Source organism: Lytechinus pictus, chromosome 3 (genome assembly GCF_037042905.1).
Source record: "Lytechinus pictus isolate F3 Inbred chromosome 3, Lp3.0, whole genome shotgun sequence".
NCBI lineage: Eukaryota > Metazoa > Echinodermata > Echinoidea > Temnopleuroida > Toxopneustidae > Lytechinus > Lytechinus pictus.
The window spans coordinates 30,023,870-30,095,958 of record NC_087247.1 but is presented as its reverse complement, the minus strand read 5'-3'; the positions used below and the strand labels follow the sequence as shown (position 1 = coordinate 30,095,958).

The 72,089-nt window shown below is 36.7% G+C and overlaps 1 protein-coding gene across 1 annotated transcript; it reads right to left on the bottom strand.

Moving 5' to 3' along the window:
• Window positions 1-42,809: 42,809 nt before the first annotated feature.
• On the bottom strand, window positions 42,810-70,330 carry LOC129257473 (dymeclin-like). The gene is made up of 16 exons (XM_064096792.1): window positions 70,150-70,330; window positions 66,842-67,242; window positions 65,052-65,145; window positions 60,937-61,182; window positions 59,295-59,420; window positions 58,528-58,661; window positions 56,930-57,115; window positions 56,092-56,276; window positions 55,045-55,170; window positions 51,994-52,107; window positions 51,228-51,322; window positions 49,781-49,898; window positions 49,019-49,201; window positions 47,540-47,662; window positions 43,740-47,108; window positions 42,810-43,608 (listed from the first exon to the last, which is right to left on the bottom strand). Exons 2-15 carry the CDS (start codon window positions 67,032-67,034, stop codon window positions 46,962-46,964), a joined length of 2,070 nt encoding a protein of 689 aa, XP_063952862.1. The 5' UTR covers window positions 67,035-67,242; window positions 70,150-70,330; the 3' UTR covers window positions 42,810-43,608; window positions 43,740-46,961.
• Between the last annotated feature and the right edge of the window lie 1,759 nt (window positions 70,331-72,089).

Below are 72,089 nucleotides of genomic sequence, written 5' to 3'. Positions count from 1 at the left end.
TTGTCGAAAATCGGTGACTCAAAATAGCAGTGTTGTCCTGGACTCTTTTTGTTCTGTACGAAGCATTATGCATTTTATTTTGGCATGATGGTATCAAATTCAAATTGTTCATTTAGGCCTACAGGGTTACGGAAGCGTGGATGTGTCGTTCAATCAGAGGGTCGTGGGTTCGAATCCCGCCATGCTGACGTTTGTGTGCAAGCTGCACACAACCCAGGTGAGGTGCACGTATTGTGAAAGGGAGGGACTGCATCTACAGGATTCATTCCTTGAATTTCTTGCGCGCTGTATACTGGATAAGCCGGGGTGGTAATTGAAAAAGCACGTAAAAACGCACAAGAAGTATATTAACATTATTGTATTCATCAACCCCTCCCCAATATGACTTTTAATTTGGAGATGTCTAGCTCAAATGTTACCGTTAAAAGAACCAATTGTGAAAAGGTGATAATGTAAACACGCGAATGTCGTCTGCTGTCGGGAGCATAGGCCTCGGTAATGGCAACCTATTCCACATACCACCTGCTGTATGCAATGTGTGATTCAGCAAGAACATTCGGAAAATGTTTTACAATGAATCTACGCCCTCAACGGGTGTTGTACGCCTTCTTGTTTTTATCATTCAAATTTTGCCCCATTCCCTCGTTCGGCAAATTCCTGATCTAGATAGAGGTAATGGGAAGAGCTAATCTGGTCCCTAACTACAGACCTCACGGAGTGAGAAGAGGGACCACTCATTTTAGAGTGAGATTAGCCTCTTTTGATAGTGGTTTTTTTTTTTTTTTTTTTTTTTTTGGGGGGGGGGGGTGAAAATATAAAAAAGATGCACAGATCACTCCAGAAGGAGTTATATTGCACTTTACATGTATATATAGGATGTACAGTTTACTTCAAAGGGATCGGTCCCTCGTATCACTCCGATAGGGGTGTGATAAGACACTAGATTAGTTCTTTTGCATTTAGAAATTTAGAACAATAATTATGTAGGCCTATATAAAGAGAGCGGTAAGGAAACAAACAGAAAATGAAAAAGTTTCTTTTGACAGACGATGGAGGAAATTGCTTAACTCGTAACGTTCTCGATTTTTCTTCCCAGTGTCCAATTAATCAAGCAGATGAACAGTCTATTACGTATTGATCGTAACTATGTCTCCCGTATTTCTCTCTCAGTCGTTTCTCTTCTCCCCTTTTCTTTCATTTCATTTCCTTTCATCTCGCCCTTCAATGTATCCCGTCTCCAGCATCATGTCACCAGACCAGTGTTACAATCAACCCTCATTCATTTTCTAGAAAATACTTTCATCATCTATCCTTGTGTTCTTTATGAATTTATGGGTAATCATCTCCCCCCAAGTTTGGGAGTGATGTATGGGTTCCGATGCCTTTGCGCAGCGTAGTGAAATATTTACAAAGCACTCGTGCATTCACTTAAAGAATCTTGTCTCCTTCGGTTTGTTAACTGGTTAACGCTAATATCCATTTCCCCCATGTCCTCACAAAGATCTGTCTTCTATTTCGGCATGTCGATATTACCCATCCGCCCAGATTCCACATCGCCTCTATATTGCTTCCTAATCCTATACCCTATATCCTAAAGTTCCATGAACATCATTCCAAAATTCATAAATTGGACCAAAGGACAAAAATATGAAATTCGGTATACAACAATTCCTACAGGCGGAATCATTCTAAAATCATGAAAAAATGTTAGTGTTATTGTAGTTTATGCATGATTATGAAAATGATATTTAAAAAAAAGTTGTAAAATAGAAACACATTATTCTAAATTAATTGCACGAAAATTTCAAACAGAAAATGAAGAACGCGGCGAGTGAGGAAATTTACGAAGGGCAACCAAAAGAGTTGCAAGGGGGTATGGAGCAGAACGACGAGTTGAAGATCAGAAAATCGAGATATTGATGAAATAGAAGATCAAGTTTGAGAAGAGGGAGATGTCGGGAGATTTTTAATGAAAACAACGTTAGGATGGAGGCTTACATTGGGGGTGGTAATTGAGCGTAGTTCATTCAACTTGACGAGATCATTGCTCCATAGCCTCTGTGACCCTTGATTGATTTTAGACCACAATGTTCTCGGTTTGAGAAGTACCTCGCTTAAATCAAGGAGTAACTCCTTGTTTAAATCAGTCAAAATCGCTAAGTATCTCATTGCAAGATAATAACCCTCAATAATTGTTATGTTATGCTCCATTTATGCCTCGTGTGTATTTGCTACCAGGGGGGGGGGGGTGGTTGGGGCATCGTAGGTGGCTAGGCCCATGGGATTCGATAAATGTTTGATATAGTTTTGGCCATCGTACGATTTAATGCGTCAAGGCCCCGCATGCTTTACGATTGGCCTACGAGCCTCGTTTCGAGAAATATAAATCAATTGATAAGTATCAATATTGATAAAATCTAATCGTGGAACAAACCAACAAGAGTCCAAATCTCTGAATCGTTTTATGGATATACATCAATTAAAATGTATGGCTATTACATTCCTCTTCATAGGTATAAAAAGCTTATCTATAATTGAGAATAGTAATGACGTCATATTAATCATATGATTAGCTACGAATTTTAGCCAATTTGTCCATTACAGAGAACTAAACACGTGCAGATGTTGATACAGTATTAGCATTCAATTTATTTCCCTGAACCTTAATTAAGATAATGATATATGTTTGTTTCATTGGCAAATATCCAAAATGTCGTATCCAGCGGCTCCACAGAGATCGTACAGATATCGTACGATGCCCATTCGCTGATTGTACGATAATCATGGCCTAAACAGCCGTTAGAAGCATTTTGTATAACGCGTTGTTGCATCATTATTAGTAAAAAGTAAACTACCACCACCAAAAAAAAAAGCTTCTTGATTTTTTCTACTTCGATGGGAAGGAAAGTCAGTGCCAAAATGGATATCAAATGGATTTGTGTCGCGGAATTTTGGGGTGTGTTTTGACAGCTCTGACTGAGGGGAGAAAAAACAATCGTCAAATCAAAATTAAAAAGAGAAAGAGAAATAGAAATCTTTGCGATCGAAGCTTCATACACAAGCTCTCATCCAGAGTATGTACGATGCATTTGGCGTCACAAATAATTGAAAGTGAGCCAAAAATACAGCACTCATGTTTTCTTGCCCTACTCCACAGAGAGCGTTTTTTAATCTTTCTCTCTCCAAAGGAAACGCGCCAAATATTGCATCTATCCTCACGTTAACTTAATATCAATGGAATACAATGATTGGAGGGGAAAGAAGATTGGATTCTAGATATAACAAAAAATGCTGAGAAAAATGAAAGTGGGGTCTGTGAATGGAATTAAAAGAGGGAGGGGGCGGTGCCACTGGTGTTGTCATGGGGAGGCAGACCACCCCCTCCCCCATGTTTTTTTTTTCATAAGTGGAATAGATAGAAAATGAGAGGAAATGATGAAAAGAGGACGAAAATGGAAAAGGGAGAGGGAAAGGAAAGGAATAAACAAGGGGAGTATGGGTCATGTAAATCTACCACCCCTGCAATTCGATCGATACAAAAATGGGTATTCTTGGCCCCGCCCCTATCAAAATACTCTGGCACCTCACCCCCTCAAAAGATGTATGAGAGAGAAGGGGAAAAAATAGAGGGGCAGGTAGACGACATGAGGGAAATTGGCACTTCGTCCGTTTCCCAAGCAATTTCATCCAAGTTGAGTATATAATAATCTATGGATAATGCTACGTTAATGCCATCGAGCCTTGGATGAACCCTTCAAAACATTGACGAAAAGATACTATAATAAAAATCATTAACGTGATACTGGTGGTGCTATATGAGTATAGAATAATGGAAGGAGAGGTTAATGCACTTTCACTTACTAACATTGATCGACACAAACCAGAATGGGGGCATGAAGAAGAAGAAAGAAAGCAAAATCACTATGTTTATCTTCCCAAAAAGTGTTATAAGTCAATCAACGAACTGGAGCTTTAAATTGGAATGGGATTAAATAGGAGGAGGGGAGTTGGGCGTCTCTGCAGCACTACAGCTGAGATATGAAGAGATATTAAAAGATGATATTGAAGACGCCAGATAGACGAAATATGATGGTTGATCGTAGACAAAGCATGTAAACAATGTCAGCGTGTACATGACATCATAATATTCATTTCTCCGACTAGTCTATGCATTCAGACTCGGGAGTATTTCATGCCAAGGGTCGTTTTATTGTCGTGTGACCAATAGCTGTAGTTTCGTGTTAAAATTACACGTGATACACGAGTAATGAAAAATATAGATTAATCAAATATTTTTTTCTAGTAACATCTGACATTTCTCAGCATTTCCACAACGCAATCTAGTTTATTAGTCGTTGTTTGTTTGTGTGTTTTTTTAAGTTGAGAAAAGATTATTGATATTTTTACCTTGAAATGCACACATTGTAGCAACTTCAAATAATGGATTATAGAAAAAAATATTAAATAAATATCTAAATCATACATTGCTCGAAGACAAGATAAAAATGAAGTCATTGATTAAAAATGAAATACATCACTTCGATCCACAAAATGGGTCAAATGGTTGAAACCTTGACACATCGAGAAAAGTCATATAGCCTCACATAAAACACTTCAATGTATTTATGTTGCCTGAAACCCATCTCTCTACACATCTTGTAAAGTATCAACATAATGCATACCACAGTTACACCGGCGAAGTTGACTCAAGACTGATCAAAGCTATTACATTACATACCATCGGTTAGTTTGCAGTACGTTTTGTGGGTGTGACTGTATAGCATAGGAATTTACTGAGAACGCCATTCTTTAAGAAGAAAAAAAGATTAAGTCTTCAAAATAAAGGATTAAAAAATACGGAAATTGTTATGAAAAAAGTAATATTTCTTTTGAATTCAAAAGACATTAATGTCTAGATTTAACTCATCCACAAAAGAGAAATAATTCAAACCCCGTTTGAATTCATAATTCATCTAATCCGATCACTGTACGCTTATTTAAAAAAAAATGTAAGACAAATTTGAATTTCATAACTACCTTCTTAAAGTGCACTTAAAAAGGTGACTCGAAAACATTTTTAATGGTTGAAAATGCAATCCGTTTTTTAGTTTACTCTCGAAATCGCTGGTACGGTAAGCAATCTGTTACAAGGAAGATTGCCTGAACAAAACGAAGCAAAGGGAGAGTGGGTGGAAAAACGGGTACATATTTCTCTGATGAATTAATCACGTGGTAGTAAAACTCATGAATAGCCCATCGACTCCACATGAGACACCCGAAAGTAGACAGACGTTTATTACGACCACCATATTAACCCATTTTGGGGCGCTCTTTTACGCATCATTGGGTTTCGGCTGAAGACAGAAAGTTCACTTTCGTGTATAAATGGAGGCACACATATGGCCTTACTTCGAGTCTTGTTGCACTAAAAGAGATATGTTTTCCTACTGAATGCTACTTTTGCATCTCTGTCAGTTTATCGGACGATTAAACATATCACTTCTTTCGCATTTATTTAAAAAAAATACTAATCTCTGACACAATTAAAGACTTATTTGAATTTGTGAATTAACCCTGCTGAAGTTTTTATCACGCTACTCTGCATAATTTTATAAAAAGATATAGGTTCTTGATATTGTGCGATATTCCTTTCATGAATTCTGGCAAATGTTGAGAAAATGCAACACTTACGGTCAAACTTAGCGATATGTCTCAACACTTACAAGCTAGCCGTTAAAATAATGACACAGCGCTTCCGTCATGCGGGCAAGTGGAATTCCTACTATCATCGTGTTTGCAGGAATTTGAACTCAAATGGACGACACCGTCATCAGGAGAGACAAAGTGGGTTTTTTTAACAGTCATTTCTGGATAAAATATGCTAAAACAAACGGATAATGTATCATTTAGTATACTCAATTTCAATCCAGCTAATAAATATACACCGTTGTTTAACCAAAGCATCATAATTATGCCTTTTAGACTTTCTCTTTAAAAAACGAAACATGATGCAAGCTTTTCTTGATCATACATTAAATATACATTGCATTTTCTTGTAGTAATAAAGATTTGATAAAAGAAATAAGAATCAAAGCCTTGAAGTGCATCTATATCCTCCTCCTCGGTTCATGTCTTATCTACACGGTGTAGCATGGCGTCCTACTATTTGCCATTCAGACGGCGTATTATACTAGAAAAAATGATGGGTACCAGCCATCAACTGAGATAGTGTCCTCCTCTCAATACATGTCCAATTTAACCGACTTTCTCATTATGAAGTGACCACTCTAAATGATTTGGTTAGGATAGTTTGAGACGGCTTAACATGGCGTATAGGTCAAACGAAAGTCGCGAGCGAAGCGAGCACGCAGAATTATGTGATCGCCTTTACAATAATTGTTTACAAATGAAATATTTCACATTTTTTGTGCGAACTTTTGGAGTTCCCACAGTGCCTCCCAGCCTATACCCCTATCTATCCCCCAGACTGGCCACTGGATTACTGCTTGCGTAATAATGCTCTTTCCTTTTTAACAAGTGGAACGCCTCTGGTGGTCTCGCCTGCATTACGCGATTTGATATAGCAGCAGTGCTGACTTTCAAAACAGCAATTGAATAATTATTCACAAAAGAAAACACTAATATTATAATAAAACATGTCCATTTACCCAAAATGACCTTTGACCATGATCATGTGACCTATGACGTGTGCAAAACAATCATTCATACTTGATTCATTAACCTTAAATGACCTTTGATCTTGGTCATGTGATCTGAAACTCGCACATGATATTTAGGGATACATGGTTGCTCTTTTGTTTAAGTTTCATAAACTAGATTCATAAACTTTCAAATTTATGACGACAATTTCGCGATTACCCCCAAAATGGCCAAAGTTCGTTGACCCTAAGTGACCTTTGACCTTGACCATGTGTCCTTCCACTCTGGCAGGATCTTTAGTGATACACTATTACCCTTATGTCTAAGTTTCATGAACTAGGTCTATATACTTTCTGAGTTATGACGACATTTCAAAAACTTAACCTTGGTTAAAATTTCGATATTGATTCCCACAACATGGTCTAAGTTCATTGACCCTATAAATGACCTTTGACCTTGGTCTAAACTCAGACAGGATATTCAGTAATACTTGATTACCCTTATGTCCAAGTTTCATGAACTACGTCTTTATACTATCTAAGTTATGATGACATTTCAAAAACTTAACCTTGGTTAAGATTTCCTTGTTGACGACGCCGCCGCCGCCGTCGGAAAAGCGGCGCCTATAGTCTCGCTCTGCTATGCAGGCGAGACAAAAATGGGCGAAATGTGTTTCTTAATTAAAGTCTAATTAGAATTGCCTTAAAATTTTGAATTTAAGCTTCGTCAGGATCATTTTTCAGTAAGTAATGCTTTCATAAAATAAAATAATCAATATACATCTGTCATCTGTATTTTAATGTAAATCTAATAAATTCATTTCAAGAAATTTTAGCCAAAGTATTACGTAAAATATAATAACGCATTTGAACAAAGTATCGCTGTTATCACAAAAACAAAATATGTATACATGTATATATTCTTCATTACATAATGGCAAAAAGAAGGGAGTCGGGATAAGCATCTTGGGCGGACACCTTTTGCTGAAACATCAGTTATGGTTAGATAAAGAATGGCCTGGCGCTTGAAACAACGCGTGACGATAGTCTTGCTGATCATTGCTGGCCACCGAGGCACGAAATTCACGCCTCCCAGCAGACGGGCCGAACCCCTCTCTTCACATCCTAAAAAATAACTTGCTGGTATCCACCAACATGGCGACTGATGTTGAACTTGACATTCTATTGGGGAGATCGTCACCAAGATGGCTGTCGGAATCGTCACCATGACACCACTTTCATATCATCACGCCGCCTTTGTGATACTTAACCATTAACCCATAGCTTCTATAAAATAAATGCATGCATACTTCTTTGTTCGTATTCGTTCTGGCTATATAGAATATATTAATTTATTGTTTTATTCCTTTTTATCATCCATATTAAAAAATCATTAGGATTCGTCTTAAGTAGCGAGAAACTTTTGTTCTAGATCTCTTTTCAATCAAACTTGCTCTCGAAAACGTGGTATTAATATAAAAAAGATGAAATAATTGAATGATTGAACATGTTGGCAGTTCGGAAGATAAGACCAATGGTCTCCTGTAGATCTTACATCTGAATTCTTACTATTATTATTCATACAAAAAATCCCGATAAACATGATAAACAACTAAACCTTAAATATATTACGTATAAATGTTTCAACGTAACTCAAAGCCTTTAATCTCAATTAAGAGTCTCCCCAATGGGCTTCCGCCACCTGCATTCGCATTTAATTGCCAGATTATTCTTCTCGTAACCCTTTTTTAATTTACATGATTATCTCTCATGTTCATGTTGTTAATTTATATTTCATTGGGGAAGAAAAATGCATGTATGCTAATGGAAAAACGTGACTTGTGCACCCTTCCCTGCACCATCTTGTTCAAACCTTTTTCATGTTCAAACACTTTTTTTTTTCTATTTTAACTATAAACCTTTACGGGCTCAAGAGGATTGAAAGAAAAATAGATACGCCACTTAATTTTCAGATGTGATGCGGGAGATCGCCGCGACGAATGGTCGGTAAAGGCTCGCGAACCAATCGAAAGGAAAGTGATTCTTTATGATCACCAAATCATTTCTAATATCACAGAATGAAAGTAGAACAGTTGAGTGTAATCGATTTCTTAACAAAAAGCTGGCTACAGCACATTTGATTTATGAAGGTGATTTGTATTGGAGGCCCTTGATAGCAATGATGAACCTACGCGGCATAGTCAGTGAGGGAATGAGAGGAATACTGAAAACACCATCCTAGTGTCGGTCCAGATTTTTCGAATTGAACTCCTCTCAAAACTTTCCCTTATTTCTTTGGTTCTGAAGAAGTCTTGATTTATAAGGCTTATTACCTTTGTTGACATGGGGCAGTTGATATTTACGGAGCTTAATTTTCTTATCACAAGTTATTAGCCACTATGGAAACATAAAGCCTGTTTTAGTCATTAATAATATGAAATATGAAAATATTTTGTTTTTCGATTTGAAAGACGTTGATCCTCTTATAGGATCATTATGGAGTAATTGAGATCAAATTTTGCAGCAAACCAAACAAGTTCCAAATGCTTTCTGAACGGTAACTGTTTCACGAAAAGTTTATCGAATTGTTTTTTCATCAATTACATAAAGGGCTATATCTATTTCATTCTTGCACTGAAATGCCTCTCCAGTTTCTCTTATACGAGACGAAAAGAATCAATGCTGAAGCAATAATTTATTTAAAGAAATGGAAATTTTGTCTAAATAGTTCAAATTTATTGGCTTATCTAAAGTAGATGTAGATGTATTGTAGACAAACAATAACAACAAAGAAAAGGGAAATGTTTCGTACCCGTTAAGGGAACCTGCAGATTCACAGATTAAATCGAAAACAAGATTACATTTGCCGTGCAAACTTAAAATGGATATTTGTGAAACAGAAACAAAAAAGACTCCCATTATCACAAGGTTAAAATTTCCATGCATTAGAATGCAACAAAACGATTTTGAGATAGTGGATTTTTTTGACAGGACATGATGGCTAAGTGGTAATACAGCATCCGCCTCATGAACGGAAGGTCTTGGGGTTCGATCCCCGTCCGACATGTCCGAGTCGAGTCACTCCAAAAACTCAAAATTGGTACTTTCATGCCTTCTCGTCAAGCGCACGACGTACTAGAATGAAGGTTATAACATGATACCTTATGCAGAGCCCGCTTAAAAATCCACTAAGGTGGCTTCCCTGTTTAACAGTTATATCATATTTTTAACTAGTTCGATATATCAGCTCATCTACAGTAGATATAGATGTATTACGGACATCAGCAGAAACAACTACAAAAAAATCGGGGAAGGTTCCTTATCCGCCAATGGGGATCCCATCGTTCCTGATGAGTCAGAGGCAGTGTCCCCCCCCCCCCCTGAATTTTTGAAGACTTTTTTTTGCTTGTAAGAAATTTTTAGGAAGGTTGGTTTCGGTAACGGTGTTGACCCTTGACCTATTTTTTTTTGGGGGGGGGGTTGGTGAAGGGAGTCGTTGAAATTTTCCATCAGGGAAATACTACCGGTAATTACTCCGACCTTTGACCTCTTTTTTCAGTTGTCAGAAAGCGCCTCTCCTGACGAGATTTTCCAGATACGACACTGGCACTATAGGTTATAAGGGACTAATCAGATAGCACCCCCACCCCATCTCCGTTATTGCTTAAGCCATACCACGAATCCTTCATTATTAAACTCAACTCCAACTGCAATGTATTTCTAATCGTCGCCTAGCGAAAATGAAGGAATTACTGCTAAATGCACCCATCATTGTATTAGATTCATGTTCTTTATTTCCACCTCAAGTTTGCTTTACAACAATCAATCTGACTTATGAAATACGACTGAAGGATTCCAAGTCCTTTTAGCCATCCATTTTCTGGGTCACCACGGCGGTGTTATATTTCTAAGTGAACCGTATGGCATTCTGACCTCTGATCAATTTCGACGTTGCTTTGGACATCTCGATTCACCTCGGGGCCTCCTTACAATTTTGTCGTCTGGTCAGCGGATGAGTCGTAGTCAGATTTCTCCTCAATTAGACGAAATAGTGAGACAATCTATGAATAAGAGATGAGCAACAAATCATGCCCTTAGGTTCTGATTATCTTCGAGTTATGGGTGACAAATTAGGAGGAGGCGAGTTTATAGGGCATGTTTGATCGAAGCCTTTGATATTCTGACGGTCAATTTCATGATAAATTGTTGTTTTTGTTGTTGTTGTTTTGCTGTGTTCCGCTTTCTTGACTTGTGTTGATTGTAAATATCTGATTATCTAAACAATATTCTTTGCATACGTCACCATGTTGCGTATCTTATTTCAAAATCTGCCAGAGACCATTTGAATTGTAGTTCTGATTTTTTTTTTCAAATGAAAAGTCAAGGATGTGTGTTCAAACTTCTCATAGTAATAGTATTTTTCAAAATAATCGCTGAGACCAAATAACTTGTCTTTACAATCGAAATTGTCATTATCGTTTAAATTGACTCCTTATTTGCTATCGCCTTATATTTATCCTTATCTTAAACATTCCATAATCTTCATAATCATTTAATGTATTGATTATCCATTTACCATTTTCTGGTCGTAGTATTTATGTTTTTTAAATCATTTGATACAAACATTACATGATAAAATGTCTCATTACATTAAATAAGTAATAATTGCAATGCATCTTTAGGAAATCATAAAAGTCCCTGCAGTTTAAAGTCCCAAGTGACAATGCTATGTTTGAACTTCATGAAACGACTTTTGATCGTCAATGCATGCACGTAGTATGGAGAGAAAGGGAGAGAAAGGGAGAGAAAGGAGAGAAAGGGAGAGACAGAGAAAAGAAAAGGGACACATGCCTATACATAAGGAGAATAAGAAGAAGAAGGATGAGGAGGAGGAGGAGGGGAAGACGAACAAGTAGAAAAGTAGAAAGGGAAAGGGAGAAGATAATAATTCAAAAAAAAGGGCTAAAGAAGAAAAAGGGAGAATGAAAGGAGAAGAAACAAAAAAGGGGGGAAGAGAAGAATAGCAAGAGAGGAAAGAAAAGTATGAAGAAGAATAACATCAAGAGGAAGAAGAAAAAGAACAAAAAGAGAAGCCTGATGTACCATCATGTCGCCATTCCCGCCATTTCAAGTAAATAATGCAATCACATCGGATGTGCTTACTAATCAAAACAGAACTAAGAAAGGGAATAAGATTCATATTTTCTTTTTGAGATGCCGCCATGGATGTTTTACGATTTCTTTAAGATCTTCAACTGGAGTCTTGTCGGCGCGATGGCATCTATTATTCAGCTTGTATTTTTTTTCTCTCTCTAATGCATGCACATTCGTTTCAAAAGCTGTCTCTTTCTCTCTCAAGTTCAACTTGTGTTCTCTTTATTTAACTTATCTGTAGTTTTCCCTTGTAACACTGGCAAAGTTAATTGATCCCTCGGAAGTAATAATCTAGTATTCATCCATTTTCAAAGAAAACCAAGGTTTTTCAAAAGAAATGTTTTGTCACTTTCGATTTTTGTTGGTTTATTACTCTGATTTGAATGACTAACTTTCTTCCAGTCAAGAAAGTCATGACAGTTCTGAATGTTTTTACTGGTGAACTCTTATCCAGGAGTTGCCCCCACTGATGGGGGTGGGGCGACCCCTCGCTGTAGTTATCCAAGTACTTAAAAAAGGGAGGAAAGAAGGAAGACGAGTAAACGTGAAAGTTCCGAGTCACTTAGCTCGATAATACACCTGTTATTCAACTGAGAAAAAATATGACGCACTTGCCACCCCCCCGCCCCCTTCGCCCCTTATATCAAAGCTTCATGGCGCCGCCGCTGCATGATTTACAGGTGGAAATAAAGCTTCAGAGAATGAGAAACCATGAAAACGTTGTGCATTATCAAACAATATCTTCGGTGAGTCATTCAAATAATGAATTCTCAAGGGACACCCTAGAAAGTATAATTCATCAGACTTTGTTTTTACTATTGGATATGTTGTTCATGTGTTTGAGGAGAAAATATAAGAAAAGAAATAGAAGAATATTTGTAAAAAGAAAATAATCGTGTCATCTATGCAATTCTTATTTTCTAATTCAATGATAAATCAAGCTCAGCTTCATGTCATCAAGCCCACCACACCCCCATCCCCTCCCCCAATCGAAGTGACCTGGTGCTGCCATTTTAGGGGCTATTAAAAGATGGACATTTCGAATGACAGACATCGGTATAGGTCAAATATGGTTTTAAAAAATTAAAGGTTAAAACGTCCGTTAAACACTTTTATGAATGTCTATTAAATTGCAAGTGCTAGAAAAGTGTAGGAAAGAAGAGTTTGATTGTGTTTCAACTGTTCAAAATAGGTTTAATGTATAATGCATTTTCACGATGGAATACGAATGGGGAGGGTGGTGATGGTCTAGCAATCTAATGAATGAAAAAAAATTATAAAAAGACAAAACTGTATAGACACGGACAAGACAAGGTTAATCTTGCTGTCTGCCAGCCTAAATGAGACTTCATCTTTTTGGAACAACGCTAATGTGATATGGATGAAGCATGCATTCTTTTCTCATTTCATCCTACATTTACAACAATTATTCATCATTTTACCATACATAGGAGTGGTGTGGTCTATAAGGGATGAAGTCACGGGCACCATGCAGTGAAAGCGTTGCATGTTGAGTATTATCTTGTTTTTATGAGTTGGTAATGTGATACGGTGCCTGGTGGCGCCGGTCCGATTCCTGGTATTATCCGGTGAGTGGTGGGAGATGTATGCTGATTGGACAAATATTGTAACTGCTACTTTTTCTTATTTTAAACCTTCATATTCATTTCGATGACCAAGAACCTTCTCCTTTCCCGATAGGTGCCTCCATGTCAGGCTATAGGTCGAGTTCCCTGTAATTTTATTACGTCAATATTCTCTGCAGACGTTTCGATCAGTGAAGTACTCAGTACTAATTTCCTTTTGTAATACTTATAGTCTGTATTGTAATTATGTTGGTTTTCTTTTCACCAAGATTTCAAATTTGACTTGAGAAGTATGGGATTAATTTCATCGAACGACGGAAAGGAATGATTTCAGTACTGACATTAAAATCATATACAGAAGGGGATGAGAGGGAGAGAACGGAGAGGGGAGACAACATGAGAGGGAAATATAGAGGAGAGGGGGTGAATCTATTTGACTCATCCAATGTTGTAATTAAAAGATGAAATACATGCCATCGGTGCAGCTGCATTACTGATAAACCAATGTCGAAATCAACGCTGTAAAGGTCCACTTCCTTTAACTCTCTAACTCTTTCCGCTCTCTCAGGTACATTTCATTCATATGGTGACAAAACTCTCGACAATAATTTACCCACTTACAGAGCAACTAACGGGAATGAAGCGCGGCTTGAAAAGGATACCGGCGATATAATTATGTAGAAAGTGACCCGTGGCGCCGCGGTAAGGTAGGGGTAAGAAGAAGTGGCGCCTCGTTCTGGCGTCCCGCCATACTCCACCTACACTGCGCTGTCTGCTGGTATGCATGCAGTCAGGTGGGAGTCGAACGGAATTTCAACCCCAGTTTACACTTGAAGGTTAATCTGGTTTGTATGTTTGAGTGGAGTAACTATATTACTTTTTTTTTGTTCATACACTGTATTGTCTGACTGACGGTTTTTCTCTTTCGTTCTACACTCCCTCTTCTCTCCCGTTCTTCTTCTTAACCATGTTAAACCCCTTCTTCTCCGTCTCCTCCCATTTCTCATTCTACTTCTTCCTCTTCTCCCCCCTCCTCCTCTTCTTCTTCTTCTTCCTCTTCTTCTTCTTCTTATTTTCCATTTCCCGCTCCTTTTTTTCTTCTTCTTTTTCTTCTTCTTCTCCCCTCCTCTTTTTTTTTCTTCTTCTCCTTCTCCCCCTCCTCTTTTTTCTTCTTCTTCCGGCTACTTCTCCTTCTCCTCCTCTTTTCTTCTTATTCTTTCTCTCCTTTTTCCTCTTCTGTATGCATCTTCTTTTTCTTCTTCATTTTCTTTATCTTCAGCTCTTTCTTCGTGAATAAAATGAACATTCTTCGTTTCTCTTTCTTCATTTTGTCGCTTTGCCTTTTTCGTCTTTTCTTCTCATCCTCCTCATCTCTATTTCGTATTCCTCATTTTTGTGGGTCATATTTGTAGAATTTTTTTCTTTGTCTTCCATATATCTATATATTTATTACTCTCACATTCACCGATTGTCATCACAATATCGAATGTACCCATCCATTGTAACGTACTCATAGTAACGCGCATTGCTGTTTATTTTGATAAAGCCATATATTCCCATACCGCTCTCAATTTACACTATGATTATGATAAAGCTTTTAAGACAGTCACCATATTCCACTCGCAAAATCAAAACTTATAGCTAATTCTACTGATAGCGATAGTTTTGATAATTCTGGCTTATAAATCATATTCACCAGGGGGAACGTTAACGACGGTACAACGTGGAAAGGATATATTCGCAATATTGAAAACGTTTAACTTTTCAATGTAAACAGGGTATTCATCCGGGCAGTCACCCTATGGTAAGGAGCCGTTCGCTCGTTCAGGGATGGTTCATGAACAATAATTATACTTGTCAAATATTGACCCTGACTTTCTAGTTCAGCTATGCATTGATAGTGCTCTATACTGTTTACATAGTGCTTCCGAAGTATTCATATTCGGTCTGTCCGCCTGGAATGCAAGATTTTCAAAGCATTGGGAGTAACATGGGACTGAAATGCAGATGTTGAATGAAAATGGGTGGAGAAAATATGAAAAGAGCGATTTCATTTTCATTTTGATCTTCCTCTTTCACTTTTGTTTTATCTTTAATTTTGTTATATGTATTATGGTATTAATGAAACTCGATTCTTTTTATTGATGTGTATGTAGAACATTTCGCTCGAATCAGAACAGAACACAACTGGGGGGGTATTCTGAAAAGTCTCGTAAGTTTCCACTTAAGTTTCCTCATAAGTTACCCATTTAATGGAGCGCTAATGTACCTCCAAATCCGTATTCTGAAAACTCTATTAGCGCTCAATTAACTCCCTTTAGGCCACGCCCCTACTGAGCCGAATTAGCCAATCAAATGCGCTCTTACAACGTAAACTTCTCCCAGCGCGTAGTGTATCTTCACTTTGCTGGCTTTGCAGCGCAGCGCCCGGCTGCTGCAGGTGCACTGCACCACGATATTGATACAAAGAATTTTTGCTGAAAAATAATGCTAAAAGCATTTACATCGGAGATTAATCGGAGGGTCATTATGTTGTTGAAGCTAACTGTTGTCTTTTCCCTTTCTCTCATTTATTGTACCTTTGTGATTTTCTCTTTTTTTTCGAACGCGTTCTGATTTTCACATCCACCTATTGTAGCTTTCTTTGTTTTGTTTTTTTTACAATATTTTATTTGCCTCTGTCTCGGGGTCTGATGGGGGGGGGGGGTGTTCTTCTTTAACTTAATGCCTACTTATTTTTAAAATAACATACTTTTCATTTTTATGAGAAATCTTCTTCAACAAAATGCTGATTTGAATAAAATGATTTAAAAAATCAAACTAGCATAATCGTTAAAAAAGCCGAAATTTTATGGAAATTGGATGTACAAATGTTATGATATTTAAGATTTTATAGGTGGGGAAAACGATGGCATCCCTCACTATTTTTTTTTCTTTTGTACCAAAGGGGTCAATGCTTATTTTTTCATTGTCGGAAACAAGGTTTGATTACCCCCTGAACATTGCTGCATCTATTGTGACTTGGCAATCTCATTATTGTCAAAATAATGTGCAAAAAATACATTATGATGCTTATAATAAAAGAAAATATAGAAAAATAATAATCATATTTCCCCTATAAGTACACAATTTCTGTTTTCTTTTTCCCTCTTTTCTAATTTCTTTATTACCAAATATAGCCCCCATTCCTTATTTTACTTGTATAAATTGTGAATATTTTTTTAACAAATTTAAGCCTGAAACATATTGTTTAAAAGTCCGCCAAGTTCGGACACCCATTATATACCACCTTCTTTCCCTTTATTCCCTTTTTATACCTTTCTCCTTTATTCTCTTGCTTCCTCCTAAATTTGGTCGCAGTATTAAACCGATTTGATGATATTTATACGAAATGAAAGCCACATTTAGCAAGAGAAAATGAGACTTAATGGACCTTTTATCACCATTATCTTTCCCCACTGGAAAGTCCGCTAATTGAGCGCTAAGAGACTTTTCAGAATACCAAAAGTCTCGTAACTACTCAATTATGTTTTCGCGCGGTCATAACGCGTACTGTTGCAAGTGCGCGCAACGCAACCCTGCCAAATAAGGAAAGGGGCACTTAAGTGACTTTTCAGAATACCAAAATGCTAATTGACCGCTAATTGAGCTTTCAGAATACCGCCCCCCGTGAAAAGGGCCAAAGAGTGGCAGCATCTCGTGCACAGTCTCAGACTTCTGACTACAAAATGTATCATTTTCAAGTTTGATGATGTTTCGTTGTTTTGTTTGTTAAAGTTTACTTTATTTTGTCTTTGTACTGAGAATATGGAGAAAGATATAGGGCATCAAATACCGTTCGAAAAGTATAGGGGAAAATAGAAAAAGAAATCGTCGAAAGCAGCCTTGTCGACACAGAATCTATGGTGTGCAAATAATATGGGGAGGAGTGTCGATGGATGACGTCATAATCGTTTGATAACCGACAGTTCATCCGCTGACTCGAGCAATAATTGCTTAAAGGAAAAATCAATATTTTGTCAACAGAAATAGTTTACGGACCAATTAAATTAAACACAGTAAAAGACATTGGAAATTTACTTCATTTTTTAATCATATTCTTCGCTCGATAAAGCCTAATTGGACATTTTAACGAGTCCATATTTTCTTATAGGAAATCAACATAACATCAGATGAAAAAGGCGATTATGAGAAATATAACATTAGTAAAGATACATAAAATAATATCCTATATTGTTATTTTTGGGGGGTGCTCCTCCTGCTAAAGAAAACCTACATAGTTGTTATCAAGTGTGATGCATTTGGATAGCTGCCCACTTTTGCCTTGTATTTGTTTATAATCGTAATTACGGATGAGACAATGTTGATGATGATGGTGATGATGGTGAGGATGATGAGGATGATGAGGATGATGAGGATGATGATGATGATGATGATGATTATGAAAATTAATGATGATAATAATAATAATATTGATAAAAAAGAAGAAGAACAAGAAGAAGAAAATAATAATTAAAACAAATAGTTGGTATTAGAGCAAGTGTAGTGTAGACCAAGCAGTCTTAGACTATCTAAGAAGAAGACAAACTTCTTTTAGAACAATCAAAAACCTATCCGTGAATGTAGCTTTAAGATCTGCAGTATTCCACAGGTAAGTGACACCTGTACCATCCTGGGAGTTCTCTTATCTACCCAACGGGAGCAAAATTACATTATGAACTTATGTTCATTCCCCCATACGGCTTTGCCCCTTTTCCCCCTATATCTTCTCATTTTTGCACAGCATCCGCGGAACATATCCATTTACGAGTCGAGGAGTAGCTCACGATCGTCTCCCGATTTATATCGAGGTTTTATTAATAGAAAAAGGGAAATTCCTAGATTCTTTTTTGTTTGCTATCGATGGGGGGATTGCTGCTCGTCTAGGGGTGAGTCACGATTGTCATCATGGTGATGGGGTAGACAAGGCGCAGATGGTAGCGTCGCGACTCCACGGTGGCGCAGACTCGGTGATAACGGCAGAAGTGATTATGAAGGTGATGTTTTTTGTATTATCGGTGGTGATTTTACCTTGGGTTAATAAACATGAATGCTTGTAGGCAAGCACCATGAGGACTGAAGGTATGGACCTAAGAATGAGGATAAATGCCCTACCAAAGGGTGCAAGCCCACCAAGTGGGAATCGAACCCTGATCACTGGAAACCGAAACACCCGCTCTGCTGACTGATTTAAACAAGACCCCCAAAACAAAACGCAACTAATAATACCGTTATGGAATTATGATATCTTGAACAACGTAAGTCATCTTCTTTGACTTGGTAATTGGTTCGAAAAGTAACCATCAAGTAAAGGGTTGAAACAAGAAAAACAAAACCATGTGCGGCTACGTAAAATTTAATTAAATATTGTTAATGAATACTGAAACAGACGAGTAGTCAGGAGTGATGGGAAAGGTTACACCCCACCGCCCCCCCCCCAAAAAAAAAAAGTGAAAGGTGGGAAAGGGGAAAAGGGTATTGGAAAATGGTAACGGGTAGGATGAAAACGTCAAGAATATTTTGTTCTTTTAAAAAATAGATTCAATAGAACGATTTATTTTCTTATTTATGGAATAACTGCATTCCATGAATACTAGGTCCACATTACTCCTTTACTGTATGTGATACAGACATCGTTCTATCCTTACCCGAGGGCTAATATCCTTTAAAAAAAATAATTCCCTTTCCTTTACACATATTCCTGCACGACCATGATAATAATAATAAATAATAATAATAACAATAATAATAATAATAACGATAATATTGATAATATTATAGTAGTAGTAGTAGTAGTAGTAGTAGTAGTAGTAGAAGGAGTAGTAGTAGTAGTAGTAGTAGAAGTAGTAGTAGTAGTATATAGTAGTAGTATAGTAATAGCAGCAGAAGTAATAGTAATAGTAGTAGTAGTAGTAGTAGTAGTAGTAGTAGTAGTAGTAGTAGTAGTAGTTGTTGTAGTAGTAGTAGTAGTAGTAGTAGTAGTAGTAGTAGTAGTAGTAGTAGTAGTAGTAGGAGTAGTAGTAGTAGTAGTAGTAGTAGTAGTAGTAGTAGTAGTAGTAGTAGTAGTAGTAGTAGTATATAGTAGTAGTAGTAATAGCAGCAGAAGTAGTAGTAATAGTAGTAGTTTTCGTAGTAATAATAATGATAACGTTATTTTACCCAGGGTAGCCACCATGGTGACCATCTTCTCTCTCTCTCTTTTTATTTTATGATTGTGCTAAATATACATTTAACGACTTTTCTTTAATATGCAATCCATTTTAATCACCCAAATCAGCATTAAAAGTTAGGGGCAAGACAGTACCATGAGGCATCTACTTAAAATGGGATGAAAATTCGAAACTTCTGCGCTTCGCACTGGATGAGTAATCAGTAATATGTCTCTCCCATTCGCATCGATATTCTTCCAAATTCTGGTTGCCCATCATGGCGATAATTATAATGACGTCACACAATCACAAACAAATCAGCGATCCCATGCATCGAACCCCAAACACTCACTGTCACACATTAGAGGTGCCGTGAAAAAAACAATTATCCGATCTGTATTTCCACAAAAGTGATTTTGATAGTGAATGCGATTTTCTGTTTGTATTATTACCATTGAATTTGAAATACATAGACTTCAGTATAAACGCATTACCCGATATCATAATTCTGAAGAATCCCCATAATTTACTTGATTACGACAATCTCTTGTGTTCTAGCCGTTTCAAACCACGGTTACACAAAGACGACCAACGACCAAAAAAAACCGAATCCACACCAGTGATAGTTTTGATAAGTCTGGATTTGACTTCTTTGGGGGTGACTGTAGCATTAGAGACCGAAAAATACCAGATGCAAAATAGTGGCAAAGCCTACTGCATTTTTTTTTTATATTTTGGTCAGAATGTTTTGATGGAACGCCGAAGGCATGGTAAATATTGAATAATTTGAGATTCTAGTATACACAAAAATCATAACGGTCGCTGTCAGCCATTTTAATTTTTCCCCATATATTTCGCAAGGTTTGCCGGTTTTCCCCAAAATACTGATAAAGAGCTTTTATTTGTAGCTCGCCCCCATACGCACGCATACCTTCTCTTACCCCCCCCCCTTCTATATATCTCTCTCTCTCCCTGGATTCTCCCTTAGTTATACCCTATCGAAGGACGACATTTCACGTTCTAGGACATAATAGACCATCCTTAATACATACTCTATCTAAATATAAACTTGGTAGGCAGGGTATTGTGTAGTATGACAAGCTAATGCATGATGATATATTGGAGGTAGGCGTCCAATGCCGCCAAAAGCTCTTGGCGAAAAGAATCTCGAAATGATGGGGGGGGGGGGGGGAAAGCCACACGAAACCGCAAAATTGTCAATTAGTCATCTTTTCCCCTTTAATAAACTTGTCACACAGGCGCCTGTATGGCTTTTCATAAAAGTCTATCTTCAGATTTTAATGTTCCTAAACCTGAAAGGAGGATTCATATTGTAATGAATATTGAGAATAAACCTGTATATAAAATATGTTGCTCGAACGACATTCGAGGGGTGAACGAGCCCGGGCTTTTATGGAAAGGATGCATTGCTCTCGCATAAACAATTTTAATGACGATGGAAAAAAAAATCCATTTTGATTATGGTAATTTTTGCATGCATGAAGAGGGGCATAATAAAATTCTAATCTTGTATGCATGTTTTATGGTGGGCATTGGGAGAGTGCATTGAGTGGAATATTAACGAGGCTTTCATAATAACATAGAGGAAACATGATTCAAATGAATATCAGTGAAAAGCGGTGGCGCAATGAGCCAACATTTTGAGGGCGCTAGATAAGGTGAATGTAGCAAAAATTGTCTATAAAAAAAGTTGCGAGCAAGCAAAATTGTGACCCTCTTAATACGAAAAACTAATTTTGTGATATGTTTTGACAATATAATTAAGAAATTAATATTCCATCTTCTTCCTTTTATCTTCTTTTTCTTATCTTTCACTTCTTTTCTTTTTCTTCTCCTTCTTCCTCTTCTTCTTCTTCATCCTCTTCTTCTCCTTCTTTTCTTCTTCTTCTTCTTCTTCTCCTCCTTTTACTTCTTCTCCCTTTTCATCTGCTCCTTCATCTCCTTCTCCTTTTTTCTTCTATTTCTTCTTCTCCCTCTTCTTATTTTTCTTGTCTCCTCCTCCTTCCGTTTTTTCTCCTCCCTTGTCTCGTCTTCCTCCTTCTTCTTCTTCTTCTCCTTCATCCTCTTCTTCTTCTTTTCTTCTTCTTCTTCTTCTCCTCCTTTTACTTCTTGTCCCTTTTCATCTGCTCCTTCATCTCCTTCTCCTTTTTTCTTCTATTTCTTCTTCTCCCTCTTTTTCTTTTTCTTGTCTCCTCCTCCTTCCGTTTTTTCTCCTCCCTTGTCTCGTCTTCCTCCTGATTCGTCTTCCTTTCCATAGCAGCATAAAAACAATAACCCTCATTTTATTCCTATTTTACCTTCCACTATTCTCGATCATTATTTTCTTCTCCTTCCTCATAAAGTTCTTTTGTTTTTAATTTCCCTATATTTATTTACCTTATTCAAGAGTCCAGGGGGTCGATTCATAAAGCTTATCGTAAGTTTAGGGCGACTTTAAGAACAACTGGTGATCCTTTCTTACGCGCTAAATAATCACCAAATAACATTTATATCATTTACCACAAGAAAGGATCACAAGTCGTTCTTAAAGTCACTCTTAACTACCGAACAACTTTATGAAACGGCCCCCCGGTTCCTTACTTCTCTCCTCCTCGCGAACCTCATACCGGCTGATGGCGCTATTATCGTGATTATAATGTAGAAATGCCATAGATAATGGTTCGAAATGCAACCCTGGTCATATGCAGGTCGAAACGAAATACAACTCTCCATTTGCACTTCGTCAGCAATTATCTTCCTTATTAAAAGTTTGGAAGGGTTCGCTGCAAAGTAGATTGATATAGAGTTAGTAGCTATAGCTTTCCATTAGTAAGTCCTAATGGAGGTTTGATAAATCAATACAATTGATGTTGTTAGAAACATACCGTAGTAAAAAAAATATGATCTTATCGGGGGCTGTCTATTTCATACCAACTCCTTGAAAATATAAAGGATATCTCTCGAGACAATTTCTATACGAAAAAGGGCAAGGACTTAAGGAACTACATATAAGCTATATCGCATGCGATGAATACCTTAATCATATTTATTAAATGTAAAAAAAATATCGCAAAACTAAAGATAACTTATGTTTCTACACCCCCCAAAACACACACACAAAAAAGGATCCAACAGTACTTATAATGTATCATTTCATGACGGATAAAGTCACTGCGTGATAACAAGGGTGAAGCTAAATATCTTGTAATAAAAAAGTTCAACTATTTGGCAAATGACGTTAAATGTAAGTACTTTTAAAAAGGTTGTTTTATTACATTTCTTTTTTATAAATTTCTATTCATGTAAATCTTAGGTCAAATTGTGACGTTTTGTTGTCACAAATTTATAGATAAATAAGTGTGACATATATTTCATTTAGATTTGTATTTTACTTTCATTTTAAATACCAATAAACTATCAGCATTCATAAAATTACTCAGTCAAACAGAACATCAGTAATTCAGTACTATAAGATCATAATAAAGAGTCGTTTAGCATATTTTATTACACAATTGAAGTTAATCCGAAATATATGGGTGAAACAAAAACTGAAGATGACAAGAACATAATTGATTATTCGGTAGATGAAAGCATGGACCTCTATAATGAAAGCCAGAGAAACTGAGAGAGAGAAAAAGATCTCTATTTCATCAGCTTAACCTGTACAAAAACACGAAAAAGATCCATGAAAAAATATATATTATAATCATTTTATTATGCTTGTTTCCGCTCACCATAATGATTTTTCGTTTGGTGTCCAGAAAAATGAGATTCAAAGGGCATCTTCCCCAAATGAAGGCATTTTGGGTTCTTACTCTTTCCTTTCTCTCTCTCTCTCTCTCTCTTGTTTTTTTTTTTTTTTGGGGGGGGGGGCAATTTTAGACCCCCCCCCCCCTTGGATTCGCGCCTTTGGAACTACAATATACTACTATATATATATATTTTTTTTAATGAGAAATGCTATTTTTTCTGTGATTGTTTTTTTCATCATTCCTATCAGGAATCACCACACTTGTCTACACAAACACACAAAAAGGCATTCTATCAAAAGAGGTACTAGTATCACAATTATGATTAATCTCAAAATCTGAAACAAACAACAGCAAGCCCACAGACGACTCTACTTTGCAAAGTCTGCGCTCGATTGCTTGTTGGACTGCATTTCGCAGGCTAAAATGCGTCTTTCTTACGTTTGCTTTTATATAATAAAACAACACTTATGCGACATGCGACAACAAATAGATCATTAAAGTAGTCTAATTCTATATATTGAGTGGTATTCAAACAACAGCGTTGTTTATTTATCAATTCACGGAGTTATTAGCTCTTGATTGATATGTATTAATGTGCCGAAATGGAGCCGCCAATTGGCTCTGTGCGTTCGACATCTATGGTAGACGTACTTCATTTTGGGAACGTGCTGGCACGCTTTTCTTATGACGGTTATCGGTTATGTTCGTCTATAGGTCCTTACGTAGATACAAGATGAGAGAAGAAAAAATGATTGTCGAGTATGTCATTTCTATTTACTCTAAACGGAAACGCAAAAGACAAACATGAGGAAAAACAAACTTCATAGCTGGTGCCTTCCAGCCTGGCTTCTCAGTCTACGTCTTACCAAAAAACACGCGGTATTGTCATTCATGGTCTAAAACCGAACCCTCTTTTAGACTCCTTTTAGCCTGGCGTGTTGACGTTACGGCACTCAATCTCATTGTCATATCGAGAAGGGCACGTTCACACAAAAACTTTTAGAGGGTTGTGGGACAGATCACACAGACGGCGCCTGAGGAAGGCAATGGGCAAAAGAAAACTTCGGCAGCGAAATCAGGAAAAAAGTACAAATCTGAATTTTCAGACGAGCTAAAAATAAAGTACGACAATTTAATGTACCCTATGAACAAAAATATATTTTACTTTTACAGCCCAATTTTACAGTGAAATATCATAATATTCAAGTTGATCCAAATTTTACGGTAAAGAGTAACCCCGTCCCCCCTAAAAAAATGATAATAATCAAGGGTTTGACGGTAAACTGTAAGATTAAATGGAGAGTCGCGCATCAAATGTGTAAGAAATTCCGTAACGGACTTAAATTATTAGATTCATTACATCATCATGCCTTTGAAAGCTGGGTAAATTATGATGCACCATGCAATATAACAATGTCTCTTGCGAATGCTTTGTTGTTAATAATTTTCTTCTCTTAAAGACTTGTCATCACAAATCAATTTCTACCATCAAGATGATTTTTTATCCAAATGATGTCCATAAGGGGATTTGAATGGGGATACCCCTCTCCCCCCCTCTCTCTCTCTCTCTCTCTCTGCGCACTCTCTCTCTCTAACTACTAGTATACTGTTTCCACAAATACGGCAACATTGCAATATCATTTTAAGTGTTATACTTTTTATAAAGTACATGTATTAAAAATCGGAGTGGTTTGGGAGTGATATTCCTGAAGCTCTTCCCAACGAAACTTAATTAAAAAGGTGTACATACTTATGTATTATGTACCATAATCTATCACTTTCATAAATGTTCATTTGTGTGAATGTAGCCTAAATTTACTTGCCGGATTTTTTTTCCTTTTCTTTAATGATACCATTGTCTACTTTCGATTGTCGTTTGAATGTATTAGGCCTATCATTAAAACAATACTTGAAAAGTTCAATCCACTTTTTCCACATGACGTCATAATATTAATAATGATACCTGCTTTTACTTGCTTGATAGCGCTCAACTTTTACTAATTATGAGTCTCTAAGCGCTCTATCGACATAAAATGCAGCATAATTGATATAAATGCTGCTACGACAGCCATTACCAATAATACCATTTGTGATAATTCTTCAATCATTGTATTTTTTATTGGACTACTTGTGAAAAAAAATGCTATACTGTTCTTTGATAAACGTAGAATCAATTTATTTCATTTTTATTTCAACAATGTTTACTGAGCAAATCTAATTGTAAAAAGCCAGAGAATGCACTGGAAAACAATTTGTTGTACATTCTCCGAACAAACCTTTAATAATACAATAAACAAAGTGTTTATCGAATCATGGAACAAGAGGGTCCTTAATCGAATCGAGCGCCAAAAACTGTAAATATACATACAGAAATTATTTTCATCTGGAATATGAGCGAAGAGTCTAACCACAGTCGATGCCACGATTATACATTTGATTGCTTATATAAGTTACTTTTAGTTTGACTATTTAAGGATCTCAATCCCATGTATCAAATCTCAGTGATTACGTAAGAGAGACGCCGTGAAAAGGATGCATGCATATATATTAGGAAATCAGTTGATTTCGAGTTTTGCTATATGTATATGTAATAGAATTAATATGGCGTTAATAAATCAAGTCTAATTAATTTAAAACGACAAGTTTTAAGAAAGTCGTGTAGGTCTACATATCCCGCCTTTTCTTTAATACTTTTTGCATACGTGTTTTATAGCGTTCTTCTTACAAGAATTACGTCATTGAAGGGAGTCAAAAAATCCCAAACACGTTACTGAGCAACGAAATTATTATTTCTAGATGTGAACATCCCCCTTTTGTTGTATCCTTTTAGAAAGATTGGAACATAATTAGTCCAATGTTGCAAGCCTTTTGCTTGATTTCCTATCCATCTCCTTTCCATGCGCTGCCTTTGCGTTGCCGAATATCGCGTGCTCATTTTACTTATCTGCATGCAAGCGATATTAACCAGACGAAAATATAAAAAATAAGATAAAATAAAAAGAGCTAAATGTCTGGTAGACATGTGCAGACTTTGTGTCTCTGATTCAAGTGGTCTCGTTTGGCTCTGGAGTCTTCTGGGTTTCATAGAATTTCCGCGCTCTTTATCTATCTGGCAGCTTCCCAAAGCGAGCACGAAAAGCATTTAAATCATCTTAATTTCTTTCCTTCAGTTTCCTACCCAAAAAAAAAAAAAAAAAAAAAAAAAACACGCACACACATTAGTGTTCTCTCTCTCTCTCTCTCTCTCTTTTTTGTGGTCATATTTACCATGTTAAGATCATTGTCTGTTAATCTAATGGAAATACCAGTTAGTTAGTTACCTCGGTGGCGCGGTACCAAACCCAGTATTATTTCCGTCTTTTCTTCCAGTTTTCACAAACTTCCAGTCAGTATGAGTATGGGCCTTTGTAGCGGAGGGAGGGGTGAGAACGGGGGGGGGGGGGGGGTGGTGTCATGGAGATAGAGGGGTTCAATGCCATTACAAAAATATACTTCCTCATGCGATGACGATAGTATTCATATATTTAAAGGACAAGTCCACCCCAACACAAATTTAATTTGAATAAAAAGAGAAAAATCCAACAAACATAACACCGGAAATTTTATTAAAATCGGATGTAAAACAAGAAAGTTTTGACATGTTATAGTTTCGCTTAATTTCGCAAAACAGTTATAGGCACATCCTGGTCGGTATGCAAATGAGAAGACTGATGACGTCATCCACTCACTATTTCTTTTGTATTTTATTATGTGAAATATGAATTATTCAAATTTTCTCCTCATTGTCATGTCTTACAAATTTTTATTCCTCCATGAACATATAGAATTAGCATTGTTTAATACTTAATGGTTCAGTCGAGTTGGTCCTTATTGTCAAATCTGAAAAAATGAAATATTGTATAATTCAAACAATACAAAACAAAAGAAAAAGTGAGTGATGGACATCATCGACTGACTCACCTAGTTGTGCATATCACTGTTTTGTGAAAAATAAGCGAAACTTTAAAATGTCATAATTTTCTTATTTTACATCCGATTTTAATGAAATTTTCAGCACTATGCTAGTTTGATTTTTCTCTATTTATTCAAGTCAGCATTTTCCTGGGGTGGACTTGACCTTTAACAACTAATTAAATTTTTAAAGTTTTACTTGATACGCAATAAAAAATCAATCAACGGTAAGAAAAACGCAATTATTTCAACTATCCAATTATAGTAATCATATATGAGTGGGATTTTGTGTGTGTGGGGGGGGGGGGTGAAAATCAGAATTATGTGCCAAGATTAGTCATGATATGCATATAACCGCCCCGTCATCACAGTAATTAAGGCCCCTGCCCCCAATGAGGGAATCACCTCATATCTGTAGAATTTCAGGGCGGATATAGACCAGAGACGAGCGTTAATTAATCAGGTATAGACATAATAGAGGTCACAACATGGATAAATACCCAAACAGGATAAGATGGTCATGATGAGGCAGTTAATGACTACTTTCCAGGTGGTGCTCTAATATCTCGAAGAATAAATCCACGCAACACGACTAAACATGAGTTCACAGACCTAATCATGGTTTACAAATGTCTATCTGAATGCTTATCCTGGCAAACTACTTCACAAATCACGCTATGTAAATTAGTTAAGTAAATAACATTTCAAGTATCATCAGATGACTCTGTCAAGGTCTTTGCCCCGCATTTCGAGCGTTTCGATTGGTCCGTTTTATCCAGAAGTAACCCCATCCCCTTTACAAATCCTAACTTTGTTTTCAATTACAATAGGAGGACATTTTCAATTTCAACGATTTGTTTTCTCGTCAAATTGATATCTCTCTTCCATATTGATGAATTAGTAAATACAACTTACATATTTCCCATAATTCAAACTCTTTTGCATTTCGACTCTAAACATGTCATGAATAGGAAGCTACATTCCGATTCCGGACTATCTAATTAGAGAATATAGTTCGATAAATATTTGATAGAAATAATGCATTTCAATTATTTAATATGTTTTTATTTAAGATAAAACCGGGTGACGGTTCAGATTCCTATTGGAATACTTTTGGATAATGGTGAGATACTCAACCATTCATAACAATTTAAACTGCAAAGCATCTCATTATTATGTCGAATATTCCATAGTTGCGGGTTGATATTCTGTAATTACATAATAATCAACTTGACAGTTCTCGTTGCTACTGCTGCCACCTCCAGCCCACCACCACCATATTTCGATAGCTTGTGTATATCGGTACGCTTTTCACATTCGCGGCAACATCTTATTGGTCGCGAAATTAGTACTTAATAGGGGGCGAAACGTGGGCAAAATTGGAATGAAAATCCGGGGGAGGGGATCGGTATCAGGAATCATGGTGGGTATATTTGCTTCTGCCGATGTCATCAAAAGAAAAAAAAAGTTTTGGAATGCTTCGCAAATATGGACATAGTTTATCCAGGCAGACAAAGGGTCTAGGCAAATGGGGTCGTCACGGCAGAAGGAATAGCAAAATTATTACTGAGTAATAAAAGAAGAAAGAAACGCGTCAAGTCAAAAATGAAAAAAGTGAACTTAAAAAAGCATGTCCTTAGAAGCTAAGAAAGTCATCCACGGTAGATTAGGTATGAGGATGAAGCGACGCATCTCTATCTCTCTATAGAGATAACATATGGAGCGAGGCTTCGAGCCGGCGCCTAGACTAATGAGGAGTCATGCCCGCCAGACCATTACAACATAACAGTTTCCAAGAGTCTTCCAATCTCCCCTCCTCCATACACCAACTTTCAATTTTATCATCCAGAATGTGAAAGGTTCAGTGACATTAGGGTTTGTCGGGATTTTGCCGTGCGTAAGCCTTCCGCAATTTCGAACAGCATTCATCATGCGACGTCTCTGCTCCACATGTTCTAACTATTTTAGAGCATCGAGTATGTTATCGCAACAATGTTTTTGCCATCGTCGCAATGAAGTCATTATTGCAATATTAAGGACAGTCTTTTGAGTTCTGAAGAGAGCTAGAAGGGTGTGGATATAAGCAAACAACCTATATGCTATCCTCATCTTTCTCGAGAACTAAAGATGCTCTCGATATACACTGTATGCGAAAATGCTTTTTTACAGTCTATATGTTATACATGAACAGAATATGCGCGTAGAATATAAATAAGTTTAAAAAAGTGTAAGACCCCTTTAAAAAAATACCTAAACTCTATAACGCAACGGGCAAAACTCTTCTTTTTAGTGGCAGGAATGTTGCTACATTCATTGACTAACTGAAGTTTGATTTATCCATCGAGTCATTCGTAAATGAAAATATAGCAAACTAAACTAAGCAAACGCAAATGTTACTTTTCAAAAGTCACAAAAATAGCGAACCATGTTAAAATGTGATTCAAACTGTGGAACACCTTTTTCGGGGCGGAGAAGGAAATAATGATATACAGTATATACGCCTCAACAAAATACCAACAACCATAATAAAAATGCCAATATACTACCATAGTCTTCCAACAAAATTTCATTTCGAGCTCGGGATATCGGGATGTCACCAGTACTGAAAGTGGAAAAAATCCTATAAAACTCGTTACTCGTTATCGTCAATTAGCCACCGTCTAGACTTGATCACAATATCACATTTTCCAATTATCCGATGCCCAATTAACTCACTTCTTGGATTTAAAAGTACAGTGATTACTCCATGGGGGGTGCTGACGTTACCTTTAAAAAAACCTCATCATGTCAGAAATAGGAAATTAATTAAGTTTGATACATCCCAATTAGCAATGTCTTCTATGGAAAAAAAGGAATTCATTAAAATCCAGTGATCATCATCAAAACATAACAAGGATTGAAAACTATTTGAGTAGCTTAACCTTTAGAAATGAAATAAGAGTACTTTTTAGACAAATCAATATGTATTGTATTCTAGATATACGCCTCTTTCAAATTGACTCAAGACTGTTTTTTTTTTTAATGTGTGAACTGATTATTCATATCACAGTCACACTGATCAACGAATCTCACTCCACACCGATCAATACTATAAAGTTATTTCCAGTGACATACCTCGGTCGGTTTCGTTGGTGTGACTGCAAAATACATGTAGGTTCAAATGAATGAATACTGTACTTACTTCAGGAAATTCAAACATGTAAATTCTCTAAACGACTTCCTTCTTTTCTGGGGCTGTAAGTTCCATCTTGGCAATGTTACAGTGATGTATCAACAAAAATATTCCGGAATCTTGTTGTTTGATATGTCCCTTTAAAGGCTGGTGTTATCTCCTGCATGAAAATATGTAAGATGAAGGTGAATATACTTTTACTCTATTTGATCTGGCCCTTTACTATTAAGCAAAGGTCTAAGTCCTGAAACAAAGAGTGATGACTATAATTGGTATATGGTAAAAATATCAAAGAACTTTTTTTTATCTAGATATATTTAGTAGATCTTTAGAAATAGCCTAGACCCTACTGGAACTACTGCTAGTCTAGATCTTCTAAAGCCGCGTGTTCAGTTATTCCGTAACATGTCTAGACCCTCTTGATGCAGCCAATTCTACAATAAATGGAACAGAACGAGGAGAAAATTTACAATATTTGTCTGACATCTAAAGTTAAAAACGTGTCAGTATGGAAGTTGGAACCAAGAGAGAGAGGGTAGGCAGGAAGAGAGAGAGGTAGGATTATATCTAGGTCTTGATCTATTTTGCTTTTTACATTGTAGCAATTTAGAATCCAATAATCTTGAGTTCTGTATCAAGTTACATTTCTATCATTGTTGTTTTTTCCTTATTTTTGTTAACCTCTTTATTTGTTTATTTATTTTATGCTTTTGATCGTAATTTCTATTCATTTATTAATTTTTCTTGTCATTATCGTTATTTTTATTTCATTCTAATTATTTCAATTTTATTTATTCTTATTTAGGCCCTATTTATTATTTATTTTATTTATTTATTATTATTATTATTATTTTTTTTTTTTTTTTTGGGGGGGGCACTTTTTAACTCATGGATTTCTAGTCGCCACTGACTGTGTTGAATAGCCAAGATAAAGACCCGATAGCAAGATATCTGAGCAAAATTAATACTTTTTAAACCATACCTAGTTTTGTCTACATAAGCCTAATATTACAGATATTTGATATCACTATTCTGTACACTATCAGTGCATGCACGGTTGAGACCCTAGTACCAATGTCACTTGTGACTTGTTAGGCTAGTCTTTAACACTAAAAAGTAAGACTGTGATCTAGATCTACATTTCTATGGCCGAATAAATTAAATAGTCTACTGATAATGATATCCTAATTTGTTAGTGGTCATTTATATCTTTTACTAGTTTTACACAGATAAAACTTCAAAGTAACTAACAGTGTCACTGTCAGTAGATTCTAGATTAAGTCTTCATTAGACCTACATGTAGGTCTAACGTTAGACTTATCTAGATCTACCTGGAATTATTTATCAATTAAAATCTAGATATAGACCTAGGGCTAGGCACCTAGTCCTGACCTAGGCTCCGAGTCCTAGCCCAAATGTGGTGGACCAGCAGGGAAGGCCAGGCACCAGAAGTTCAGAACTGATAATCACTCAGGCTGTCTATATCTAATCTACTGCAGATGTAGATCTACCGGTACATTGTGGTGGGGTCGATCTTTAATGGCTTGCCCATACATGGGCATGGCCATGACACCCCGGGATATGGCACCAAATCACAATTCAGCGACTAACTGTTACGAAGCAATTACGGTACGATACCATACCGATATACCGTACGGGTACCGGTTTGGTACGTAAATTTACCCGTGTGGGGCTGGCCACGCGTCAACTGTTAAATGACAACGTCAGAAGCTAGTTCATTTCACTGACAAGGTAGTGCCATAAAACCGTGATGAAGTGGACTTGAGCTCATAAAAGTACGAATAACCACATCGAAAATATATACGATACTTACAAGAACGATGAAAATGCAGCTTAATTAATAAATTAGACTATCGGCCGTCTAGCTCGCTACTACTTTTTAGTCTCAGGTCGATCTCTATCGAGGCTCGGCCGGCGCGCCGGCCCGCGGCCGCCGCGCCGCTTGAGCAAATTTAACAATTTGTGGGCAGTTCTGACTCTGGCGCCAATAAATTTGATGCATTAATTCAGTTTTGATAAGCTGATGACGTCATTTTAATCATTAAAGTTTCTAACGCTTCGTGAATATAGCGAGGGATCCTAATTGGCATTTAGTAAGCTTACTGTAATCAAATAGGCCTATGCTCACTCCTTGTGCACACATCATTTTGAAAGTAGGCCTAATTAATAAAATTTATCAATTTTGGTTTGAATTCCTGAGGGCATATCACCTTCAAATGATTTTTTTTAGGAATCGGGTAATTTCTGTAAGACGTGAAGACATTTTGAGAAAAGAAAAATGACATTGGTTTCAAGGATTTTATAAATCCAGATAGGCTGTGAAATGGGGCAGTCGAATATTAGATTTAGATTTATTTCAATCTATGACTTGTGGATTCAAGTAAAACGCCAAAGGATTTCAATTAAAATCTTTATTTAAATTCGGATTTTTTCTTATTCAAAGCCGGTCCAGATTGATTTGAAATCCTTGAAATTTACATTCAGCCATAACGATTTCGTAACTTTTGCACAATGAAGAATGACTTTTGAAAATAAATTATGATCGAGCATAATTTTTATTGATGTCATTTTGTATTTGTCCCTGAGCCATTACAAAACTTTAGCATTATCATACATGTGTGCACCAATTAGAGCCCGGTCGGGGATTGGAGAGGGGATCACTGCCATATAATACGATAACAACTAAAAAGCAAATAATGATTATTGGGGGCCTTCTACTATATATAACTACAAAATTTTCGATTTACATCATTTTGATCCCCTTTCTCTATTTCTATCTCTATCTCTCTTTGGCTCACTCCATCTTCCCATCTCCCCCTCTTTCCTTAGTTCTTTCAATCTATATACCCCTCTTTTTTGTCTTTCTGATTCTTACTATCTCTATCTCTTTCTACTCTCATTGCATTCTTACCCCTCTCCCACTTTTCCCTCCCCATCTTTCTATTCCTCTTCTCTCCCCCTCTCCCCCTCTCTCTCTCTCATTTACATGCACACACCCAGATACCCACACACATACACATACCCACCCCCCCCCCCCCTCTGTCACCCCCTCTCACACACTTTTTTTAATACACTTTCCACCAGTCTAATTCTTAACAATATTATTCTTCATAGAGTATCAGTAGCAAGACGTATCAAGCCTTGGCGCCAGTCGGTATCTGCTGGTACCATCTTATTGGTCGACCAAGATATAAAGACAAACCAAAGAAAATATACTGCTGCATGTATATATTTAGCAACTCGGAATCAATCTTTATAATTTCATATACACAATAAGTAAAATAAGACCTCAAAGATATTGTGTTCCGACGGGAAAATGAATCTGAACTACCATTTAAATACAAAGTGAACAAGTCCATATACCAACAATTTCTTTGTTTTATTCTTTTAATCCTGTTCGTTTGAATTAGGTGGGTGCGATTTAGACTGATAGATGTGTTCTAGTTTCGGACTATAATATGTCCATACTTCATGTGGGGTATATAGTTTTAAGTGAACCGGCAGACAATTGCTGTTTTCTGAGACTTATCATGTCAATATTGTTGTCGGCACGAGGCGGAACGCCACTTTGATGTTGTCGCTTTTAACGCAATTTCAAAAATGGGGTACATGCGTTTTGCTTAGCTGCAATCTGAAATGTCAATTCTGAAATCGAACATCCCGTATATAAAGTCCTTGTATTACATTTCAGAAGGGGAAATTTAAATTGGTAGATTTAGTTTGGAGTTATTCTTCATGTTTCATTCTCTTCTGATTTGTTATATATATTCCAAAGAAATAACTTCACAAGATGCCGGCGCGACGCGGCGCCAGAAGAAAATTATCGATGTCCCCTTACGGATGAGGATTCGAAGTTTTTAACTAAGTTAGATATCCTCAGAACTGCTTCAAGGAGCCAGGAGGTCAATCTTGTCCAAGATGGTCAAAGGCCAGTGAAACGAAGTTAGATGAGAGCATGTTGCCAATGACATTGGCAAGATCGAGCGTATATTTAGCCCATGTATAGGCATGTATGATCAATTTATAATGCAAAAGACAAATAATTCAGGAGATTAAAACCGATTATTATTTCGACAGAGTATATAGGGTCTGCTTTTACAAACTTTGCTCATTCTCCTGAGGACGACAGGAACACACTTGTCGAAACGTCGAGATTGGGTGGTCCTTTTTCAGGACCAACACTTGCACAAGAAGTACCGTGAAACCTACTACACGATTATTATCAGTTTCTCTATATATGCCAACTCCCGAAGGAATTCGGCAGGACAGCATTGACACCATAGGAAACATTTTACATCTGAGTTAATCAATCATGGTGGCTGACCTGATGGACGAAATAATTTACTATAGGAACTTTTGATTAAAGTGGAGACAATGGCCGAGCGGGGATTCGACCTCAAAACCTCAAGATCATGAGCCCAATGCTCTAACCGCACCACACGACCCTTAAATTATATTCCTAAAACATCACCATATAATATATTTTTCCAAAGTAAATTATGAGAAAAGGTGCTCATACAGGCGACTTACAATTAGTAGTAAGCACTCCAATACTTGGCTATATCAGGGGCGGCGTCCAGGTATTTTGATGATAATCGTGATAATAATATTAGCTTGATTTATATTGCGATTTTTGCTTAGTATACAAAGTGCTGCTATTATTACCCCGGCTTTCGCTGCGCAGCCACTAATTGGGCGCTCATGCAAGCATTCGAGGAATTTCTTCCCACTAGATCACCTCACCTGGGTTGAGTGAAGCACAATGTGGGTAATTATTTCTTGCTGAAGGAAAACACGCCATGGCTGGGAATCGAAGCCACATCCCTCAGATTGGAAGACGAAAGTCATAACCAATAGACCATGACGACCCCCATAAAAATGGGGGGGGGGGGGCAAAAGACGAAAACATTTTTCTCAATCGAATTACAGGGGTAATTATAGAGTTGATGTACATGCCCTATATGCATCCCTTTTAATGGGTTTCTTTCTTCTTCTCTTCTTCTCTTCTCTTCGTTTTTTTTTTCTCCTTTTATCTTCCCCTTTGGTTTTGCATTATAAACCAGATTTACATTTCCCTTTCTGTACATATATTTTTTTGAATCCTTGATTCTAATTGAGCAACAAAAATTGTGCCAACAAGATATGTTTCAACATGACTAATCCTATTTGCGATGAAACCGAAAATAATTTGTCCTTTGTTACTTCAATCTCACAGACAATCTTATGCTGCAGTCACACCCACCAAACAAACTCCAGACCGATCAAAGTTATTACAATATTTCCAATGACATCATTGGTCGGATTGGAGTCAGTCTCTTTGGTGTGACTGAATCGTGTCTGCGCGTGTACACAGTTAACGAGTAAGACACCAGGAAGGCGGGCCACAAACAACTCTGAGTAATAACGCCATATTTTACGAGGGATTCCGCCAAAATATGAAGATAATTCGACATCAGACCAAATAGCAGACAGTTCATCTACGGAAGAGACAGCAGAGTCGTTAGGCTAATCCCCCTTTTCCAGTCATCTCTTTCGCATTTTCTTTTCATTATGATTTTGGAGGGGAACAAGAAAGGCAGACGCGTGCTTGTGGTTCTGGAAGAGATTTGTAATATTCTTTTCTACTCGCACTAGCATGACTAGACCAACAAGAACCTTTTCTTTCTGAAAAATATGCAGCAAAAATTGTGGTGCTAACCATATAGACAAATTAATACGATCCTGCAGGGGGGCAGGGGCGCACAGTGCCCCCACTTTTTGAAGCGCTAAAACGTGCCCTTTTTACCCAAGAAAAATGCCCTTCACAAACGTGTTCTGTGCCCCTTTTCCCCTTAAACGGACATGTTTGATGTCTTATCGAGTGCCCTTTGCCATTTTACAAGTGCCCTTTCTCGAATCAGATAAATTGCCCATTTTAAAACAGCTATTTTCATGCCAGATGAGCGCCCGTTTTCTCTATTTAGCAATTATTCTCCTTCTGTAAGGGCATCTTTCAATTTCAAAATCCATTTCAAATCGTGTTCTTGACCCTTTTAGCAGTTTAGCTTCCTTTTTCAATTTAGAGTTGTAATCAGAGCCAGAATAGACCACAAAGCAAGTTTTACGACTTCAAATTTCATAAATATTCCAAACCGCTTGTTCGCTACGCTCTCTCGCAGAAAATACAGCTTAGTATAATAATCAGAAATCAACGAAACACACAGCAACTTCGGTCAGAAAATATACATAATCGTTAATCTTTTAGGCTTCACCCCCGCCCATGATCCCACATGCTATAAGTCATGAAATTTCAACACGTATGCGTTCTGTCATTTAGAGTGGGGGTACGTAGGCTAATATTTGTGTTATATTTTGGGGTTTGCAATAGAGCCTTCTCCAAACATGCATGCCAAACGAGGGAGTAGTTCTTCTCCCCCTGTGCCCCCCCCCCCCCCCCGCTCCTGGGTGAACATAGAAGACCACATTACTCCGGTGTTAGAATTATAGTGTTAGTTCCACACCCATCGGAATTATTACATACAACGCATTTCGGTGCTACTTCAACACTGTAATCTTAACACCTCAGGGTATGGTCCAACAAATTGCAATTGGGATATTAACCTATCAATTTGGAAATGATATTTGATATGATTACATAAATCATATTTAAATGATCCAAATTTGAATATTTGTTGTTTCCACTTTTACGTTCTCTATAAACATCAGGGAAAATGTTACAACTATCTGACTCTTATAATAATGAAATTGATTTTTTTCACCAAATCTCCATGTCAAGTACATTTACATGAAATAGTACATCACATAAAAAAAAACATTTGGTAATTTAAGTAAACACAATACCAAAATGCTATATTAAAAATCGAGGTTGGCCCCAAATAAACAATGTCATTATATAATATTCAATTTAAAGTAAATAACCATATTTTTGCATGAACATCAGTATTAGTTCTCCTTATTACTGATTCAAATAATTTCAGTTATTTATAACAAAATATTTACAATATTCAAAGAAAATACACCCTCTCTATTCCCAAGATCTTTGCCCAGAAACTACTTATTTGATAAAAGGCAGTGTATACAAACAGCTAATTAATTATACTTATATAATTATGAAAATCATTTCTAACAATATAAGAAAAGATTTTGCTACTAGGGACGTTTCTCATATCAAAATGACATTGTTTTTTTTTCCAAACTGGAGTTATTTTTGTCAAAATTCACCTTTAGCTTTTCTTTTTGTTTTCCTTTTTTTTCAATCGTAGCGATGGTCATAGGTGATGAATAATCAATAATTCTTAAATCGTATGTTTCCTCATGAAAGGCAGAACGTTAAGCATAAAAAATGTATTATTTTGCAATTACACATGGTGTATGAAGATGTCAAGCCAGTGATAATGGGTGAAACTAATAACAAGAAACGATGAAATATTTTAGAGAACCAAAAATATATAAGGTGAATTTATTGAGATTAAATCAATTGATGAGAAATTGGAGAGATTGGGTGCATTAAAATAGAGGGAGAGAGAGAGAACAAGAAGGGAGGGGAGGGGAATTTGAGAGGGGAAGGGAGAAAGTTAGGAAAAGAAAGAGAGAATGCGAGAAAGCAGAAGAGAGGGAGACCTAAGAGGAAGAGAGAGAGGGAGCGGAAGAGGGGGTGGGTGGGGGCTGCACTCTAAAAAATGAAATATTAAATCAACATTTGAAAAGTTAGAGGAGTGACAACCTTTCCTAAATTTTGCATTTACCACTTTAAATGGTTCGAACCAATGTTGGATTCAGCTTTAAGCAAGATTGGGCATACTTTTGGAAAAGGCTGTCACTCCCCCATCCTTTCAAATATTGATTTAACATTTCATTTTTTGAGAGTGTAAGTTCGCAAGGAGATAAGGCGAGCTGAATCACAGTACCATATAGCCATGTATTTTTTTTTTAAAGTGACATCCTCCCACAAGCTTGTATTAAGGGTTCACGGATCCCCTAAACTTTTGACACCACGTTTACACGATTTCTGAAACAATGAAGAATTTGAGGGGACATCAAACGGAACTCATGCATGCTTTTAAAGTACTTTTTATATCTTCTTTCTGCTTTGTTTATCTCAACCCCTATCCACTATACCAGCATCACACCACAAAAACCTGGATACCATATACCCTTTTTTAATGAATTGGAAAGTATAATCTCCATTATAGTCGTCTGGGGCTGACGTCTGCCAGTTATCATGGTTATGTAAAAACGGGATGAATGCTCTTTTTTGGCGCCCGAGCTTATTTTCGCGAGTGATCGTATCATCATTATTAATTCTCATTTGCAATTGAAATTTCCGCACCATTCTTTATGCATTGTGCGAGGAAGGAAGACCGTAGATGTCATTGATGGGATTCATTTCTCATTATCGTAACCGATATATGGTAGCGTATATCGTCCAAGGTTTCCTCTTTGCATGGCGTTTGCATGACTCGGGGAGAATTTCTATAACCGTCCGATTGATTTATCACAAATGATGTTAGCTTATGGTAATGTTCGTTGAATTCTATGATAATGATACACCTTGTACATGTACTTTCTTAACTTTTCAATGATTTGTTTCTTGAGCTGGCAAACATATATACGTGTCGCGGTCGATTTAAAGCTATGCATATTTTTTTTTCTTTCTTTTGTTTTTGTTTTATTAAAGCCACGTTTGCAACAAAACACCGGCACATGCATAGATTCAATTCAATTCCAGTTGCATTTATTTCATTCTCGATTTAAACGAAGTACATTAGGATTTATAAACCATAAGAAACTATGCATGAAGCAAAGGTGAAATGAAAATAAATTGGCATCTGCCTCTTTAAAGCCCCATAATGCGATTCCCACAACAAGTATGTTTTTCACATCAAATTCATTTTATCATTCAAACAAATAAATTGTTATCAGCTTTGTGACAGGAATAAGTTTACAAACGTCAACAACATAACAGCAAAAAACAATAATGATAACATTCTGCTTTTATAGCGTTTTAACCTGGTCATCGGATCATTACATGCCAGCACAAAAAGTATACACATTCTCCAATCCCTGGGGATCATTTTCCTACTAGAATTCCAACTTTCAAGACTTATTGCTAGCTATAGGCATATTAGGTATCAGGACTCTAAATACCAGGATCCAATTGACAGTTATAGTTTTATCTTCTTTGCCGGCGCTCCTTTGTCATATGCAATGGTAACTTATATAAGGAGTTTTTGCTTTTGTTTAGCTGTGGAGTATTGTATGGTTCCATAACCATAACTTTGCAACAGGGACCAGACTTTCAATTTTCGAAGTATAAATTGGGGGTAAGAGTAGCGATGAGATTATTATATTTGGATATGGAAATTTTAAATGCAATCACACTTTTCACATGGATGAATGATCGATTTATAAATAGAAAGACACTGTTTTATCACGTTTTAGTATGCGTGCTTTAAGTACCTTATTATCCCAACCAGGATATGAATTTTGTAATCAATCTGATCACTCATCTATGTCCATTCCGAGATCAATTTTATTGGAGCAAACTTTGGGAAAGTAAAAAAAAAAAAAGGTAGAGAAATTGGTAAAGCTTTTGGCCAATCATATCTTAATGGGCAGAGACGAGTGGTCTAGACTGGACAGTACCGGTACCACCTTATGATCTGGTATACAAAATGCTGATATATTTGGCGTCATCATCATTAATCTAATGACCTATTGTAGTATAATATCAATTCGCATCTCGATCTTGGGTATTTTCATCAACGCATGTAAAGATATATAGTTGGGAGAGATCTGATGGTGCCGCGTGTGTGCTCTGCATGGCTTCCGCAGTAGCGCCGATGACTCCGCTCGTCCTAATAGCGAGACAAATTTGGGTAATGAGCTTTTTAGATTAAAAGATACAAGTTTGATGACTGACATGAATAGATTGGAGGGAGAGTGTATTATGAATTATCAAAGAGAGGATGAGAAAGATCTTGCAGATAATAATCAGGAGGAGGGCTGGAATCGGTAAAACCAGCAGTGACAGAGGGAGACACAGTGAAGGATGTAGAAAAAAAAAAATTATGGGCGTCGTTATGGAGGGGGGGGGGGGGGATAGGGTTGGCTTACTATTTTTCAAGTATTGTGAATATGCGAAAAGAGAAGAAAATGATAAATAGGAAGGATGATTTTTTGAGGAGATGACTTTATTGAATGGCTTACTCTACTATACCAGTTGGTCATTTGAGAAAAAATGACGTCACTTCTTAAGACTTTTTGCGACCACCTCCCTCCACTGGCGGATCCAGGGGGTGGGGCATAGGTGTGCCCCCTCTTGAAATTGAAGACCTTTTTTTTGGCTCGTCAAATTTTTTTCGGGTACGAAATATCCTTAACTTGTGGTTGAAAACCTTATTTATTTTTTTTGCTTGTGATTTTTTTTGGGTACGAAATATCCTTAATTTGTGGTTAGAAAACTTTATTTTTTTTGCTTGTAAAATTTTTCCTCCGAAAATTTTGCCCCCCCCCCTTTGGAAAATCCTGGATCCGCCCCTGCATCCCTCCCTGGCCTATCAAAATACCCTGGCTCTGCCCCCCCCCCCCCCCCCCCCCCCGAGAGAAAGGCATATGTATCAAGATGTAAGCGAAATATAATTTCATTAAAGAAAAACTTACACGAATGGAGAACTGTTTGAAGACACACAGAGAAAGAGAAAGAGCAAAAGAAAGATAATGTAAGTCTATTAGACCTGGGGTCCGTTTCATAAAGCTGTTCGTAAGTTAAGAGCGACTTTAAGAACGACTGGTGATCCTTTCTTACGCGCTAAACCATCGCCAATGAACATTTTGGTATATACTCTATATACCACAAGAAATGATCACCAGTCGTTCTTAAAGTCGCTCTTAACTTACGAACAGCTTTATGAAACACCCACCTGTATGTGAGAGAAAGACAATGAACAATAGGGAGAGAGAGGGGGGGGGAGGAGGACGGGAAGATGGATTGTCACATGGTTTAATTTGTATCATTTACCAAATATATCGTTGCGGTACTAGACGTCTGGAAATATACTAATCAAGTTGAAAGAAAATGTCTATTAATGTAATCTCTCATTCATAGACGGAGCCGATGATATTGTAACGAGCAAGAAATGTTTTCATTTGAGATGGTAATGAGTGCAATTTTGTAGCAGGCGGACAATGCGATATTATTATTTTTTGTTGTTGCGAACCGCTCTCATCAGTTTTATATATTGCGAAGTTGATTGTGCGGCAAGACTATAGAATATGAGGTTTATTTATTGTTATTAGGATGACATTTCCACTTATTTGTTCATTTCTATTCCTTTCCTTTCCAAATGTTACTTCTGTGCGAAGGGGGATAAGGAGCGGAGTCGGTGCCATATCCGGGATTGGCGCCTGCACGCATTTAGGGCCAAGAGACGGCCGATGAATCCAACAGAAATAGAAAATAACAATAACGAGCAGTACGCCTGTCCTATACATGCACGAAAAAAAAAATCTAAAGGGAGAGGAAAATGGGTTCGGTATAATGTTGAATAGTTTATTGGAACATGATAGAATACACGACTTATTATCAGCGTAGAAATTTATGAGAGTAATTCACAAGGACATGCCATCTCATTTGAGTGGAATTTTGCCGCCAAATCTTTTGAAGGTTTGCCGCCGTTTATATTGGCTCGCACTTCCCTTCCAAATAAAAGATCTATCATTTTTTCCCCCATCTACCACTTCTCTTCTTGCTCTCCATACAATTGTTTGAGAGGTCGAACACGGAAGAAAACAATTTGGAATGATAAAATAATGAAGGAAATTGTAGTGCTATACATTGCAAAATGATCTCAAGGACGGAAGGTACAGGCAACGTTCAAAATTATTTCCTCCTTCGTCAATTAACTTCATTAACTACTGTCCCTTTTTTTCCGTTTTGGACTCCTAGGCCTAATAGACCCCGACACATTGCAATTACTTGTTACGTATTTCATTTGCTTTTATATGGCATGCGATATACTACGATTGAATCAATGTCCTCTAAAAACATAATTATGAGAACAAAAACACATGTGACGAAATAAAATTAAAATATATAAATATATTACAGAAAATACACATAAGGTCAATTCTGAATGTCTTCATGACACTTCTGTCTCTATGTTTTGTCACTGCCTCTCCTATTCTCCCTCTCTCTCTATGTCTATCAATCCCTCCAACACATTTCATCTTGAAACTTTATCATACCTCTGCTACAACTCCACAATCCCTCATCATACTATAATGATTCCGAAATCTTGTTAAAACCGTATCGAAAACAGGAGTTTATAAAATATCATTTTAATTCTATTTCATAGCATTATGAACACATTTTTGATAGAATTTTATACACAACTTGTTTATTTACACAAAAGCATCAAAGAAACTTTGCCCAAATAAATCATCTTCTAAAACTTTCACATCTGTTTTATGATAATTAAATATTTATCTGCAACTGTTGGGTAAATGAATACAACACATCAGAAGAGTGTTTCAACAATACTTGTCATGTGATAATGTCCCTTGATTTTGATTGGCTGAGAAGCACAGTTGGCCGACTGTTACTATGTTAAGCAACTCTGTCAAATAAAACATCCAACTAGTCCTTTCACAAAACACTCCCTACGATCAGTGGCGTACCTAGGATTTTCCACAGGGGGGGCAAATTCGTCCGCCATAAAATTTGACAAGCAAAAAACAAAGAATAAAAAGGTCTTCAACCACAAATAAAGGATATCGTCCGCCAAAAAATTTGACAAGAAAAAAAGGTCTTCAACCACAAATAAAGGATTTCGTACCAGAAAAAAAATTGACAAGCAAAAAAAAAAAAAAGTCTTCAAGACTCGTCAGGGGGGGGGGCAGTCTGCCCCCCCCCCGTAGGTACGCTAGTGCCTATGATCCACATCTTACAAGAGTTTCAATTGATTCATTCCATTATTGTTTTTACCAATCACCATGCTCCTTTAATTTACAAGTGATAATGTGTTAGCTTCGTTGATGAAGAAAAAAAAATTGACTGTCATGGCTTTCCATATACATCACAACTTTTTGTGTGAGAGAGGGCCCTGGGGCCCGTTTCATAAAGGACTTGCAACTGTTGTAACTTTGCCATAATGGCAACTAACATGGTAACAGGGCTCAGCAGCCAATCAGAATCAAGGTTCCAATGGTAGTTGCCATAATGGCAAGGTTACAACAGTTGCAAGTCCTTTATGAACGGAGGGGGGGGGGCAGGTGTTCAGGGACACAAAAACAATAAATGTGTCAAAATATATATATTTATGACCAACATCATTTCACACATAATCATATATGCTGTAAGCTTGTATCACCAAACTTCTAATGAGAATAATAATATAAATCTGAATAAACTGATGTTAAACACAGAACTCTGTGACCTGTATTCTGAACTTGGCTTTAATTCAACCTCTGGTCTAAAGTTGTGTTTAACTATGGATAGCTAACTGTAGCACAAATCTTTAACAATACAGGTTCTATTCAGCCGGCTCATTTGACAACTCAACCTAATTTTAACCATCTCAGAATTATAAATGAAATAGTATTTTTAAACATTTAACTAAGATAAAAAAAAGTATGATAAACACAAGAAACATGAATGCTAGTAAAAATGTTGACATATTTGGCATCCCATAAGTTTAGAACAGAGTTACACCATGGCCCAAGTTAAACCAGACTTAAGAATACGGGATGTGAGTTTACATAATTAATCATTGCTTTGTCAACTGTTGAAAATTATTATCATGTGATCAGTGTAGCCTAGTAAAATTTTCCTGTTCGTTTTTAATATATTGGAAATAACAGAACCCACACGGAAATTGGGGAAATCTATCCACTTGTTAATTTTAGATTTGATCATATGAAAAAATATAAGAAAGAGTTTAACCATCTATTTTTCACATATTCCAGATTAACTCTTTTTTCTCTCTTTGAAAGCTGAATGATAATCATACATAATTACATGTCACATTTCTCTGCAAATTCTAAGTAGATCCTTTATCGCATCTTCATTTAAACATACTTTTTGTGTACCAGACGTTGAAAATGTTTATAATTAAGTACGCTGCCAGATGGGTGTTAATTTGTATGTTTCGTGATTTCCATGCACCACATAATTAAGAATATGGATTTCTGCAATGAGTAATAAATGCAGTGCACAAAAATCTCAGATAAATTGATGTCTGAGTTACAAAGACCATGACCTGTCAATCTATGACAATATGCCATTAAAAAAATAATACTCCCAACTTTCACCAAAATTTGTTATACAAAATCTGTATCCAGCCATATCATCAGGAGTTGAACAATCTCAATTCCTTTTTGACAAGCTTTAGATTGCTTTAATTAACTACTCAAGATGGAATTCATCTTTCTTTAGTAATCCCAGAGATTTAAAAATTGGAAATGACGTTTCGGATGTGACATGAGAAAGTGGTACTAGTTATCACACATATGAGAATGAATGTTTAAATAAAACACAATATGTATCTCCAGAAATATTACTTTAAATTCTGCAGAAGAATCATCACAGATCATATATTACATGGCATGAATAATAACCATATCAATAGAATGGTTATTTTCAGCAAAGGTATCAAATTTGCTATCTATAAATTGTAATTTGAATTAGGAAGATCTTTTCATACAAAATTTGCACGAATGTAGTAGAAAAAGCACAAGACTGATACACATAACCAACATGCATTAAAGTAAACTGCATTCAAATTTTGAACACATTATGGCTACAACAAATTACAAAATTGGCTCTGTGCACATTTCAGTCTAAAATAAAATAACTTAACATTATTGCAAAAATGAGGATAAAATATTGATATAAACATAAACTCTGAAACTAAATATTGCCAAATATACATATCCTGTATGTACACATGCAAAATGGTAATATATCATAAACCCATCCACATAAAAAAAGGGGGGGGGGGGAGAATCACCAACAATGACATTTTATTTGGAAGTAATTTATACCATATTTTGAAGATGGGAAAAATTTTGCTTCATTTTAGATATTGTCGTTCAAAACAATGGTTACCCAGCATGATTTCCTTGACTGCACCGGGTGCTTGAAACAGCAGCTAGGGCTAAAGCCGGGGTAATACTAATAGTGCCTTGGAATAGATGGTGCTTTATAAATACCCATCATTATTACTACAGGATGTGTTGAAAAAAAGTGAGCAGGGAAAAAGGCTGCACATGTATGCAGATACAAGCCTCACTGGAAATTACATAATCATTCAGAAATATGAACAAGAGTTGTACATCCAGTATAAATACCCTGCATGTTCTGATATTTCTTGCATGTTTATCTGTCCTTTTCTTCCCTTTCTCTCTTCCTCCTGTTTTCCCTTTCTTCCCTCTATTTTCTTTATTTCCCTCCCCCTCTTTTTCTTCCTTTTCTTTTCCTTTTCCTCTTCTCTCTTTTTCCATTTTCTCTCCCATTCTTCCCTTCTCTCCTCTTCTTTCATTTTTCATATTTTATTCTATCTTTTTTTAATTTCCTGGCAAAATCCTCTAGGTGGGCAGAAAATTCCCAGCCTTAGCTGTAACATCACTGATTAGGACATGATTTTTATAGGCTATGATGCTATTCCTTTAAGAAGGAATCTGAACAGTCTAGATCACCATGCAACTAGAGTTCCGTCATTTGAGCCTTTTGATGTCTTCAAGCACACCTACACTAAATGGAGCCTAAAAAAGTGATGGACCAGGAACAAGTTCAAGCACTCTGAGACCAGCCCTAATCTGGGATATGTCATGTAGCATTGATAGACAAGAGTTCTACAAGGTCTGGATCTTTGAGAACCAACCGACTGGGGCCAAACACACCTCAGAGATTGATGGAACGGGTACAAGCACAAGAGTTCTAGGACGAGCCTGCGATATTTTCATCTAGAATTGAAAGAGAAAAGTTCTACAAGGGGTGGATCCCAAAACATGTTTGAGTGATAAACTAGGACCAGTCTGGGATATGTTATGTAGCATTGACACAGAAGAGTTCTACACAGACTGGATCCCAATATATGTTTGAGGAGTGATAGACTAGGACCAGCCTGGGATATGATATGTAGCATTGATAAAGAAGAGTTCTAAACAGACAGGATTCTAATACATGTTTGAGAAGTGACAGACTAAAAGCTGCCTGTGATATGTCATGTAGCATTGATAGAGAGGAGCTCTACATGGTCTGGATCCCAGCACATGTTTGAGGAGTGATAGACAAAGACCAGCCTGGGATAAGTCATGTAACATTGATAGAGAAGAGTTCTACACAGTCTGGATCCCAAATTTCAGAGTCCTAGACTAGGACAAGTCTGTGATATGTCATGTAGCATTGATAGAGAAGAGTTCTACATGGCCTGGATCCCAAATTTCGGAGTCCTAGACTAGGACAAGTCTGAGATATGTCATGTAGCATTGATAGAGAAGAGTTCTACGCGGTCTGGATCCCAGTACATGTTTGAGGAGTGATAGACTAGGGACCACACATATGGGATGAAGAACTCTTCAGGCTGATCCTCCTCTACATACCGGAACTTCAGCTCAGGAAATTTCTGGAATCAAACAGATAAAAGAATCAATCATAATTATATCATAATCAAAATATGTTTTACACATATATGTAGCTGGGAGATGATGAAGGAATTCAATCACAGTGGGGTATTTCACAGAGTTGAAGTCATTCTTGAGTGCACATAAACCAAACACGTTATCTCATTGATGAATGCACAGTAGTGTGTGTGTCCCCTGAATACTACCTCAGGGAAGAGAGACCCAAACTTCTTTAGACTAGTCCATTTTGTAGTACATTCAGACCTGCTTTAGCTACCACATGTATTAAAGGTCCACCTGTCTAATAAGACCATCACTTTGGTTTCCATTGTATAGCATTTCCCAATGAATTACGTACTACAACAACCGGCCTTTCTTGGAGAGTCATAAAGAGCACTTTTGGTGGCCACAAGACAGGTTTGACTATACTTACCCTCAATCTATCTCGAGGCCATTGCAGCATGCCTTGTTTGATGATATCTAATACTTGATGAACCGATGGTGTATGATGCTCCTCTTGACTCTCTTCTAACCTCACTGAGAAGTATGTCAGAACCTACACAAAGGAAAAAAGCATAAATAATGAAAGATGTGCAAGAAGAGCCAATGGATATACCGCACCGAGGTCCACATGACCGAGTGTGGTATATCCATTTGGCGAGTCGAGCACAGAGTTCATTATTTAGGTCCCCTATGCACAAGAATGTGTGCATTGTTTGTTTTATACAACCCCCCTCCCCTATGTTACTGAGTTGCCCCGAATGCTATATTTGATCTAAATTTTAGATAATTCTAGATAATTCCAGACCTCACACTATCCTGCATTCAGACGTCAGAGTGCAGGTTAGTGCATTTTGGATGCCATAGTGCAATTCGCTGAATATCATGTGATCCGATTTGGACCAATCAGATAACACAACATCCTTGGGAGTTGTATAAAATAACATAATCATTCTAGGCGAATTGGTCAATCGCTGATTGGTCTACACCCATTTGTCTATTTTCCATTTGGTCTCATTCCACATGGTCTAATCCTACTTTGTCTATAACCGTTTTGCCATCCCTCCCATTTACCATTTCCAGTTAGCCTAACCAACTGGGCATTGTGGCGTGCACCTGTAATCCAAGCTAAAATGAGAAGTTACAAATTGATGTAGAGGTTTGAGGTTCGAGTCCTGATCGGTTGGTGACGTTAAATATTGGTCCTAGGTGTAAATAATCATATCTGATTGATACAAATCTGTTCAAAATAAACACACACATAACCAAGGGTATAGCTGAACTACAGGATTAGGTTGTACCCATTTTGTGTCAAGGCTTATTCCCACTGCACTTACGGATGCAGAGAGGATGTAAAACGGAAAAGAATCTTGCCATCCATTGGAAAATGTTATGTATCCGTTGTGTACTCTTTGCATACTTGTTTCATGTGCTCTATATCCATCGAGCATCCGTCCACTGTGATTTAATTGTTTGCCCATTTTGTCCATTGTCTGGAGTGGATGAAAACAGATGGAGCCACCCCGAAATTTTGCTTGTCCGCGGTATCTGTTATGAATACATTTTGTGTCCGTCGGCCAGCGGGACCAGGCCTTAATATCCATTTTGTCTAATATACTGGGTCTAACACCCCCTAGTCTACTCGGTTGATAAATGAACGATTGAGTAAAAATTGAGGACACTAAAAGAAAACACCTAGAACTGACAAAGGAGTTGAGAACTAGTAATACATTTTCAGAAGCAACCTTCAACTTCCCCCAAATTTGACTGAGTACTCTATCAATTGCAGACAAGATTGCCTTTGATGTAAGTGCAGTACAATAACCTTTATTTCTTTGTTGCCAACAGCTGGTTGCTTACATCTGTGAGTTTTGTGTGACTCTCAAAAAGATTTTTTTAAAGATCTACTTACCGTGTCAATATTTTGTATGATATCCTGGAACTTTGGATGTGATTTGAAGCTCGTGAACAGATCTTGCTTGTAGAGTAACGTGTAGACTAGATGAGGATTGTGTGGGAGCATGTTGATTAGACATGAATTGATGATTTCTAGCACCATACGAATGACTTCTTCTAACACGCTCAGATCTGATAACTGCAACCATAACAATAGAAAGTATAGATTAAATCAAAATCACGACATAACAAACTACTTTCTCCTGTAAAAATAGAATTGTTAAACTTAACACATTTCAAGTGACTGTAGATATAAAATTGCTGAATGGAAATAATCAACTTTACTACAATTATCATTCCAATAGTGATATTTTCTCTATTAAGCTTGAGTTTGACCCACAAGTTCAGGTAAAGTTTGGAGTGCTTTACAAGTCTAAACCAGAGAATTGTGAAGAATTGAGATTCATGATTGCCTTTAATTGACTATTAAACATCCATGGTTCTGTAAAATCCCCTTCCAAAATGCATGATAGACGTTTATTTTGAAAAAATAAGGAAAACTGATTAAATGCAAACATGGTTCCAACAAAACATCTCTAAAATCAGCGACTCTAGGGGAAAATGTCAGTTAAACGTATTATACGAAAGAGACATTCATTTTCACAACCGATGAATAAGTGATACATTGCAAACTTTATCTGAACAAAATATCAGTAAAAACAGCGACCCGAGGGGACAAACTGTCAATTAAACGCAGCCTAAGATGGAGATGTCTTACCAGATCATCATGTACAACAGCAGCATCCTGCGTGAGATCTCCATTGGCTTCAACAGCTGATGACGCTCTAAGCTGCTCCACAATCTTATCATGCTTCTTGATTAGTAACTCAAACAAACTACAGAAAATAAACAAACAGTAATCAATCATGACATGTGGGCAACCAAAAAATTTCTACCACGGCCAGGGGCCCTCTGGACTTTTGCTATTTTAAGTGCACATTAAATAACTGTCTAGAAGGCCTTTTTATTGAGATTTTTGCAAATAACTATTGAGGCCAAATACTCACACCATTCATAGCTTTCCTTGACTATTCAATCTTTTTAATACATTTACTTGTAATGTTCCATCCTCTGACCGCTGCGTCCAATCCCATAACCGCAAGTCAGACAGTTCATCTAATTTTGTCACATTTCTTCATCTTCGTGATCTACGATCTTTCATTGAGATGTCATCTTTGAGACCGTTTCTAGGTAGGTTCAGCCACATTATTCCAATCAATTCCAGTGCCAGTGCACATGCAATACATTCATCACTACGATTCAGACAAAATAAAATCCACACCACTCACAACCTTGCTGTCATCCTCACATGCGCACATACCTCATGAATGCTACATAAAACATGGTATGAACACCGCACCAGAAATCACTGACATTAGATTCCCTCCATGAAAACATACGATCAAATCACCAAAACTTCACAACGACCAAAAATAATGGAGCCACAACAATTTTCTTTATAAACATGATCGTTTATTACAATTTTTAATAGTGGCAAAATCAAGATCATTATAAGGGGGAATTTTTTTTTAATCCTATAAAAAAGTCAAAAATATGATGCATGGATAACACTACCCTTCCTGGGCAATCTAAACCTCATAAAAAATCATTATGAAACTAGAAACCAAAAAGATAACATAACATACCTAATACATTTTTTTATGAAAGTCGTGAATGATAGGCAATTAGCTGCATGATGTAAATTAAAAATAAGGATACTTCAAGTGAGAATAGAGACATAAAAAAGACAACTTTCTCATTTGCAATGCAAACTTTTTCCCCTTGTATCGCTATGTTCCCTGAAGCATATACCGGTAGAAGGGACATTTCGGAGAGTATTGCCATACTGAAAACAAGTAAACAAATAGAAAGAAAATCATTAATGACAACTTCTTCCTTCAATTCAAGAATACATTCTTTGTTTTTTAATGCTAATATGAGAGATGTAGTTATGTTGCAGCAAACAATAATTTTGTAAGAAAAAAATCTTTGAAATCAAAGTCAGTTGTCACTATATCACCATAGATCTAGAGCCTGTTCACTTGCATACACCTAACTGTGAAATCTAAGCTGAAAGTGATCACATTGAAGATTACCAACACAGATAAGCACATGTGGGACAATGTATGTTCATGATTCTTATCTTGTACGGAGAACCCACTCACCTTACTATCCTCTGCGTTACATAGGGATGCAGCGAATGGAACTGTGAAGACATATTGGCAAGAGCAGCTAAGCAGTTTGTATGGAGGTATTTATCCTGTGGATTACACAATGAAAGAAATAGCATACAATAAATCAAAGATTATTTCGTCCTTGTAAGCTATAGCTCGGGACTAAAATTTTGATTAAAGAACTGTGAACAGGCACAAGTAAGCAGATCATATTTTTATCTCTTCTTTCTTGAAAGCTTATTGGGGGTCTTAACATTAGGAGCTACCTTTCAAACTAATAATCTTCATGTTTATTCCATATAAGTTTGTATAGGGGTGTTCATATTCTTAATGCGAATACATTACATACGACATGACAGTAAATGCACTATGATCCGATAAGGACAAGACTCGAGAAGTTACATGATAAGTGCAGCTCGTGTTGGAATGCCCTAAATGTACAATGTAGTTCAATTAAATGAGACTGGAAACAATCAAGATACAAAAATATGAGACTTTATCCTTTATTTCAAATATATACATATGAAATAAAAGAATATATGGCAACAATAATCAAAAATGAAAAAAAAAGCCAAATAACAGAAGCGAGACAGGGAGATAGAAAGATGGAATGAGAGAGAGACAGAGAGGGACACAATGAGGGTGAGATAGAAAGAGACAGAGAGAATGAAATATACACTCACACATAGACACACATAGACAGAGACAAATACAGAGACATAGAAAGAGAGAGAGAGAGAATGTAGACTATATTCACCCTCATTCTTGTCATGTTGTATTGTATGGTCCTGATGACTACGAGAACGATTAGGCCACCCAATGTGATCTCTGTTATGGTTCTATCTGTGTACCAGGTTACCTGCTTCACCATCTAAGGGAAAAGGGTGAGAAATTAGTCATTTTTGTGTATGAAAAATACACAAGAACAGAGTTTCTGAGAAGATAAACAAATAATTGGATTTTCAAAAATGTATATATTTAGTCTTTCAGTTTCAGATCTTGATGAAAGGCTGGAAACATTTGTCACAGCCTTCTGCTGCACATGTATAGTGTATAAGGTCTTATGCGAAAAAAAACTACACTTGTGAGCTTCGATGCAGTGCCTGCTGTGTGGCCTTTTTGATCTGGTTTGAAATTCACTTCCTATATCAGCAGACCTGCCAACCTCTGGGAATGAAAAATTGTATTCTGTGATAAAAAACCTGTATTTTCCCCCAAAAAAACTAATTTTATAATAAAATACGCACTGCTATGCAGATAGCAGGCCTGCCAACATAAAAAAAAGGAGTCCCAATCGCGATGCTCTGTGCTCAAGCTGCATGCAAGCTTATTCTATGCTGACAGCTGGAGTAATGCAGACCTGCCAACATTCTTTTTAAAAAAAAGTATTCTTATTCATGCCCAAGTGATAAACATTCATGTCTTCAACCGGCCAATCGGATACAAAAGACTCACTTCACTTGTGTTTGATTATTGAGGTCTGGAAGTGACCTTTAGTGTCACCATCCGATAGATGTGACCAGGGCTTGAACCTTAAAACTCTACATCAATTTGTAACTTCGTCAAACAGCTTGGAACCCAGGAGCACACCACAATGCCCAGTTAAAGCTTTTGAGTATGTAGTCTTTGTTAGCCATTTAAAAAAAATTGCTATGTAATGGTGAAAATACTTTGATATTGGAACCTTGACAAAAGCTTGAAGGGCTGGAGAAATGATGAGGAATTCAGCTTTTTCCTTTTTCAAATAAATAAATCAGCCCAGTACAGATTATATTTAACGTATGAAGATCTTTGCACATTTTTTTCATGTAATAAGAACTCTGTGACTCAGTTTTTATGGGATGGCATGTTCTATCATTTGTAATCATAATGAAAGAAATAAAATTGATTGATCAATCATCAACGACAAAATGAATGTTGAAGAATCTCAGCAGACGAAGTTGAACAAGTCACTCATCCAGTCAAATGTTGACAAATTTAATGAAGTAATAATAATCATAATGCAATGAAAACAATATTTGACACATTCCCTATATCACTAAATCTAAAAATAAGTTGGAAACTGAAAAGCAGTTCATGAATGTAAATTCAGGAGTCTCTACAGATGCCCTTAAGTGGAGATTTCCTTTAAGTTGGCTACAGTAGAAGGATCTGTTAACTTCCTTGCCCTGTTTTGCGACGACCTTTATAATGTAAACAGGATTTATACTGGAGACAATCCCATCTGAACTATTTCCTTCCTGGATCCTCTTACAAGGTAAGTGTAACCAGCCCATACCCCACTGTGACTGTGTTCAAGGATATAGGAGGGTCATGGAAAGGTCAATATAAGATACCGAACCATACTGCTACTGTACATCTAGGTCATTCTAGTGCTCTGTTTTAACGTTGAACATAGTAGTACAGATACTGCTTACCAAGAGGTTGAGTAACATTTCATTTCTCAAAAGGAGCTAAATTTTTTTTTCAAGGGATTGTATTTTACCTGAAATTCACAGTGCTGAGATAAAATATTCTCCCAAGGGGGAAATACAGCTTCAGAGGAGAGTTGAAATGTTATTTGCTAAACAGACAGACCAGGCAATATGTGTTATATTATAAAGTCTATGTAGATTCACCATCAGTCTGCACTGGCTTTATGATCTAGCGTCCTTTGGCAAGGCGTTAATCCACACTTTGCCACTCTCCACCCAGGTGCTAAATGGGTACCCGGTAGGATGCGAAAGCCTATGTAGTATGCCTAGCAATGGAGTCTTGGAACGCTCCCCAGGGAGTGGAGAAGGTGCATACATTGTATGTGGGCATGCAAGGATCCGATGACCGGGGTAATAATATGCTGTAAAGCGCTTTGGGCCATTATGGGAAAAGCACTATCTATAAAAAATAGCTTTTATTATCATTATTACGATAAACTCACAGTGCTTGCTGCAACTCTGAACCCTCTATGTCATAATAGGATAACACAGCTAGCGTGTGCTTTATGCAATCTTCACTTATACACTAGGGCGTACACCAACCAAATTACCCAATAAGGCAGTTTATGAGCAATGAGTGACATCACCTCAGTGAATATACGGCAGAAGTTTAAACTACATAGCAGTTATATTCACTGAGGTGAAGTCAAATTCTTGAATATAACAAATGCGATCCTTGCAGCTATGATCATGTGATGGCGTATTGACCTATCACTGTTTTGAATCTAAATAAGTCATGCAACATTATTGTATGTGTGACACTGATTTTTCTGACTTTTCTCTTCCCTTAAAAGACATGAATCAAATCCGAACATGAGCCTACATTATCAATAGCACAACACCTATGATATTGGTCCCAGGACCTGCTTCACTTCAAGTTTGGTGCTGTGCTGATTTTACTTCGGCCCAACACCGAACTTGAGTAGGGTAATGAGGTACCATATAATTAAATACGGGGACTCCCATATTTATATATGGCACTTCATTAAAATAACCTTTTGGACATCCGACCTCCATTATTTACCGTTCTTACTCTACTTCACAAACTGCCCATGACAATTTGGGAGCATTACAAATTTTCAAATGGACTAGAAAACAGAGACAAATATTTCAGAAACATCACACATACCACATAAGAGGTCCGACGAAATAATATGTAGCATTGCTCAGGTTTTTTTACTAATGAACAATGAATGATTAATATATTTTTTTCAATTGGAAAGTGTCTCATGAATATCTAGTCAATAATTTTCACTGACTGCTCTCAGCCAATCGAATGCAAACATTTCAGTAGCTTATACCACTTGCCAATGACTATTCGCTTGATAACTCACCAATTCATGAACACACTTATTGAAGGAGTCGTCTTCACTGAGGATGAGGAGGATGATAAGAGTCATGTAGATATGATGGGAATTCCTCTCCTGGGCATTGTACAGTATCTTCAGAAGGGGAATTACCTATTACAAAACAACAACAATGGATAACATAATCAACAACAACAAAAATCATCAACAGCCATACAAGTATATAGTACACATCATCGTGGGCATTAGTAAGAATTGCAAGCAAGAGGTGGCTTAGGAACAGTTCTATCATGACAAAGGCATGGCTGAGGGTGTTTTGATGATTTCGAAGGAAACAGGCCTACCTAATTATTCTACTGCCCGAGCAAAATAATTGGTATTAAATGACCCATAAGAAAGTGATGTGGATCCTTGTTATTTGAAAAACCATCCTCATCTCAAACCCCTGGCAGGTTGATAAGCCAGTCATAAGCACCAGTCAGTAGAAAATTTTCCCTGCAAGCTATAATAAACGACTGGTCATGTGATAGATTTCAGCCAATCATTTGATTAGGATCCATATAACGGCATTGTAATACATAATACCAGCAATCAGATTTGTCATCAGGGATATTCATTGTCAAGGAAACCTCATCGCCAGATGCCTTGTCACAGGGATTGAGAGGAGAAACCCCCCCCCCCTGATTTTCAGGGCTAAAAAAATTGCAATCATCAACAGATTGTATCTATGAACTGGCCTGTTGGAGAATAATAATAATCTGGTTATTCAATACTGTATTATAATGCTCTACGGACACACATTGTACATATTTAAGTGCTTACAAATTTATCATTACCCCTGCCATCAGATTCAATAAGTCAATCCTGCACACAATGTATGCACATCTTCCACTTCTTGGGAAAGTATTCCAGCTAGTCCCTAATGAGGCACACACAATGCTGGACAAGTCACCATGCAATATCAATGAGATGACTGTCTTATTCATGGTTGTTTTGTTTTACTCTCCTAAAAATGTCATTGGACTTTTTTAACATCAAGATTTTGTCACCAAGGCTATGATGATATCAACATACCAGTGTGTCAATGTTTGTTCTTGACAAGACATAGTTCCTGAAGTTAATGTTCTGATGCAGGAGGAGGTATAGAAGGAGGGTACTTTGATCATCTTTGAGATGGTTACAGAATGCTTCATACAGGTTGGCAGAGTTCAGCTTGAATGGAGGGAGGCAACCTGATGGTCCAATCGGAATTCCACCATCTGGAGGGGGAAAAGAAAATGACATTAAGTAATTCACAAGAACAAACAAGTTTATTTCAAGCCTTTGAAGGCCACCTTTGGGTTGGGGGCACAAATTGCAAAATGTCCATGTATTAAACATAGGTATCAATTTTTTTTTTTACGATAAAGATCAATTCAGGGGAGTCACACACACCATTCTCATTATACTTTCTAAAACTGGTTTACTGGAAACCAGTTTGGAAGTTTGCTTTGCTAGCGTTCCCATTTGATCACCCGAAAGTGGTTTTCAAAACCACTTCACGTAAAGCGGTCTTGTTGCTATGGGAACACTCTCAGTGGGGTGACATGTTTCGCGCGAAATTTGAAACTGCAGCGTAGGCATTCCACAAACAGTGTGAGGCGTAGCATGCTCAAAATGTGCAAAGATCGCTTCCCGAAGAACGGTTGTGTCCTCACTTACGCTAAAACCAGTTTAACGAGGCAAAACTTACATTCGATCAAAATACTTTGCCAAAAAAGACAATCGAAAACCAAAGATGGATAAGCATATTATGCCTACTAGTACTACTGAGTAAAATTCTGGCTAGATTATTCAAATTTATGAATACAGGCCCAGAACCACCGACCACATTGCACCTGGAAGCTAACGTGTACAGAAAACTTGTGCTGACCTTGTGAATTTGCAAAGGAGCAGAGTGCCCTCCTGTACGGATTGTGTATTCCCTTCTCATGCGTGTAGTGATTGGTCAGGACTTGTAAGAGGAGGAGACTCTGATTGGCTAAGAGTGCTCTGTCTTCTTGATCCTCTGTCTTCGATCGTCCTCCGTAACCCAGAGTGAGCACCGCCCAGATACCGGCTGGAAGGAGAAGAGAATCAGTGCCAATATACATGATTGTTATTTAAAGGAATTACATGTTTTATCATTTGATGTTTAGTAGCATGGTCATATTTGATCTCCCCTCAGTTTGATTTTACGTACAGTACACATAATTGGTCATTTTCATAGAGCACTTTGGATGAAGGAAGGTCAAATTGTCTCTAGGTGCCTTGATATAGTATAAGTACTGCATAACCTGTAATAACTATTTTTTTTAAAGCTTTCTTGTTTGATAGGTGCTCTATCTCTTGTTAGGTGGCTATGCTTTCATGCATATGGCTGACTGGTTAATATAGGGATTGTTAGCTTTCTTTTCTATAATTCTGTATTGAATATTTATTTCACGTCATCCACATCATAAGAATTTCAGGACAGAACACATTCATATAATGTAGTAATCGTAAACTGGAAATGTGAAAAATACTTTTGGCGAGATTTACCAAAACTTACATGAATGGAATAAGAGAGCCTTTAATCTTTCTAGGTACAACTCAAAATCTAATAACGTTGAGCAAGATATCATATATTCTCTGAACAGTATAAAAAGACAATAAAGAAGACAGTGGTCTTCTAATTCTGGGAAAACTAAGTGAAGGCAGTTTGTATCCATCCGGTCTACTAGCAAAAGCTTTAATCATCAACCTATCTAACACCAATCACGGCTCAACTCACTGGGCCAACTACACACTTGATCTAATTACCGTTTGCCCTAACTGTCAATTTAGTCTTATGCCAAGACGGTCTAATTCCCATTTCATTGCACTTTATCAAATGAGCATTTGGTTCATCTAATCCTGTACATTATTTGATGTTAGACCAATGGATTAGATAACATGTGTACAGTATAGCCAGTATAACAATGGCTGACTTTGCGAAGCTGAGATACCCGCCGAGATGATCCAATTGTAAAACTTAAATTCATCGAGTCATTCACTTTCTTTCAAGGTATGCTCGATGTATACCTCAATCATTTTAGCAGGTAAATTATCCAAAAGTTTTGGCCATCAATCGATTTCGTTTCCGTAAAAATACCGCCTGTAATTTGCACTGACACTACAGTGAACACTGTCTGTACGCCCACTACAATAGATTACGTGTAGCTACCGCCATTGGGGAGGCAGCTGCGTGTATGAATATTGGGTCTCCCAGATCCGGATAAATCCCCTAACCAGATTGGTGCTGGTCCGAACGTGTCCACATAGAGGTCGGACTGTAGGTAAATAGGCTTATTGACAATTAGACCTAATGATTTGTAGACAAATTGGTTATAGAAAAATAAGGCTTTGACCATTTGGACCTGGTTGTAGATGAACTAGGATTAGACCAAGTGGGATGAGACCAAATGGAAAGTAGACAACGTGGGTGTAAAACAAGTGGCACTATGGCCCTACCTGCTATTGCTGCAGAGATGCCGTAAAGAAAGCTAGCTGGTTTGGGTGAATCTCTCAGAAGCTCTGCTGGACATTCTTCTCTCTTGATGAACTGATCTAGGAGAATCTTCACCAGAATATGGGCATCATTGGAACTGCAAAAAAAAAGAAAGATAGTATTTAATCATCAATGTTTATGAGTGCAATGTATGATTTCATCTTTCACCTAATAAAGTATTGTCGATTGCACAAATGAAAAAAAATTGTTTTATATAACACCTGAAAACATATCTTGGTAATTTGACATTTATGAAACTGAGGGCATGCAGCTGAGCGAGCGTGGTCTGTTGATTACAATTAACGCTGCAAACACAAGTGTTTTTATGTGTAGTGCCGGTGGTGTCTGCACAAGCATGCAATGGAAAAAATCATATGGATAAAAACTGCACGATAAATATTTGTAAATTTGCACAAATGATGACGTCATTGTAAAATTGGCTGAATGAGAAATATCAAACAACTGATCAAATGACAAGAATCTACGTAGGTGTCATATAATAGAAAGTAGTGGATGTAGTTTAGTATATGAACATCATTGGAAACTAATATTATGCAGAATATGAGCATGAGAGCATCATACATGTAGTTGAATTAAAATGTATTGCAGTCATAAGACATTCATTACTGATCAACTCCAAGAAAGGGATTTCCTTTCATAAATACTTTTCTTTTCTACCTACAGGACTCATCTCTATATCAATATCCTGTATTCAAAAGGACAAACTCACCATTTTCCATGCATGATATACTCTGTAATGAGGCTCTTGTGTGATATCCTTGGTATGTACATCTGAACTGATAGGAGAACCAATAAGGTGTTGATCGTCTCTAGGTGAATTACATAGGTGAAATTCCTGCAATGCAAAAGAATTATAAATATGCAACATTTATACAAACAGAAACATGTAAGAACGACAGACATTTACCTAAGGCTTGTTTTGAAACTTTTATTGTGATCCGCGCCAGGGAAAGTGTAATAGGGGAGCCCCCCCCCCAAAAAAAAAAAAACATTCTTCAAAGAATGGCTGTAAAATCAGCCAAGTAATGCTGGTATCTCTGAGGAAGACTGGGTGAACATTATTGGGAAGAGAAAAGGCTGGAGGGCAGCATAGGAGCAAGTTGCATGGAGTTTGAGGAAAAGCAGAATTTACAAGTTAATGGAAGAGATGTGTAGATTCAGGAAAACCTCAGATGCCAACCCTCCCCCCTTGAGTCGAAGGTTTTCTGAGTCAAAATTGCACTAGAGCCGGTCACTCCAGGAGCAGTTTATTCAGTCATCTTAAAGAATGTTAATATTTCTATGGGCATAAACAGTTCTGCCAAGGAAAAAAAAAACAGTGAAATTATCTTTTATCATTGCAGCACTTATTGACAGATCATTTATTCACATATTCATATAACTTAGGGATATTGCAAATCATCGTCTAAGATGAGATTAACAACAAGGCTTTAAAAGAAAAAAAAAGAAGTCTGAATTTATACATACACTACCGATGCAATAAGCAAACAGTAAAATGTATACAAATAAACACTTCCTACAACAGTTTCAATAGTTTCAATACTATGGACTAGAATAGACAAGTATTGAATCATTACCAACTACAATAGACAAGTATTAGATCATTAAACCTTTCCACTCATCATAATTTACTTCTAATTTCACTTTCAATAAAATGTATTGTCCCCTAGAAACTATACAACATACATGTATATACTACACGTACAAAACAGACATAGACCTAATATGAGCACTCCTACAATATTATTGTAAAAAGGAATATCTGCGGAACACATACATGTAGTTTAATACATGTACTGTATGCTAGCGACACCATTAGGGACTTTTTGATTTTCATGTCCATAAGTGGACTGCTACGGAGCACATGTTCACAGCATAGAGTTGGTGGCGTGAAGCTCTGGATAAACAGAGCATGAGTAAGAACACAACTGCCTGCCCTCTCTCTTGGTAAAAGATGTGATTTGGGGGTAGTCTCCTTCATTGTCCTGAACTGTAAATATGTCAGGCAATGTTAGTGCAGATGTCTTGCGTTGCTTCATTCCAATGACTTTGTATGCCGTGAACACAGATCAGACTTTTATGGCTTACAAATAGTGTAGTCAACTAGTACACTTGCCCCCCCCCCCCAAAAAAAAAAAAAAAAAAAAAAAAAAACTTTAAAAAACTTTAAAAAACTCAAAAAAACCTAATATAAGATAAAATTCTTGAGGTTTCCATGGCAAAGAAGAATAGTGTACAGGTTTCATGGTACACCATGTATTATTTTGTGGGCATGAAAAGGACCACCCAAATTTGATGTTTTGACATGTGTTTTGTTGCCGTCTTCAGAAGAAAGATTTATGTTTACTTACAGCACAGGGACTTCGATCAGGAGTTGTATGAGGGTCTGGATGAACTTCTCCAGGAGTGTCTCATCTCCATCTGCCTCTCCGTTCTCCATCACATCTTCTACATTGAGCACCGTGGAGGATGGTCTAGTTCTAACTAACACTGATAACTGCTGGAGGATACGCCCCTCGGATAGCATCTCCAGGAAGTACTTGAGGCTGCGCCGAATGATGAACAGGGCGTTGTAGGTCTGCCACGTGAAGACATGGCTGAAAGATAAATGCATGGAATAGTCGTGGTAATGGAAAATTAAAAGACAAGTCCACCCCAACAAAAAAATAATTTGAATTAAAAAAATTAAAAAGAAAAAACTCTAACAAGCATAACACTGAAAATTTCATCAAAATAAGAAAGTTATGACATTTTCAAGTTTCCCTTAATTTCACAAAACAGTATATGCACATCCTGGTCGGTATGCAGATGAGGAAACTGATGGCGTCATCCACTCACTATTTATTTTGTATTTAATTATAAGAAATATGAAATATTATGAATTTCTCCTCATTGTCAAGTGAAACAACAATAAATTCCTCCCTGAACATGTGCAATTAGCATTGTTTAATATTATATGGTTCAGTCAAGTTGGTCCCTATTGTAAAATCTGTAAAAATGAAATATTGTAGAAATCAAACAATAAAAAACAAAAGATAGAGTGAGTGAGGGACATCATCGTCTGTCTCATTTGCATGTCACTGAGTTGTGCATATCACCGTTTTGTGAAAAATAAGCTAAATTTAGAAATGTCATAACTTTCTTATTTTACATCCAGTTTTAATGAAATTTTCAGCATTATGCTAATTTGATTTTTCTATATTTATTCAAATCAACATTTTTCTGGGGTGGACTTGACCTTTAAAAGTTTGTCATTGAAAGGAGTAGCATATTTACTCATTGCATGCATAAAATAATGTTATTTGTGTGACAACCCTCCCATAAATTCTGGGGAAATTGAGTATTTTTGTCTGAGAGTATGCAATAATACTCTAAGCTCAGATGCCTCTACACTGGTCAGCTCGGATGAGGCATTTCTGTCATTTTAATGGACAAAAGGATGTCCTGTCTGTAATTACGTGGATGCTGCTACTGCAACTCATATGGAACAATGCTGTCATCATACGAGACAAAGATTTTTTACACACTGCTCTAAGATTGAAAATGTAACCCCAAAACAGCCGAAACGTTCAGTCCAATATCTCAAATTCCATGTGCTGTAACTGACATGTTCATGAAATAAGTTAAAAAAACATTCCATTCGATGCAAGAACAAGAGGTCTTGACATGCACATAAATGAATAAACTCTACTTTTAATTCAGAAGCATTCTAGAAATGATGAACTCAAGAAAATTCTGAATATGAAAAGATGTAAGGACAAACTATGTAATTTCAAACTTCTTCAATCACATAAAGGATTATACTTTCCTACTTTTTCTGTAAGACTTTTTCTTTAGTGTGACATTTTTTTTGGTATGCTATTGGATGTATTTGTTATATTTGATTTATTTTAACCAGGGCGCGACACTGGTATGACGGTCCCAGACCAGTAAAATTTGCTGTTGGGCCAGTCGTTTTTCAGAAATAGCCAGATTGAGAAATGGCTCTCATGAATTATGTTGTGGGGGGGGGGGGGGCAATAAAAGCAATTAAAGTCAGCAAAATAAACTCAAGTCTCTTTTTATATTTTTCTTTATTTTGGGGGACCAGTAAATTTTAGGTTCGGGCCAGAAAAATTGAAAAATTTGGGATCTACTGGTACGACATGAACAGGTTGGACCAGTAGAAAAAAAGGTTTAGTGAGGAGCCCTGTTTTAACTAATACAATATACATGCCAACACAAACACTTCATTCAAGGACACAAAATGCTGTTTGTTATGCAGGCAAAGATTTACCCTTCCTTTTGCAATTCAGCCATCCCACTGCTGACATTGAAGAAGAAAACAAAGTGCAATGTACGTGTAAATAAAACAAAATCTATACAGAACATAATGACCTTGAACAGAAATATAGGTTTGCAACACTTTAACAAATAATGACATTTTTTTTTCTCTCAATGAGTCAAATATCATTCTTTATAACAAAAACAAACTAGCACATCAATGATGTGGAGCTCATCCGGCATCTCGCAACAAAATTTAATACAATTTTAATTTCAGCCCGCTTGACACTGTAGTGAATTATATTGGTGACATAAATTGAGGATGAAGAAATGACATAGAAACATTTTTTGTGATCTATGAATAAATTTCATATAAATTAAGCATAAATAATATTCTAGTCAATATTTTTAAACTGTGTAGAACCTTGGTGAACCTCATGTAGCTCTCAGATGGAACAAAAATAATCAACAAATAAATAAGTATTTTTTGTGAGTTTTGAAAATATACGAATAAATTAGCATATTCAATGAGTTTCAAAATTCTGTGTTGAAACCACCTCAAGCTATCATATAAAGCAAACAAAATTGAAATTGATTATTAAACAAATGAAGATTTTTTTTTTTGGTGATTTATGAATAAATTTTGCATAAATTAGCATAAATAATTTTCTAGACAAAATTTTGTGTACAAGTTTGGTGAACCTCATGCAGCTCTACCAGATGGAAGAAAATAAATCAAAATCAGTCAACAAATAAATGAGAAGAGACATTTTCTGTGATTTATGAATAAATTTCGCATAAATTAGCATTAATAAATTTCTACTGAAAATTTCTAAATTCTGTGTAGAAGTTTGGTAAACCTCATTAAGTTCTACCAGATGGGAAAAAAAAATCAAAATCGAATTAAAGAAGAAGAATTTTATGTGAATTTCAAAAAACATGCATAAATTAGCATATTTAATGAGTTTCAAAATTCTGCGTAAAAGTTTTGAATCCCCCACCTAATGCTATCATATAAAGCAAACGGAATTGAAATCAGACTTGAAATGATGAAGAAGAAGCAGCATTTTGAAATTCAGTCAACAAATAAAGAGGCATTTTCTGTGATTTATGAATTTCGCATTAATTAGCATTAATAATTTTCTACTGAAAATTTCAAAATTCTGTGTAGAAGTTTGGTGAACCTCATGAAGTTCTACCAGATGGGAAAAAAAAATCAAAATCGAATTAAAGAAGAATTTTATGTGAATTTTTAAAAAATATGCATAAATTAGCATATTATTGAGTTTCAAAATTCTGTGTAAAAGTTTTGAATCCCCCACCTAATGCTATCATATAAAGCAAACTGAATTGAAATCAGACTTGAAATGATGAAGAAGAAGCAGCATTTTGAAATTTAGTCAACAAATAAAGAGGCATTTTCTGTGATTTATGAATTTTGCATAAATTAGTATAAATAATTTTCTACTCCAAATTTCAAAATTCTGTGTAGAAGTTTGGTGTACCTCATGAAGCTCTACCAGATGGAAGAAAAAAAAATCAAAATTGGTCGACACAGAAGAAGCATTTTATGTGAATTTTTAAAAATATGCATAAATTAGCATAAAAATAGTTCTAGTCAGAATTTCAAATGCTGTGTAGAAGTTTGGTGAACCTCATGAAGCTCTACCAGATGGAAGCAAAAATTCAAAATCGGTCAACAAATAAAGAAGCATTTTTTGTGAATTTTGAAAAATGCGCATAAATTAGCATATTTAATGAGTTTCAAAATTCTGTGTAGAAGTTTTTAATCCCCCACCTAGTGCTATCATAAAGGAAACAGAATTGAAATCGGACTTGAAATGGCGACGAAGAAGCATTTTTAAATTGTGGACGGACGCCACGCCACGGCATAAGCTCATCTGGCCCTTCGGACCGGATGAGCTAAAAATAAAAATATGGTTTCTGTAGATGTTTTCATAATTCCCCCCCCCCCCCCCAATGTGCTAAATCTCACTTTTTATAAGAGGACCAGAAAATCTTTAGATGAAAAAAGTATGTGAATCTCACTGGAATGCAGAGAAATATAAAGGGGGGATGGGAAGAAAAAAGGAGTTAAAATCGATTTGAGTCACTTGGTATAAATCGTAAAAACAGTAAGAACTAACAAGCTTCCCATAACTTGAAAAAAAGAAATGCATTTTAACAGTTTGACTGTACTCACTCTTCATTTTGTGCCGAGACTTTAAGCTGCATTGCCCTCTTGATGAACACACGGACCAATGCACAAAGATTACCAGAATGGAGGTTACTATGTGCTGTTAAAAAAAAAGGAAGAGAATATCATCAGACCTGCCAACCTCTGGGAATGAAAAAGTGTATTCTGTGATATAAAAGTGTATTTTTCCCCAAAAAAGTGTATTTCATAATAAAATGCCTGGCGCACTTCCTCATTGCAGCGCTCAAACTGCATGCAAGCTAAAATGCGCACTGCTCTTGCAGATGAAAAAAAAAAACATTTAAACATGTGTAGGCCTATATCTCACCCTGGTTTTAACAAAATGATTGAAAAAAAAAAGTTACCTGAAATTACATTGATCTAATAACCATATTTGTGTAAGTTTTATGAAATAGAGACATATAGGCCCAAATTCACAAAGGTGGTTTTGAAAACCCACGGTTGAATCCATGGTTTATGCAGATTTCCTGTATAAATTACGCTTAATTAATTTAGCGTGCATCGGGCGCATGTATAAAAAATATCCAATGCTGATGCGCGCTTTTGTCACAGTGCGCCAAATTGATGCCTGTTACCATGGTTAGATTCGCTATTTTATTCATGAGTCCACTGTTTGAAGAGTGGACTCATGAATAAAAACAATGGACTCATGAATAAAATAGCTTGGATAACCACGGCAACAGGCGTCCATTTGGCGCATTGTGACAAAAGCGCGCATCAGCATTGGACATTTTTTTATACACGCACCCGATGCGCTCTAAATTAAGCGTAATTTATACGGGAAATCTGGATAAACCATGGACTCAACCGTGGGTTTTCAAAACCACCTTTGTGAATTTGGGCCATAGGGATGATTTTTCTCAATAAATTACGATTTTGTAAAAAAAATAAAATAAAAAAATAAAAAAATATTTTTTACAAAAACGTATTTTTAAAAGAAAAAATGTACTGCCGTATTTTGGTTGCAAAAACGTACTAAATACGCCAAAAACGTACTGGTTGGCAGGTCTGTATCATGAAGGTCGGAGTTTTAAGAGTAACACAAATTTGGACAAATTTTCAGACAAAACTTGAAATATCACTGAAGGTATTAAGTGAATTAGCAATTTCAATAATTCTTACCTATAAAGTTGAATTCATATTTGTGTACATGTACTGTCATTAGATCATAAATTTAATAAATATTGGAATGGGGTATCTGGTTCATACTTACACTTAAAATTACATGAATTGTAAGTTTAATAAAAACAAGTCATCTCTTTGAACTGTGCATAATCTGAGACTTGTCTCATAAAGATTCACAACTATGTTAAGTATGCCATTGCTACATCTACCATCATGATAGAAACCTTGATTGTGATTGGCTGCTAAGACGTGCTACCATGGTAGTTGCCATAATGGCAAAAATACCCTAGTTTTAACCCTACATGAAACAGACCCCTTGTATTGCATTGTACCTCTATAAGCATACCCTTTACATATTGCATCGTCTTTACTAGTATTGATATGTTAATATTAATCTAGGTGGGGTATTTTATAAAGCTGTTCATAACTAAACGCATGACTTGCAACTATTTCTTGGGCACTAAATCAACATTAATGGAAATTTCTGGTGCCTCTAATAGGCAAAGTCTTGCAAAACTTACGAATATCTTCACGATATGGCCCTCAGGACCATGATGCAGCACAGATCAAAAACCGATCTTGTTTATCCTGAACAAATATGCTTGAATATGAATACAAATTTTATCGAAAACTTCCTTTCAGCTCCTTACCCAGTGTCTTGCAGAGGTTCTGTGACGATTCTTCTATGAGCCTTGCATCGGCACTCGTGTGTGGGATGTTGAAGGAAAAGGACAGGAGCTGCTCCCAGAAGGGATCTGTGTCGTCAATAGAATCTTTTCCAACAAATCTCTGAAGGCATTCATTCTCTCCAAGCTCACTCAGGCTGCTTCCTGTGGCACCCATTGTCAAATATGCAGATTGTCAGGCAACCTGCCCTATTTAAAGTCTTTATTTGTTGAAAACCTCTGGTAATATCACTGAATCTGTTTGGCTGTCACATTAAAAGAAGTTTGAATGCATGATGTGTGTTCTAACAGAAGCCATGATGGTCAAGGGTGTACAGGAGTATAAGTATATAAGTATAGCAAGTTTGTCGGAGAATCCAAACAATCTGAAAAGAAAATAAAAGTTTCAAATCTTACCTGAAATATATGAAGACACAAAAGCAGTGAAATAAAGACCAAGAACTGTTGGCACAAGTTAACGTTGCAAAATAAAAACTGGTAATGGTAAATGTAGATTAAGCTTGGTATGATTAAGGATAGCTCCATCCAAGCGATAAGTGGATTTGAAATTAATCAAGGTCAGATGTAAAATAAGACGGTTATAACTTTTTAAGTTTGGCATACTGACAATATCCCGCGGGCAGTATTATTAGGAATTGATGGTGTGGTGATACGCAACATACAATACACAATTTAAACATTCTTAAAATATCTTCTTTTTTACTGTTAACTTGGGGATTATACATTTTTTCACCAGAGGCAGAGTGCTCAAAAACTTTAATTTTTAGTATATTTTTGTGTGGAAAGTAAAGTTGGTCTGAATCTTGACCAAACAATCTCTTTTTTAATTTATAAAAAAATCAAAGGAATTCAATATATTTTTAGAGCCAAGTTATGATGAATAGCTGTAATGGAAACTGACAGTGTCAAAAAATTAAGTGTTTATCCCGACCCTCTCGCATGCGATGTTTTGAAATCGGCATCAAATTATTTATACGTGTGAGGAACTCGATGATGTTGGCTCTAATTCACCAATTTGAGGCTAACCGGAGGATGGATATGGAGTGAAATTCAGATGAAAAGTAAGAAATTAAGCTTCTTATTCTTTTAAAGCTTGTTTCAGTGTAGGATTTTTACAATAAATATGCATTTTTTCCCACCTCTGTCACTCGAAGTATCAGAGCGAGTTCACCACCTTAAGTTGAGGTTCGTGTAGGTGGAGCGTAGTGTAGCGGTAGTGAAGTGGAGTGGAGCGAACCTCGCTGAGATATGTAGATCTAGGTTATGTGTATAAAGACGACCAAAAAAATCCCCCCTACCTACCCAAATTTTGACATTGGCCTGTTAAGAATTAAGCCAAGACAGATAGACAACATTTTTTTTTTTTGGGGGGGGGCCTTATTTATGCCTATGGCTATGGTCTAGACTGAGCCCTGGCCTCAGTGGCCTTCCTTTCTTGGCTATCTAAAGTAAATGTTACGCGTTAGATCTCGGACTCGGTCTCAGCTCAGTACAGCCACTCTAACATTACTGAAGTACGTTACAGGGTACACTACTTCTAGTATTGTACATGTAGTGTATTATAAAATAGCTCTGTATTTTTAAGCATCGTGATTGGTCAAAACGCATCACATGACATTCAACTTTTTGTGCGCAGTCTGCACGGCCATGCAGCAGGCGCGCAACAAAAATTTACATTGCACTCATTTTAGCTAGAATTTGAGTATGAGTATAAACACTGACAGGCCAAGTCCAATGAAAAGAGCTGGAGAGCAATATCGCCAAAAATTTGAGGAATTCGGAAAGCAAATAGATTGCAGAGCTGATTATTGGATTACAAAATAAAGTTTTTGTTGACATCATGACCTTCTTCTGTAAGCATGGACAGGAAAATATTAGTGGAATGAAAGCTGACGTTACAGTGTACATGTACACTACTATACTACTAGTAGTGTATAGTCACGTATTGTATTACCGGACACTATCATGATTCCGGACGCGCATATTACTGCATACGAAAACAATGTCATACCGTAGGACTTCTGCAGTTCAATTTCACAGAGCAATACATAGAACAAGATTGCAAAAACAAGGCGAAAAAATCCAACTTTTTTTAAACCTTATTTATCTCTAAAATGACAGAAAATGCTTAAAATATCATATACATGTAACATAGTTTTGCATTAACAATTGATATATTTTCTGGTGGAAATATGGGCCTGGGGCTGATTTGCCGAATTTTGATCTCATTCGCTCCTTCGATCGAATGTTGAATTGGTGGGGTGTATTGTGGGTGATCGCCGACGGCTAGTTCTCAAGGTACGGTCCGCGAGGTTTACCGTATAGAGCCGTCGACGAACGATCGACGGCGCATCGATAGAACTTGATACGAATGAGCATAATACTGGAAAGAGCCGTTGAACATGCAGCTAAAAAGAAAAAATAAGATTAGTTAGCAAACACAAATTTATTTATTATTACCAAAATCTGCTGTCTAAACTCTAAAGCAAGCGAAAATTTAGAATTTACTCATATATGATGATACATGTATGAAGAAAAAATCACCCCAATTCTTAATTAGGCCCTATATCATTATTAATCAAGAATATCTTCACCCGTCTGGCGCGCGTCCGGAATCATGATGTAATTTCACGAAAATAATTGTTTTTCGCGGAGGGGTATGCGGCAAGCGCGATACAAATTACAAAGAAAACGTTGATAAATATAAAATAATTTTACCATATTAATAATTTTCATAATATTTGGAATAGCTAGTGCGAATTTTTCTTGATTGTATTTCCTCTAATTGTCATTTTTAAAGCAATGAAATAAAGGTGTCTGTATAACTTTACACTGGCAGTGCCACTGGCATACATGTTGTAGTGTAGGATGGGGGGTCGGGTGTCCGGACACTTTATATTTTGTAAGCCTTCTTTTTGTCTTTGGATTACACTAAATAGGCCTAGGTTATGAATTCATTAGTTTTAACCATCTTCTATTTTGCTCTCTATAATATTTCCTAACATTTTGTACTAAAAATTGATGAAAATTCGCTTGTAAATTTTTCCAAATGACTTTCTAAAACTGATCGTCCGGACACACAACAACTGGGTATACTAGTACTACTACACTACAGCCGCACAGCACAGCCACAAGCCCACACTCCCACAGCACAGGCAGGCACAGGCCCACGGTACATCGACGTTCATCATGTTCATTCATGTGATTGTGATGAATTTCAAATTTTATTTTAAGGAACTTATGCTAGCCGCGGTTGTTCTGTCATACATTACCGAATTAATGCCGAATGATTTGTCTTAACTGCAGATCAAACTTTTAACCAGAAATCGCAGAATACTTCTTATTCGCAGTCCCCTAGCTAGTATTAGTAACTTAGTCACATAAAAATATCGACGTGTCGCCTTTCGGTGTCCATTTGTTTTCAACAAATTGCCAATAAACTGAAATAAGAGCTTGCAAACCAATGCCTGCGATCAAATCCAATCGAGTACCGCGCTGCGCTGCGTTAGGGTCAGTTTAATAATAAGTACTTATCTCTAATTGCAATTATTTTTTCATAAACTAAACAATTTTCACTTTTTCAATTTCTTCCACTTTTTAAAAAATCTATGTATTATAAAATTTAACGAAATTCCGATTTATAAATAATACCGCTTGATCGTTATACCGGGATCGTTATATCCAGAACGGCAACCTGATCATTTGTTGATGAGTAATTGGTTATTTCCACAGAGATAATTAGGCACACGGGGGGGGGGGGGCTCATCTCCCCCTGATGGGGAGGGGTGGGGCTGATCACTGAACTCTTTTAAAGTTTAGTGGGAAATGTGTGACACTACCATGAAATAACTAGTTTAGATCCGTTTTATATGTAAATAATAATAATACAAAAATATGATTTAAATAAACCCGTCCATATTGTTATAGGTGCATGCAGGGCGTCAATCCATGTTTTGGATGGGGGAGGGGATGAGGCAAACAAAAGATGTCCTAAAATATAATAAAAAATTCTGCATGCTGAAAATTTTGAAGAAAAAAAATTATTTATATTTTTATGTCTAGTTTAATATGCGGCAATTCCATAAAATAATCAACCTTTTTGTACGTCCTACCCCCATTTTTCTCCAGTTTGACTTCACTTCATAAACTGACCAAGTCATGGTCATTTAAAAGCATTACAGACTGTCAAAAGAACATGAAATCTGAGACGGAAAATTAAATGAAGGCCCTTAATATAGGGGGTCGGACGTACATATTTTATGGAATTGCCCTATGGTTTTAATGTGCTTTTCAATGCTTTGGTTTTAAAAATCTCCTATCAACTCATTGAGACAATATACATGGACTTAAAAAGGAATGTGCGTCATTAGACTACACTATAAGTGCGAATACAACTTCTGACTTTATTTTCATTATTATTTTTAAGGCAGCACAGACAAAGTGATTAGGCCTCCCTATACAATTAAATCAATATATGAAAGGGTGAGAATTACAAAGGACCCGGGGGGGGGCAGTCAAATATATTGCTGTACACACGCATGACCAAGATATTTCCAAGGCACCCCTTAAACGATTTTTTTCTCTTTGTGCAAAATAACAGCCTAAACAAGTTTTTCGCGGGCTTTATTTACACATTATATATGGCCCCTAAACGAGAGGTCGCCAAAATATGACCTCGGGGAAAAAGCTTGGGGAAAAAATACCCTAAACACGTTTGGCTAGTCTTAAAAAAAAGCTTTGGGGGAAAAAACATACCCTAAATACATTTGACCCCGCGATTGACCATTGACCAGTCTTTCAAAACCACCCTTTTTCTTGAAAATCGGTGTTTTTGATTCCCTTAACGAGTCCACGCGGAGACCGCGTCCAAAACTGAAAAAACACCCCTTTAAACGCGTTTTTTTGGTCACGCGTGTGTACAGCAATGTATTTGATTGGCCCCCCGGGCAAAGGGCGTACTGAAATAGAAGTTTCAGTCTCACTCTCCGGCACTCCATTTATTTTGTATTATCTCTTGTCTACATACAGGTAAAATATTAAAAGGCTATGATCTGGCTATCGTCCTTTGGTAACATCCATGCACGCAATAAGTATAAATATCAACTGTGCAATGTAAGTTTGTATATCAAGATTCAAAGAAAATCGTGAAATATCATTGTCATTATTATCCCCAGAAGTAATTCAGCTACCGAGTAACCGAGATAAGTACTGA

Coding starts and splice junctions, on each gene's coding strand:
- LOC129257473 (XM_064096792.1), bottom strand. CDS start 67,034: ATGGGTGCCACAGGAAGCAGCCTGAGTGAGCTTGGAGAGAATGAATGC. Junction 59,421..60,936: donor CTGATCGAAGTCCCTGTGCT/GTAAGTAAACAT, acceptor TTTGCATTGCAG/GAATTTCACCTATGTAATTC. Junction 57,116..58,527: donor CATCTCTGCAGCAATAGCAG/GTAGGGCCATAG, acceptor TTCTCCTTCCAG/CCGGTATCTGGGCGGTGCTC.